Raw genomic sequence first — 72089 nt, 5'->3', positions numbered from 1 at the left:
AAGCTGTATCTTCTCCACCCTCTTTTTTCCCCAAGAACCAATACTCAGGTTCTCCTCAGTGCTACAACAGAAGACCATCTCCCTTTAGAATCCCCATTCCCCAAGCCTCCAACACCAGCAAGTACTTTCCATGAACCCACCAGCTAAACAGGGCAATAAATCAGAGAACACAAATCAACACACTGAAATTCCAGGAACAAAAATGAAACCAAGAAATAAAACATCACCCAACCAAGATGAATCCAGAAACTAGCAGCTAGACCTATCCTCAGTACAAATCCAGATGCCTGGACACAAGGGTAAGAACACAATCAGTAGCATCCAGAGCAACATGTTTCCATCAGAGTTGAACTATCCTGCCACATTAGGCTCTCAATATTCCACCATAATTGAAACACAAATAAAATACTTTAAGCCAACCATATGAAAATGGTAGAGGTCCTCAATAAGGATTAAATACCAAAAAGGAGCCCAGGAACTAGGAGGGACTGGAAATAGTGGGTAGCTGCAAGGAGTGGAGAAAGGGGAAATGGGAAACTGTGGTCAGGTTGTATTGAAAGAGAGAAGATTCTACTTTCAATAAAAATAAATGAATACAAAGGAAGTTCATTTATATATTTTTCTTGATTGTGTGATGTGTGTGCATTTTGCAACATGGATGTTATTGTGAGAGAACAGCTGGATGAGTTATGTCCCTGTGCACCTATGTGGGTTCAGGTGGCCAAGATCAGTTGGCCATGCTTGGAGTCAAACACTTTTACTCCTTGGGCCATATCTCTGCCCTTCATTCTCAGAAGCTCATCTTTCTCTAATAAGAAGGATCATTGACATAAAAAAAATCACAATGTTAAAAGTAAAACTACAATAAATGTGCAGAAAGAAGATTTAAGAGAAAAGAAATCTGAGGGACAGCAAATTAATGTGACAAATATAAAGCAGACTCAAGGAGCACATGGAGCACTGTTTTAATGGAAGGTGAAGCTGGAAAAGAGGTGGTACATGTGACTAAAGCAAACTCTAGAAACCCAGTATCACCCTTAATAATATGCAAGATGTTTACACTCTCAATTACAAAAATTTTGCATGAATTATGAATGCAAATGATGTCTCAGAATGTTAGGATACATTTGAGGTGATCACTTAAAGAATAAAAGAAACAGACCAGAAAAAATACAAGTTGAAAATATGTGTGTGTACAATGGCAGTAATACCTTGTAGCTGTGGGGTTTGCTATTGTTGTTAATTTTTTTCTTTTTCAAGGGAATAAAAAAAACCTGAAATTATTAAAACAGTAATTAATTAAATTATCCAGAAATGAGATATTGTGTAGCAATTTTCCCTCTTTGAAAGATTCCTTCCAGGAAAGAGTTAAGAGTCTCATGATACTCAGGAAGTAAATACCTCCCAAGCCTCAGGAAGTGCTTAAAACTAACAAGATTTAGAAGGCCACTTCTCAAAGTTAGGACAGAAGTGGACTCCGAAGAAGTAGACTGATTTGCTGGTGGCCTAGAGAAAAGATAATTCTCCAACCTGCATGCCTGCTTGCCACTTGGGCAAGAGCTCCTGGTTTGTGGCTTTTACCATGTGACACCCAAGCTAAGTCAGACATTTCAGTGAAGCAGCTGCCTCATCAGTTCTTCCTGGTTCTCCAAGTAATCACCAACCATGTTCTTGCAAATAACTCCAACACACACACTGATTCAGCAACTTGGACTTTGGTACGATGGTATATTTGGTCTGTTGCTTGTTTGCTATCTGGGGTGAGTAGGTGTGAACTGCTTCTGTCTCCTGGGTAAGGGATATTTCTCAGCATGAATATATTTGGATCTTCAAACAAATAAGCTCAGTCAATGCCAAGACAGCACAAATTTTCTTAAAGTTTTGGTTCAATAATAGAGCACCAGTGATTAGGATGGAGCATGGGGTGCTGAAACATTAATGGATTGATAAGATGAGGTTGCCCCTCTGAAGTTAAACATTTACTTGATTGCCCACAGAAGTAAGACTACACCAGTTTCTCCTGTTCCGACAAACACATTAGATTTCAAGACACCTTCCTACATGCTGTAGTGTAAGAAAGAAAAAAAGAAGCAAAGAAAGGGAGAGAGAGAGAGAGAGAGAGAGAGAGAGAGAGAGAGAGAGAGAGAGAGAGAGAGAGAGAGAGAGAAACAAGAATTGCAGTGTTTTGTTTGTTTTTTGTGTATTTCTTTTTTTTTTTTTTTGCTTTAATACTAATGTTTATGTAGTGATTTAGTTCTTTTGCTCTACATTTTAAAAGACTGCCTTCTGGTTTGATTGTTTGTTTTATTTTGTTGTTGTTTTGCCTTAGAGCTAAGAGGAGGTGGCAGCATTTTAATTTAGTTTGACTTAGCTTAGTTTATTTTAGTTTTTACTCTAAACTGCAAAGTAAGAAATGTTGGGGGCAGGAAGACTGAAGGCTACATGTAGTTCCTTCCTCACCTCTATCTGCCTCAGTTTCCCCTTTAATCGTGTTCCCCTCTCATTCTTCTTCATCCCTGGCTTTTTTCCTACTGTATCCTTAACTCTTCTTTCATTATCCTGACTTCTGTTCTCTTTCCTTCTTTTTCTTCTTCCTCCTCTTCTCTTTCTCTCATTTTTAAAAACCAATATTTCAACTATAGAACAAGCAGTTTTAAGCTGCAGCCTGCTACGTGGAAATTAAATTTTACACAGAGAACATCATACCAATTTCTATCCATTAAGTTTGCAAACTGGGACAGTTGTAGGACACTATTTATGTAGTAAGCTAAGGTGAAAGTTCAAATAAGTTAAGGCTGAGATGTGCACAGTTTTGAGGCAGACATATGCCACACTCCATACTCGAGTAGATATATCATCTTTAAAGATGTAAGGTTGAGCCAAACAACCTGCTTAAAATTCGCACAGTCCCCTAACTACAGACACCTGGCTTATAATTATAGACTTTGTGATAAATAGATGGAAACTTAGAGTGATTAGTTATTGTGTAGAAATTATTCAACTGTGGGCCACCTGACTTTCACATACTCTATACCTTCCCTTTCAGTTGATACATCTTGCCTATTAATAGAATAACACCTGTTTCCTGATAGTCTTCCAAGTTATAGAGAAATATATTTATGGCAAAACATCTGGGAGTAAGGTCCTTGTGAAGGACAACCAAATCTGATTCTTACAATCACAAAAGTTTCTCTGGTAGCTGCTGACAGATACACTTCAGCTAGCTCCCCATCATTCTTGAGCAAGCTACAGCAAACAAAGCGAACCCAGGGATAGTCTTTAACTACTGTGGGAGGATTAAGAAAATCCTGCAGCAATAAGGTAAGGATTTTTATTTGATCCTACAGACAAAAAGCATTTGTAAACTTGCTAGTGAGTGATGTAAACTCAGAGACAGCAACAGAGTTACAGGTATTTAGTGGTTTCTTCTCACGTTGTCTCAGTACCTGCACACATTGCTGCTTCTATTTCTGATGCATGGTGGCACAGGACATACAGACACCATGATAAACATGCAGCTAAAGGACATGAAGCATGGCAGGAAATGAAAGTGACAGTTTGTGGTTGTTTGATTACTTTAATACAATGAATGGGGGGGGGTGCACAGACTTTTCTGTCAACAGTGCAACAGGGTCTCTGTAGAAAAATAAGAAAGCAGTAAAAATAGTGACAGAAATTTTAGAAGAGGACTCAGACTTCATGATCAACAAAACCACCTGGTTGGTGCCTTGATTGGGAACAGCTTTATGCTGCCAGGAGTTATCAGCATCAATCCTAGGCTAGCGCTTGGTGCAGTGCTTAGCATCCTAACCTCCAAGGAAAGGTGGCTGAGATATTGGAAATCTGGCCAGAAATAACTCTAGTCACATTCAGTATAAGTATTCTAGGGAAAAAAAAAAATATAGCTTGAAACCTCAGATTTACTTACATCTCTTTAGCGCTTGAGGTATCTGACTTTAAAAGACTTAGTTTTCTTCTTTCCACTGAATTCTTTATGGTGTAAAAATGATGTCCTTACTTCTATTCTTCCTCTTAAGTCATGTCAGGTACAGGAAGGTGACTCAGCAGGGGAAAGGTGCTGGGTGTCAGTTTGCATTATACATAAGCATGTATCCAGCAAGAAGGAACTCTACACAGCCCAGTGTGCTTTTATTTCCTTCTTGGCCTAAGACATCCAACTCTTTTAAGCCCGAATCCTTATAGTTTTCTCCTCTAGACCTATCACAGTCTGATTTCCACTTCGAGCTAATCTAGTTAAATGCCAGCTCTCTCGTTTCCAGCAGGCAGCCTTGCCAATTGCCTCCTTTCTGGTAAGTCCCTCTCAGAATCTGCAGTGCCTGATGCCGCTTTTCTCCTTGAAATGCTTCCCTCCTCTTTTTGTTTTCCTTTTTCAAAAGAAAATACGTTAGAGAAATATGGCTGTAATTAGCAACTGACAAAAATATCTGGGCTGGAGCTGAAGTGGGAAATCACAAAGGTTAGTTACTTATTTTCTCATGCACTTACCATTTGTTCTCTATTCTCAGGGAAGTTGAAAGACCTGAGGTTCAAACTTAATAAGGCCCCATACTGTTTCTAAGAGTATTTACAACATGTAAAGTATAAGCCAGAGCCTTGCTTATATTTAAATTTGTTTTCACTCATCTGAGCTATTACACAGTACGCCTCCCCTAAACCTTTTATAATAAGGAACACATGCTTCTCAGAAATGAGAGGAAATAAAATGTTCAGCAATTTGAGCTCTCTGGTACTGAGAAGGTGAAAAAACATTTATACTTACCGGAACCATTGCGCTGGTTTGGCTCCCGCATTAGGCAGGACTGCCTCAGGCACTAACCTCCTGCTACATTCACGTTCCTGGGAATTAGCAGGTGAAGCAAATGGCCCATAGTGATGACAGCAACATCTTTCAAAAGACTCTACTGCACCAAATGGATGCTCCAAATGTAAACCCTCTTTCTGAACAATATCATTTTTTTTTATTGTTTAACTGATAGGACAGATATTTTTCTCTTTTGTTAGTAGAAAATTCCAAGAAACAAAGGAATCAGAGCAGACATTCTTCCTCGTTTTTAGTTGTCTAAGAGAAATGGCCTATTTTATTTTCTGCTAGTTTTCTAAATATCTGTTATTGATTTGAAACTTCCTGATTCATGACCAGATATTGAGAAGAATAATATGTGGAGGAAGGTGTGACATAGAATTTAATATTTAAATCTGGTTCATATGCATGCAAAATAAACAGATATGATTTCCCCCTCTGGGTCTTGAGTTCTGATTGTTGTATTGATCTTACAGACAAACAGTTGTGACCTCTACAACAGTAATTTTTGTTTAGGTTGTTTTAGGCCTAATTTTTAGTACTGTATAAGAAAGAATTCCTAAAGAAATATTTAAAATATGAAAACAAACATATGCATGAAAAACTATTTTTTTTTAGTTTTAAATAATACATATCAGGCTACCTGTTGTGGTTTCTAAAACCACTCAGGATATTCTAAGTGAATAAAATTACTAGGATATCACTTCCCAGTCAAATGTTACAGTTTATGTTTCAAACATTTTATGTCAATAATTATACTGGAGAAGTTAATCTATTTACTGAATCTAGAATTTGCCTTACCATACTGCACATCACTTTTAATCCAGGCATAAAGAAATAAATGACAACATAGAACCATAGACCCTAAAGATGCTCCAACATATAACAAAGACACATGCTCCACAATGCTCATAGCAGCCTTATTTATAATAGCCATAAGCTGGAAGGAAACTAGATGTCCCTCAACAGAGGAATAGATACAGAAAATATGGTAATTTATTTACACAATGGAATATTACTCAGTGATTAAAAGCAATGACTTCATGAAAGTGTCAGGCAAATATGGATGGAACTAGAAAATATTATCCTGAATAAAGTAACACAGTCACAAAGACACATGTGGTATATACTCTGATAAGTAGATATTAAGAAAGAAAGCTCAGAATATCCATGATATAATTCACAGAGTATATGAAGCTCAAGAAGGAGGAAGACCAAAGTGTGGAAGCTGCAGTCCTGCTTAGAAAGGAGAACAAAATAATCATAGGAGGTAGAGGGAGGTAGACACTTGGAAGGGAGAGAGGACAGGGTGAGGGAAAGACGGGAGCCAGATCAGCTGTGGGAAGAGACTGGAGAGTTGTATAGAAGGTCAGGAAGTTTAACAGAGGTGTAGCAGTGGGGGATGAGGAACTGGAGGTAATCACCAGAAAGTCCCAGATGTCAGGAAAGCAATAGGCTCCGAGGACTGAAAGGGGAGGACATTACCTCAAATTCCAAATAAAGGGGAGAGAGAACCTGTAGAGACCATATCCAGAGGTTATGGCCCATGGTTGAGGTATGAAGTCACCCACCCATCTCAAAATTTTTAACCCAGAATTGTTCCCATCTAAAGGAAATACAGGGACAAAGCGTAGAGCAGAGACTGAAGGAAAGGCCATCCAGAGACTGCCTCACCTAGGGATCCATCCCATATGTAGCCACCAAACCCAGTCACTATTGCTGATAAGAAGTGCTTGCTGACAGGAGCTGATAATAGCTGTCTCCTGAGAGGCTCTGCCAGATGCTAATCAATACAAATGTGGATAATGGGACTGAGCACAGGGACTCCAGTGGAGGAGTTAAGGGAAGGCTGAAGGAGCTGGAGAGGTCTGCAACCCCGTAAGAAGACCAACACTATCAACCAGCCAGACTCCCACCACCCCACCCCATGCTCCTAATGACTAAACCACACACTGAAAAGTACATATGGAGGGAACCATGGCTCAAGCTGCATATGTAGCAGAATAAGGCCTTAAATGTCATCAGTGGAAGAGGAGGCCCATGGTCCTGTGCAGCCTTGATGCTCCACCATCAAGGGGAATGCTAGGGCTGAGAGGATGGGTGGGTGGAGGAGCACCTGCATAGAGGCAGGGAGGAGAGCAATGTGATGAGGTGGTTTCAGAGGGGAAACTAGGAAGGGGGATAATATTGGAAACGTAAATAATACAACTTATTAGATATTTTAAAAATTATAATAACCATAAGACTAGGGTAATTTTAACTTTGGACCTAATTTGTGTGACTATGTCCTTTTTAGTTGAAAACCAGAGGACATTCAAGCCACCACCCTGTCAAGTAGTCTGTCATCTTCTTGAGCCACAAGCACTATCTCTGTGCCATCTTCTACCTACTGCATAAGGTGTTTAGAGTCAGACTGGCCCGCTGTCTGCTTCACTCTGAAAGTCTGCACTACACTTTTCATGTTGTCAAGGCTGGGGCTTCATGTTGACCATACATTTTCAGCACGATAGTTTAGAAAAATGAAAATAGCCAGAAAAGCAAGAAGACAATTTCAGGGTAAAAAAAAAAATGTTAAAATGGTATAGAGACTGGGGTAGTATCCTATTATACATACCTGGCTGAAGAGATACAGGAACCATCCATGTAGTTAAGGAAATGAAAAGGTGATCTGAATTCAATAAGTTTTGGTCACTCAGTTGTCTAGGAATGAATGACTGTGGGACTCACAGTGAGTTGTGCTTGTCTACCTTGATCCTGTAGCCTGTACCCTAATAGTGGTTACAACAGCTAAAAAGCCACAACTAGGGGACACATCTGTTAAAATTCAGCTGCCTCAAGAAAGGCCATCATTAATTCTAACCACTAAACTTTAACCTAAATTAGCCGAGTATTTTGTCTTTACTTTTTCAATCACATAAAAATATCGAATGACTTTAACATATAAATATCTGCATTTAAACAAATATATACAAAAATATTACTACTAAAACAAAGCCATCAAACATCACAACACTTCACAATATTTTCTCATGCTCACATTAAGTATATGTTGTTTGTTCTTTTGTTTGATTGTTGTATTAAACCAGGGTCTTCTAAAACTAGCATGAGCTGGCCTCAAACATAGATCTTCTGAAAAGGCTTTGAGTCATGGCTAGACAGGACTATCTTAGACTATATTCTTTCTATTTTTCTATGTAAATTGAGATTTACATTTAATTTATCTTTGTATGGCTTCTTTAACTCTGCACTATTTTAGCTTTTAAAATGTGGCTGTCTTTAATGTGTATAAGTTTTTAATTGCTGAGTTTGCATAGATGTTTGTTGTGAAAGTGGATAAATTTTCAGGGTGAGATTTGGAGAAGAAGCTTGAAAACAGAAATTCTATAGTTTTCAAAATGCGCTCTACATTGTGGCTTCAGCATTAGCATCAGCCTCCTGAGGAGCAGTCAAGAAGTGTAAATCATTTGGCCCCACCTACTGTCTCCAGACTGTGACACTATAAGGGTCCCAGAAAACATTTTTTTTTTTAAATGAAGACAGAGAAATTAAAAGTACTTTAAATCTGAGAATAAATTAATTAGACATTCTGTAAAACAATGCTAAAATGTTTTTACGAAAAGTGGATAACTAGAGACAAACTGCGTTTGTCTTGCATTTCTGTTTTGGTTAGACATGTGATTCCAGGAAAGTGAGAGTAATGTTCATGGGAAGACATTTGTAAATTATCCCTAGAGTAATCCATGTCTTTGCGTGTAAGTTTGCTAGTCATAAGTTCTGAAAGAATGAATTACTCATCCACAATCCAGATATACAAGAGGAATGCAAGCTCTATATTAGTTGACAGGCATGGAATAAGGTAATATTCTAGTCAACTCATTCTAACCTACAGACTTAAAATGAACAAATGTCTCATTGGATGTTGAAATATATTTTAGTCATGAAAAGATAACATGAAATGAATACTACAGTAAAAACTTGTTTGAAAATCATCTCATATTATGGGAGTATTTCTATACAAATAATTCATTCTTCAAATCTATGCCAAAAAGATTATTAACAGTAAAAGAAGCAAAGGAAAACGTTCTAAGTATTAATCATTGGCTTAAATTTAGAAAAAAAAGGAAGATCAGCAATCTCCTTAAGGGTTTAAAAGAAAATTGTACTCAATTCAGATAAGAGTCAAAACCGAGCAGAGGGAAGTTCCAAGAGGACTTGGATTTCTGTAACAAAGCTTTCTCTATTCTAGAGAGACCTTGACTAAAGTTATCTGACACGTTGGTTGTTATTTAATTTAATTTAATTATATTGGGGTTAGTTTTATCTCTAGATAGTCTCAGAATAAAGACATTAGAAAATGACAGCCCAGTGTTTTAATAAGAAAAGGCAAAATGAAATATACTTGTACTACAAAAACATTATACAGTATATATGACTACATGATGCATTTTTCAACATAGATAGTATTCATCGAAAACTCAGCTGTTATACCCTTGTAGCCTAAGGACCACACAGTAAAGCTGAGCTAGTGAGAAGATGAGTTTGATAAATCAATTTTTAAAACACCTCTTTCCTGCTCATCTTAAGTGGAAACTTAACAGGTTCTTTGAAAAGTTTGTTAGACTTTGTTTTGATGGGGCAAATATAAAGGGGTAAAGGGATGTTTGCCTTAAGTGAACACCGGTGAAAGGCTAAGGCAGACTCATGAAGGAAGGTTTCACTGATGCAGACATAAGAGAGAGGATGCTCTGCTCAAGCAAGCACATCGAAGGACAAGTTCTAGGATTCTTTGCCTACAATGCATATGAATTAGTTACCCCTATGCATTGAGCTCCATTGATCAGGAATCCTTTAAGAGTAATGTACAAAACAAAAAAAAAAAACCTTCTAGTGGTGTGTTGCAGTTTCTTGCCACTTCTTCATACTCACGCTGATTGGCAAATCGATGTCAACTGAGACAGATTCACATGCTGAGGCAAGACCTGTGGAGGGCATGTGATATTTATAGTGTATAAATAGAACTCAAGGGACAGTGACAGAGGCGGGACTAGACTTGCTTATAGATCTAACTTGTTGGTCTTGAATCCTCACTGATCTTCCAGTCACAGAGAGGCATAGGTGAGCATCCCCCAGGTCCCTCCTGCTGACTCATAGCAAGGCTGAGGCCTGGCTGAATCTGCAAGATAGTGCCTTCTGGCAAGAACCTTCCCCTAATGAATAAAGATTTCAGGGGACCAATCACTGGGCAAGGAATAGGCGAAACTTCCTGGTCAAAAATAGGAAGAGGGGAGGTAGGAGAGAGAGAGACCTTTCTTTTTGTATGGGAAGGAAGAGGAAGACAACATGTAGGTAGGAGAAAACCCCAGTTTAGCTGGCAGATCCATTGGGATCCACTACCAATTTAAAACGTAGACATTATTACAAGACAATTTTTCTTATCTAGGTGGGAAGTCATTATCAATTGGCTCTGATTTTGTTGTGCGAGGTGAGAATTAGCTGATAAAATATCTGATTGATAAATTACAAAGCCTCAAGAGTACTGATTTTACTGGGTTGCTGGGAATGTAAGCAGAGTGCACAGCAGAGCAGGAGAGCAGCCACTGCTGGGGTCAGAGTAGCCAGTGCCAACGTGTGGCTAGCCATGGAGACAGAGACCACCAGGGACAGAAAGTAGCAGGAGGTAGCTGATCTGTATATTGATGTTAGAGTGATACTTGATTGGAAATCGGAGAGGTAGGCGGTCAAAAGGTAGAAAAATGGAAGAGGAGCAGGGATTCAGGGAAGAAATCAAGATGGAGCTGGAGAAAGCAGACCTAGATTCAGGTGGACGTAATTGGTGTTAGATAGATATGAATATATGAATCTAAAGAGATTCTATGTCTTTTTATCTCTTATAGAAGAGCAGTTTGTATCTTTGTTGATAAGATATAATCTTATTGTGTAGGGGTTTGTGGATTCAGAATTTAATATACAAACCTGCATGAAAAGCTACCGGACTTTGGAGTAATGTTTGTGCCAAGTGGTTGGGTAATGAAACAAGCCACCGCAGTCATATCCACCCAGGACAGAAGCACCAGGGTGGGCAGAGTGATTTGCCTGGGAAGGGAATGTTCTGGAGAGTGTAGCTTGTGGACCAAGTGACAGAGTCCATGTGCTTTGCTCCACGCTGTAGCGGCATCCACAGAGTGAGACAGTGGGGGCCATTAAAGGGCTAAGCTGACAATTTTAATATTTACTGCAACACTGACCTACAAAAATGTTCTGATAATTTCCAGACAATACATTAAGTATTTGCTACAAAGAACCTTTCTAAAGAGGTCTCTTTTCCCTGTATCCTTTCTTTTCTACTTACTCTGGTGGGTGGTGGGCTACCAAGGAGATTAAAGTGATTAAGAACCACTATTAAAAATAGGTTTTGGGTTTTTAACCTCATAGGAAAAAATAACAATATCAACCAACCAGACCCCTCTACCCTGGAACTCCCAGAGACTAAACCATCAACTAAAGAGTACACATGGAGGGACTCATGGCTCCAGCAGAGACTGGCCTTGTATGGCATCACTGGGAAGGGAGCCCCTTGGTCCTGTGGAAACTTGATGCCCCAGGGTGGGGAAATGCTAGGTCAATGAGGGAGGCTAGGGTGGGTGCAAAAGACTCATTGAGGCAGGGGTAAAGTGGATGGGATAGGGCATTTCCAGAAGAGAAACCAGGAAAGATAACATTTGAAATCAAAGTAAAAAAATATTCAATTTAAAAAATAGGTTTTGAAAGACTTAAAGATACACTCGTAATCAACATTGAATGACCAATTTATGTAGTGGCGTAAAAGTCATGCATCTGAAATGTAATAAGACAGTCTATCCACTGGTCTTATATTGGTTGTTACCAAATAATGTATCATACTTCTTTCATGCTACAGGGCACTTACTGACACTCTTAAGAACTCATTAATCCAGGAGGCATGAAGAACATAAAATGAAGATGATCAATGTGAGACTACTTGATACCATCACAAATACCTTGATCCAGGGTACTTTCATGATTGAGTAAGAATCACAACCCTCTCCAATGTGTGGAAGTAGTGATGGTTACAAAACCCAAAGCTGGTTCTACCTTGATATGTGCCCCCAAAAAAACAACCTACAGAAGAAATAATTTCTACCACATTTGCACATGTATACTGTAGGATATTAACAATGGAAATGCAGAAGGAGGGGAATATAAAGTAAACTCATACAAAATTCCAAATTGTCAGGGGTTCTTTTCTTTTTTTTGTTAATTGAACAATTTTATTTTAAAACTCAAAGATAAATGTACAGCTTTTAAAAGCATTTTTGCATAAAAGTATATGAATACATTTTTGTCAGGACTTGATTTTTTTTAAGGTTTGATAGTAAGCATTAAAATCTTACTAGTTACAATGAGCATAAAGTACATGTAAAACAAGATGTAACCTGGAAATGGTCAAAGTTTTCTTGGTGTGTAAAGGTTAAGCATAATGGTTTTTCATCATTTTTTTTTTCATTTTTTTGGCCCTTGGTTTCCTTGAACATCATATGGTCTGTGAGTTGTTTCTGGGGTGTTCAGAGCTTTCTGGGGTTAGTATCAAATTATCAGTGACTTCATACTATGTCTGTTCTTTTGTGACTGAGTTACCTCACACAGGATGATATTCTCTAGATGTATCCATTTTCTTAAAAATTTTATAAAATCATTGTTTCTAATAGCTGAGTGCGAATATACCACAATTTGTGTATCCATTCATCTACTTAAGGACATCTGGGTTTTTTCCAGCTTCTGGCTATTATAAATAGGGCTGCTATGAACATGGTGCATGTGTCTTTGTTGTATGTTAGAGTGCCTCTGGGGCATATGTCAAGAAGTAGAATAGTACTACCTGGGTCTTCAGGTAGTACTATATCTAAATATTTGAGGAAACACCAGACGGATTTCCAGAGTGGTTGTACCAATTTACAACTGCAACAACAGTGGAGAAGTGTTCCTCTTTCTCCACATCCTCACCAGCATTTGCTGTCATCTGAATTTTTGATCTTAGCTATTCTGACTGGTGTGAGGTGGAATCTCAGGGTTGTTTTGATTTGCATTTTCCTGATGACTAAGGTTGTCGAGCACTTCCTCAGATGCTTCTCAGCCATTTGATATTCCTCAATAGAGAACTTTTTGTTTAGCTCTCTACCCATTTTTGATAGGGTTTTTTGATTCTCTGGTGTGTAACTTCTTTAGTTTTTTGTATACCTTGGATATTAGGCCTCTATCAGATGTGGGTTGGTAAAGATCTTCTCCCACTCTGTTGGTTGCTGTTTTTTCTTGACGGTGTCCTTAGCCTTACAGAACCTTTGCAATCTCATTAAGTCCTATTTATCAATATTTGACCTTAAAGCACGAGCCATTGGTGTTCTGTTCAGGAAATATTCTCCTCTGTCTATGTGTTCTAAGGGTTTCCCTACTTTCTCTTCTAATAGTTTCAGTGTACCCGGTTTAATGTGGAGATCTTTGATCCACTTGCACTTGAGCTTTATATGAGGAGATAAGAAAGGGTCTAATTTCATTCTTCTGAATGCTGAGTGCTAGTTGGACCAACACCATTTGTTCAAAAGGAAGTCCTTTTTTCAATTGAATGTTTATAGCTCCTTTGTCAAGAATCAAGTGACCATATGTGTGAGGGCTCATTTTTGGATCTTCTACTCTATTCCATTAATACACATGCCTATCTTTGTACCAATACCATACAGCTTTTAAAACAATTGCTTTGTAATATAGCTTGAGGTCAAGGATAGTGATTCCCGCAGATGTTTTCTTGTTGTTGGGGATGGATTTTGCTATTCTAGGTCTTTTATTATTACAGATGAAATTGCATATTGCTCTTTCCAAATCTATGAAGAATGGGGTTGGGATTTTGATGGAGATTACATTGAATCAGTAGATTGCTTTTGGTAAGATGGCCATTTTTACAATGTTGATCCTTCCAATCCATGAGCATTGGAGATCTTTCTAATTTTTGAGATCTTCCTCGATTTCCTTCTTTAGAGGTTTGAAGTTCTTGTGATACAGGTCCTTCACTTGCTTAGAGTCATACCAATGTATTTCATATTGTTTGTGACTATTGTGAAGGGTATCTTTTCCCTAATTTCTTTCTCCACATGTTTGTTCTTTGAATAGAGGAAGGCTACTGATTTGTTTGAGTTAATTTTATATGCAGCCACTTTGCTGAACTTGTTTATCAGCTGTAGAAGTTCTCTGGTGGAATTTTTGGGGTCACTTAAATACACTAACATGCCATCTGCAAATAGTGATGTTTTTACTTCTTCCTTTCCAATTTGTATCCCTTTGATTTATTTTTGCTGTCTAATTTCTCTGGCCAGGACTTCCAGTACTATGTTGAATAGGTAGGGGGAGATTGGGCAGCCTTGTTGAGTCCCTGATTTTAGTGGGATTGCTTCAAGTTTCCCACAGTTAAGTTTGTTGTTGTCTGTTGGTTTGCTTTATATTGCTTTTATTATGTTTAGGTATGGGCCTTAGATTTCTGTTTTTTCCAAGACTTTTAACAAGAAGGAGTGTTGAGTTTTGTCAAATGCTTTCTCAGAATCTAGTGAGATGACCATGTGTTCGATTTCTTTGAGTTTATTTATATGGAGGATTACATTGATTGATTTTCATATATTAAACCATTCCTGCATTCCAGGGATGAAGCCTACTTGATCATGGTGAATGATCCTTTTGATGTGTTCTTGGATTAGGTTTGCAAGGATTTTGTTGAATATTTTGCATCAGTATTCAAAAGTGAGATTGGTCTGAAATTCTCTTTCTTTGTAGGGTCATTGTGTGGTTTAGGAATGAGGGTTATTGTGGCCTCAAAAAATGAGTTAGGTAGTGTTCTATCTGATTCTATTTTGTGGAATAGTTTGGAGAGTATTTGTATTAGGTCATCAATAAATGTCTGATAGAATTCTTCACTGAACCCATCTGGACCTGGGCTTTTTTTTTTTTTTTTTTTTGGTTGGGAAGTTTTTTATGACTGCTTTTATTTCTTTAGGTGTTATGGCAGTATATAGCAGGTTTACCTGGTCCTGCTTTAACTTTAGTATCTGGTATCTTGTCTAGGAATTCATCCATTTCCTCCAGATTTTCCAGTTTTGTTGAGTATAGGCTTTTGTAGTATGATCTGATGATTTCTTGAATTTCTTCAGTTTCAGTTGTTATTTCTCCACTTTCCTTTCTGATTTTGTTAATTTGGATACTCTCTTTGCCCTCTAATTAGTCTGGTTTATGGCTTGTCAGTCTTGTTATTTTTCTCAAAGAACCAGTTCTTGGTTTTATTGATTCTTTGAATGGTTCTTTTTGTTCCTATTAGGTCAATTTCTGTTCTGAGTTTGATTATTTCTTCCCTTCTACTCTCTTGGGTGTATCTGCTTCCTTTTCTCTAGAGCTTTCAACTGTGCTGTCAAGTTGCTCGTGTATGCTCTCTCCATTTTCTTTTTGGAAGCACTCAGAGCTATGAGTTTTCCTCTCAGTGCTGCTTTCACTGCATCCCATGGTTTGGGTATGTTGTGTTTTCATTTTCATTAAATTCTAGAAAATCCTTGATTTTTTCTTTATTTCTTCTTTGACCATGCTATCATTTAAAAGAGCATTGTTCAGTTTCCCAGTATATATTGGCTTTTTATTGTCTTTGTTTTTATTAAAGATCAGCCTTAGACCATGGTGATCAGATAGGATGCATGGGAATATTTCAATCATATATCTACTGAGGCTTGTTTTGTGACTGATTGTATGGTCAATTTTGAATAAGAAGCTGTGAGGTGTGGAGAAGAAGGTGTATTCTTTTGTTTTAGGATGAAATATTCTGTAGATGTCTATTAATTCCAATTTGTTCATAACCTTTGCTGGTTTCACTGCATCCTTGCTCAGTTTCTGTTTTTATGATCTGTCCATTGATAAGAGTGGGGTGTTGAGGTCTCCCACTATTATTGTGTGGGGTGCACTGTATTTTTTGAGCTTTAGTAGAGTTTCTTTTATGAATATGGGTGCTCTTGTATTGGGAACATATATGTTAAGGATTGAGAGTTCCTCCTGACAAATTTTCCCTAAAATGAATAAAAAGTGTCCTTCCTTACCTTTTTTATAACTTTTTGTTGAAATCTACTTTATTCAACATTAGAATGACTACACCAGCTTGTTTCTTGGGGGAGTTTGTTTGGAAGTTTTTTCCCCAAACTTTTACTTTGAGATAGTGTCTGTCTTTGTCTCTGAGATGAGATTCTTGTATGCAGCAAAATGCTGGATTCTGTTTACGTATGCAGTGTGATAGCCTGTCTTTTAATTGGTGAATTGAGTCCATTTATGTTAACAGATATTAAGGAATAGTGGTTGCTGTTTCCTGCTATTTTTGCTTTGAGAGGTAGAATTGTGCCTGTGTGTCTTTCTTCTTTGGTTTTTTGGCTTAGGTATTTTATTGTTTTTCCTTGGAAGTGGTTTCCCTCCTTATAGTGAGTTTTCCACCTATAATTTGTTGTAGTGATGGATTTGTGGTCAGGTATTGTGTAAACTTAGTTTTGTCCTGGAATATCTTGGTCTCCATCTATGGAGATGTAGCGTTTTGCTGGGTATAGCAGCTTGGAGTAACACTTGTATTCTCTTAGGGTCTGCATGATGTCTGTCTAGGATCTTCTAGCTTCCATAGTCTCTGTTGAAAAGTCGGGTTTGATTCTTATTGGTCTGCCTTTATATGTTACATGACCTTTTTCCCTTACTGCTTTTAGTATTTCTTTGTTTGGGCACTTGGCATTTTGACTATTATGTGACAGGAGGAATTCTTTTCTGGTCCACTCTATTTGGAGTTCTGTAGGCTTCTTTTATTCTTATGGTCATCTCATTCTTAAGGGTAAGGAAGTTTTCTTCTACGATTTTGTTGAAGATATTTACTGTGCCTCTTAGTTGATATTCTTTGCCCTCTTCTATTCCTATTATCCTTAGGTTTGGTCTTCTAATTGTGTCCTGAATCTCCTGGACATTTTGGGTTAGGATTTTTGGCTTTTGCATCTTCTCTGACTGTTTTGTCTATGTTTTAAGTGTTGTCTTCGGCTCCTAAGATTCTCTCTTCCATCTCTTGTAGTCTGTTGGAGATGCTGCATCTGTGACTCCTGATTTCTTTTCTAGGTTTTCTACCTCCAGGGCTGTATCTTTTAGTGTTTTCTTTATTGTTTACATTTCCATTTTAAATACCTTCTTCAATTCCTTCATCTCTTTGGTTCTGTTTTCCTCTAGTTTTTTTATTTCTTTTATTTATTTATTTTTTGTGTTTCCTAAAAGCTTCTATTTCTTTATGCTTTTTCTTCCGTTCTTGTTTAAGGATCTCCATCATCATCTTCAGGTATGATTTCAGGTCTGAGTCTTCTTTTTCTGGAGTGTTTGGCATTCTGCTGTTTGATGTGATGGGAGAGCTGGGTTCTGATGTTTTCAGGTTGTCTTATTTTCCATTGGGTAAGTTCTTTCGCTGTTCTCTTGCCATCTTGTTTTCTGTGATTAAATGTGGTCTTGTTGTCAGTTATTGGTTCCTGTCTCTCTGGTGTACCTGGCTTGTGTCCCTGGATCTCTGCTGTTCCTGGTGGCAAATGGCCTGAGCGTTTGTTCTGCAAGTATGGGCCCTCCTGGTGGACACTGAATCCCTATGGCAGAGTTCCTGCTCTTCTGAACCAATCATTGGGGTGTTGTGCTTTCTGCATACTCAGCCCAGACCTCTCTGTTCTGTGGCTACTGGCAGTGCAGTCTCACCAGTCCTACATCCCTAGATCTCCTTGTCAGAGATTCTTTATCGATCAAATGCTTTATCTTTACACTGCTCCAATCCATATTTTTGTTTCTTGAAATGAGCAGAGTGATTAGAATGCTTTCTTGAAATTGATAAACTTGGTTTCCAGTTTAGTGGTAATGAGGCAAATCACGATGCAAAATATGCACTGTCAAGTTGAAAGTGCACTAGAAACTATGAATTTAAGCTACTGGTTTCTTCCCTGAATAATGTTTTGTTTCTGTTGCTTGTTTTGTCATTAAGTTTCATTGAACACTGAATTCACTTTGGAGGGTCGTTGGTCAATGAAGTCTTATTCTCAAATGTCTCAAAATCTAAATACTCATTTTTAAAAGTGCCCGTTTAAACATGGCTGAGGAAAGCATAACTAATTTCCTAAGTACATGTAGGAAAGGTTGCTTTGAACAGTCAGGAAAGTTTATTTCAGGTACTTATAGCATTAAAACTTTGGCTCTCCAGCATAGAATTGTATTCTTTTCATTTTTACATATGTATTTAATTATTTATTTGAACACATGAGTGTGGTGCATGTGTGTATGTAAGACTTTCTGTGCTATGGCATTTGTGAGGGAATCAGATGAAACCCTTTTGAAGTTTGTATTTCTCTACCATCAGATAGAATTCAGGATTTTAACTCAGGTCATGAAGCTTGGCAACCAGTGCCTTCACCCACTGAGCCGTCTTTACTGACTTCTTTATTTATATTACTGCCACCTTCAAGTATGTTTCTTCGAAAGCAGATATGCTTCCTGTTTTTAAAGAAGAAAGTAAAGAAATGGCAACAGTGGTAAGAAGGGGCCAGGAGAAGCACCAGGCAGCTCTGTTTCTGCATAGTTGTGTCTACAGTGCTGTCATTATAGAACAGACCAATCTATTTCTAAACAAGCACCTTCCAAGGATGTTTCAAACACAAAAGAGTTAAGACAGACTTGTTTTTTTGCAACAGTTTGATTATTCTTATAATCGTAACATGAATTTTACATTTATATCTGTTCTCCTGGTTTTAGTCAGACTGTCTGTTGAAGGTTGGGTTCTTCAGAAAGGAGATGTCTGTGTGGTGGATGGAGGCAGGCTGTAGCAGGGACTAGTTCAGTGACTTGCTTTGGGCCACACACTCACATGTCTTCTGATAATGTGCCCTTGGCAGCCTGTGACTCTTACCTGACTATACTTTGATTTTACATATCCTTCTTTGAACAATGAGCCTGGGAACCTTTGGCAATCCAGAATCTCTTCTTCTATCACATTGTAAATACCATTTTCTCTAAACTACTACGTCAGTTCCCCTCCTATTAATGATCATCAAGTTTAGACATATTTAATTATACTCCAACTATGTCTAGGTAAAATTGTATGTGGTGGGAGTAGGGGAATCATGCCTAGATTCATTTCAGGGTCTTATTCAATAAAGAAAAATTGTAACCCAAAGTAAACTCTAGAAAGAATTCACCATTTTCCACCTTGTGTCTATATATAACTTACTCAGTATATGATTAAAATCAAATGTAATCTGTAAACAGATATATCCAGATACTAAGTGTTTATATATGTTAATCTACTGAACTAATATATAATCACATAAAAATTATGGTCCTATACACCAAACTTCCATGTAAGTTTATGAAAGGTAGTTCTTAACAATAATTGGGGTCTTTGAGTACTTCTTCCTATGCTGTCCTGCCAAACTTGGCAGTATCTTTCTTCTATTGGTACTAGCACTTAGCTCTGAATAAAGGTTTCCCTGCCAAGTCACCTACCATGTATGTCTTTATTTCACTCTTGAATTAAATGTCAAACACTTGGAAACATCTAGCCCAGAATTTCACTCTTGTTAACTGCATGTTTGTCAGGAATGTTGGTGACATCCCACAGGTGAGAAAGGGTTGAGGGACACCCAATTGATGAATTTGAGTCAATGATCTTGGCACAGTGTCAGAAAAAGATATTCTGTAAAAGAAACTTAGCTAAGAGCTGTCAGATTGAATACACAACAGTGGAAAAAGATATGTTTCAGTTGTGTAGGCATCAGAGAATGTCAGTCTAAAAGAATCACTGTAACTATGTCTTTTTACAACTCTAATAGGCTGTCAGAGATGCCTGATATCTGTCTTCATCCTAGAGTTATACCTTAAGGACAGTGTAGTTTCATATGTACTTTCTAGGTTTTTACATTAGTCAACAGATTTTAAACAAATATCTTCATTTACTAATTTGTTTTTCTTTCATTGCATTTTTAAATTTATTTTTATACCAAGATTGGACCCTCACAGTCTAAGAGCCTACAAGACACACCAAGGCCTTTAAAAATATACTTTATTAGCAGGTGGATATTTTGTTTTGATTCCTCTGAAAAAATATTTTCAAAGGCAATAAAATTAAACCAGATCATTAACAACCTTTGCATATTTTGAAGCTTATGTGAGTCATGTCATTTTCTAAAAGTACTCATGTTTATCATTAGATTATTAATTTGTGTTTATTATATGGAATGTGGTATAAATAAATATAACATTATGATTTAAGGTATGTATATAGTGATTTTTTATGTTTCCTAACTTTATACCATAACTAAGAATACATGTTTGTGGAGGTGAAAAAATTTGTATTTAAATTAAAAGTAATTGCAAATGCTTTACTAGAAACAAAGCAGGGTGTTGGTCACTTTAATCCCAAAATTCAGGAGGGAGAAGCAAGCAGATCTCTCGGCACTCAAAGCCACCTTGGCCTACAGAGTGAGTTCCAGGACAACCAGGCTACACAGAGAAACCCTGTATCAAAAAATCAATAAAACATTTAAAAATTAAAATACCAACTGGTTTTCTGTGAATAATTTTTTTCCAGCAGATACTAAACCACAGACTGAGCATCTCCTGAATTTGTGCTTCGGATGATGGGTGGACTACATTCATAAATAAAATAATCACTTCCACCCTTTCTATTTTTCTGGACAGCTAACAAAGCTTCATTCTTAGGCAGATCCATTAAAACATTTCCGATTCTGTCAGTGGCTCGTAAAGTCCAGAATGTAAATGTCAGTTTGCTTTTGCTGTTTTTCCTATTTGACTTTCTAATTACACAATGAATTTTCAAAGAAGCTATGTATTAATACTTTTTCAGATACTATAAACAATCAAACAAAAATGCTGGTATTACAAAGATAAATAAAATGCATTCTTTCTCCACCAGGAGTTCAAATTCTAGTGAAAAAAATGTGTTAAGGTTCAGTGATTAAGAAAATCAATAGAACTGAACAAATGTTCCATTTTCCATTTATTTCTGATGTCAAGAAGTAGCTACTGCAGCAACTATAAACTCAGAAATATTGCTTCAAGAACTGTTGAAAAGTACACCTAGAGAGGCACAATATTCACCAAAAGAAATCTGTAATCTCTATTTCACTATTTGAATAACAAAATGATTATTCCAAAGAGCAAGAATACGGTCTATCTGTCCCAACTCTTTATTTAATGTATTACAAATACACTATAAATTACTGTATTATAATTTATTTCAGATCTCATATATTATTTCTACCAATTAGATTACATGTTATTTCAATGCCTGCAAAAAGACACTGATCAAATCCAATGCCATTTATTCCTTCTTTGCATCATTTTCCAGCCTCTAAGGTTAACAATTTTGTATTCGTGCTGGGTTTTTGTTGTTTGTTGTTGTTATTTCTGTTTTCCCATTTAGAAACAGATAATGGCTCTGTGCTTCTGTGTCTGCATTATTTCACTTACAACAATTTCTTCAGTTCTGTGTCTACTTTTCTTCACATTAGTGCATTTACTATATTTCCCCACACATAACTGAACTTATTCTTTTTATACCTAATTGGTAATTCCTTGTGAATATGATCTATGCCGTTTTATGCATCATCATTGATAGACACATGTTTTGGCTCTCAGTTTAGCTACTGTGACTAGAGGTACAGTGAACAGGAAGGTTCAGATATCTGTTTGGTATACTTATTTCATCAATTTGGAAACATATCCAGAAATGAAAGTTATTTCAAAAACTTAACTTCTTGAGCTATCTGAGTAGAAACAGTGGAAACAGATATGGAGGAAAGACATTGTGACCTTGATTTGTTAAAAAAAGGAATAACAGATTAACTAACTGAACACCAAGTTTAGCTTTCCGTAAAACTGTGTTTCATTTACATTTTAATAAATGGTTACTACATGTCATCTCTATCTGTATCCTTCCAAACAGTTGCTATTGTTTGTTTTTCAAAAGTTATAATCTTAAAAAAATATTTACCTAATTTTGTCTTCGTACATTTCTTTGTTGGCTAATGGTAATGAATGCTTTTCAAGCATTTCTTGATCATTTATTCTTATTTTGAAAGATTTATTAAGGAACTTTGGCTTTTATGTGTTTATTTTCTTTCAGAGTAGGTCTCTGTGGTCTGTGTATCTTGCACTTGCTGTATAGCCAAAGACATCTTTGACTTCATAGCAATTCTCCTTCCTCAGTTTTCGAAGAGCTCAGTGTACTTAGCAGCACAATCAGATATACAATTTCAATTGGATTATTTTTGTGAATGTTGTTAAGTTTTAAATTTTCTCATACTCTGAATATTGTTTGTTATTGTTCACAATTGTTTTAGATATGTACTCATTTGCAGTATGAGTCCTGGGGATATATCGTCTAATTCTGTGAAGACAATCATAGCTAGTTTGATAAATATTTCATTGAAAGTACACATAATTTTGGATGGAATATTTATTTTAAAGTGTTAAATCTTTAAAGTCATAGCAGCTCCATTTATAGTAGCCAGAAGCTGGGAAGAACCCAGATGTCCTTCAGTAGATGAATGGATACAAAAATTGTGGTACATTTACACAATGGAGTACTACTCAGCCATCAGAAACAATGGCTTGACCAAAATCATAAGAAAATGGTTGCATCTAGACAATATCATCCTGAGTGAGAAAACCCAGTCACAAAAAAACAGACATAATATGCAGTCACTGATAGTGGGATGCTAACTCCAGAGGCTCGGACTGCCCCAGAAACAACTCACAGACTGTGTGAAGTTTAAGAAAAAAACAAAACAAAACAAGCAAGCAAACAAAAAAGTCATGCTCAATCCTTCCACACCAAGAAAACGTTGACTAATTCCGGGATACATCCTATTTTATATGTACTTTTTGCTCATTGTAACTAGTAAGACCTTAATGCAGAGTATCAAACCTTAAAAAACAAGAAAAAAAAGCCAAACACTGACACAATTGTATTTGTATACATTTATGCAAAAATGTTTAAAATTCTTTTCTTTTATCTTTGTTTTTTAAAGTAAAGTTTAAAAAAATAAAATAAAATAAATAATGTCATAACCATGACTGGCCCTTCCATTTATATATTTTTAATTATCTCCTTTAATTTTTACTATAAAAATCATTTTATTGGATATTTTATATATTTACATTTCAAATATTATCCTCTTTCCTGGTTTTTCTACTGGAACTCCCTTCTTCCATCCTCCTTACCCTGCTTCTTCGAAGGTGCTCCCCTTTTTACACAACCACACCCTCCTCACCACCTTGAATTGCCCTACACTGGAGAAACTGAGCCTTCACAAAACCAAAGGCTTCTCATATTGATGCCAGACAATGCCATCCTTGGCTATCTATGCAGCTGGAGGCAAGGGTTTCTCCATGTGATGGTTTGGTTATTCTTATGGAATTATTTGTGAAAAGTGCGGGTAGAATAAAAATTTTTCATCAGTAGATAAAATTCATTATTTATGTGCAGATTGAATACTGGAAAGCAACATATTTCTCAATTGTGGTAGTTTCCATGTTTTTAGAAGTATTTTGTTTTTATTATGTTTGTAATCATATCATCTGCAAATAGGGATACTTCAATATTGTTCTTTACTATTTATGTTCTTTCCCTTAAGATTACTGTGTTATTCTAGGGAGTTAAGCTTTTATTATTATAATGAATTAGAATGCTGAATGTAGGCATAGGGAAAATATACTATATTTCCTCCCATTCCATATGATGTTTGTCTTAGATTTGGTATGTAGTGTGAATAGGTGAAGAATAGATTCCTGATCTTAGATTCTCATCAGAATATATGTGTGCAAATTTTTACATTATCAAATTATTCTTAGAAGAACTAAAGTTCAATTTGAGGCTAGAGAGATAACCAGAATTTCCCTGGCGGGTAAATTGAAAGGTGGAGCAAGCCAGATTGGTAGTGCTACACCCGAAGGTCAACTCCAAGTGATGGTGTGTGCTCTAAAGCTAGGGATACATACAGCTTTAGGATAAAGTAAGATAAACTAGAAATATAAAGGAAAAACTGGGCAGACCACGAAATTAACAATCACTAAAGAAGGGTTTATAACTGAAGAAACTATATAGTCTTATTACATTTGCAACATAAAAATATAGGGAATAATATAATCCTGACATAATAAAATGCAGGTTTAGTCTCAATTATATGTGAAAATATTATAAATTTTAAGAAACAATTAAAATGCAGCACTAGAAAGAAACCAGACATTCCAGAAAACACCACCTGACAACCAAGTGGCCATATCTACCTGAAGACCAGGTAGGCCACTCACCTAGTGAACTTCTACACTTTCTAGTTACTAACATAACCAGTCATCTCTGTTATCCCTCACCCTAACCTCTACTCTGTGTCACAGGCCCTAACTCCCCGTCCCAAAACAAACAATCTCTGCCAGAAGACTAGGTAGAATGCCTGTGCACAGATTTCTTCCACTCGGTGCTCCTCCCCAGATCTATAATCCTAGTCCTCCTTTATTCCTAGTGACTATGTTCTAGCCTCAAATTCAGAAAAGACTCCCAGCTGTACTTGAGGTCACAGCAACCACTAGAACTCGAGGTCAGCTACCTGCTAACAGACCTTTCCTAGTCTCTCAGTTCCCCTACATCACACTATCACCAATGACTTCTCTCCTCCTGATCACCATTTCTCAGTCCCTAAAATTAAGCAGAGAACCCATGCTTAATAAGAAACAAGGTCACCAGATATATAGATCTCTAATTTATTTTCCCCTTGACCAAAGAAATGGCGTATAGTCCAGAAAGTAGAAAACTAGAGAAGAACCAGAAATCAATGCACAAAACATCCATCCAACAAAGATATACCTACAATCCAACCACTTGACCTATAATCATCACCCCAAACCCAGATGCCTAAAGACCAGTATAAGATCACAATCAGAAAATAGAAACAGACAGAAGATGACACAGCTCATACTTCGAAGCCACACTTAAGCTTTTACCTAAACTCACAAAGACCCTATGAAGAAAGAGAACTTCAGACCAATCTCGCTCATGAAATTTGATGCAAAAATACTCAATAAAATTCTTACAAACCCATCCAAGAACACTTCAAAATAACCATTCACCATGAACAAGTAAGCATAATTCCAGAGATGTAGGGATGGATCAACATATAAAAATCCATGAATGTAATCCACTATATAAACAAACTCAAAGGAAAAAAAAACATGATCATCGCATTGGATGCTGAGAAAGCATTTGACAAAATTCAACACCACTTCATGTTAAAGGTCTTAAAAATAACAGGAATTCAAGGCCCATATATAAACATAGCAAAAGCAATATACAGCAAACCAGCAGCCAACATCTAAATAAATGTTAGAAAGTCATAGGAATCCCACTGAAAACAAGGACTAGACATGGCTGCACACTCTCCCCCATCATATTCAATGTAGTACTGGAAGTCCTAGTCAGAGCAATTAGATAGCAAAAGGAAGTCAAAGGGATGCAAATTGGAAAGGAAGAAGTCAAAATATCACTATTTACAGATGATGTAGTATACTTAAGTGACCCCCCAAAAAAAATCAGTAGAGAACTCCTACAGCTGATAAACAACTTCAGCAAAGTGGCTGGATATAAAATTAACTCAAACAAATCAGTAGCCTTACTCTACTAAAAGGATGAACAGGCTAAGAAAAATATTAGGGAAAAGATGCCCTCTACAATAGTCACACACAATATGAACTTCCTTGGTGTGACCCTAACTAAGTAAGTGAAAGATCTGTATGATAAGGACTTCAAATCTCTGAAGAAGATCTCCTATGTACACTGATTGGAAGGATCAACATAGTAAAATTGGCTATCTTGTCTAAAGCAATCTACAGATTAAGTGCTATTCCCATCAAAATTCCAACTCAATACTTCATAGAGCTAGAAAGAGAAATTTGAAAGTTCATTTGGAATAAAAAAATACCCAGAATAGAGAAAACTATTTTTAACTTCTAGGTGTATTACCATCCCTGACCTCAAGCTGTATTGCAGATTGATTGTGATAAAAACCACATGGTATTGGTACAGATACTGGCAGGTAGATTAGTGGAACAGAATTGAAGACACAAAAATGAATCAACACCCCTATGGTCACTTGATCCACAAAGGAGCTAAAAACACTCAATGGTAAAAGGAGAGCCTCTTCAACAAATGGTGCTGGTTCAACTGGCAGTCAGCATGCAGAAGAATGCAAATCGATCCTTTATTATTTCTTTGTAGAAAGCTCAAGTCCAAGTGGATCAAAGACCTCCACATAAAACCAGGTACACTGAAACTAATAGACATAGTCAAGAAAGTAGGGAAGAGCTTAGAACACGGAGGCAAGGGGCAAATTTTTCTGAATAGAACACCAATGGCTTAAAATCAATAAACGGGACCTCATGAAATTGCAAAAATTTTTTAAGGCTAGGCCACTGTGAAGAGGACAAAACAGCAACCAACAGATTCGGAAAGGTTCTTTACAAATTCTACATCTGACAGAGGGCTAATATCCAATATATACAAACAACTCAAGAAATTACAATGTAAAGAATCAAATAATCCTATTAAAAATGCGGTACAGAGCTAAATAAAGAATTGTCAACTGAGGAATACCAAAGGGCTGAGAAGCACCTAAAGAAAGGCTCTACATCCCTAGTCATGAGGGAAATGCAAATCAAAACAACCCTGAGATTCCACCTTACACCTGTTAGAATGGTGAGGATCAAAAACCCAGGTGACAGCAGATGCTGGCGAGTATGTAGAGAAAGAGGAACACTTCTCCACTGTTGGTGGGATTGTAAACTGATACAACCACTCTGGACATTAGTCTGCTGGTTTCTCAGAAAATTGGATATCATACTACCTGAAGACTAGATATACTACTCCTGAGCATATACCCAAAAGTTGCTCCAACAATTCCAGAATATTTCAACACTAAAAATGGACATTAAAAAAACAACTTTATGAATAAAATAAAGGTGCTTGAAGAAGTAAATAAAACTCTTAAAGTAATTGAGGTAAAAACAAATTTAAAAATAAAGGAAATGAATAGCCTTAAAGAAAGCCACAAAGAGACAAACAGCTGTAGAAAATAAATAAAAGTGTTTAAGACCTAGAAATGGAAAACTAAGGAATAAAGAAAACACAAATTGTGAACATTATGGAAAGGGAAAGCATGGGTAAGTAAACAGAAACTACAAATATTAAGTATCACCAACAGAATAAAAAAGACTGAGAAAAGAATTTCAGGCACTAAAGATAGGATAGAAACAAATAAACGAGTCAAATGAACATTTAAGTCAGAAAATTCCTGATATAAGACATGCAGGAAATCTGGGACAGTACAAAAGACTAAACCTAAGAATAAGAAGAATAAAAGGTCATGGGAGTTTTGGAGGATTTGGTTGGTTGATAATGTTCTTCTTCCCAGGGGGTTACAACCCCATTTAGCTCCTTCTGTCCTTTTTTTAGCAACCTCATTGTCCATGTGTTCAGTTTGATGGTTAGCTGCAAGCATACGCAGCTGTATCTATATGATTCTGACATAGACCCCGAGGAGGCATCTCTATTTGGTTCCTGATAGTAAGTACTTCTTGGCATCACCTATAGTGCTTAGCTTTGGTGGCTGCATATGTGGTGCATCTCCGGGTGAGGCAGCTTCTGAAGGATCTTTTCTTCAATTCCTATTCCTCTCTTTGACCTTGCATTTTCTCCAGTGTTTTGTTCTCCCTTCTAAGGAGGACTGAGGCATCCTCATTTTAGCCTTCCTTCTTTTTGAGCTTCATAATGTCTATGAATTGTTTCTTGAGTATTCAGAGCTTTCTGGGGCTAGTATCCACTTATCAGTACATACCATGTGTGTTCTTTTGTGACTGGGTTACCTCATTCAGAATGATAGTCTCTAGTTCCATTTATTTGCCTATGAATTTCATAAAGTCACTATTTCTAATAGTTGAGTAGTACTCCATTGTGTAAATGTACCACACTTTCTGTATCCATTCCTCTGTTGAAGGACATCTGGGTTCTTTCCAGCTTCTAGCTATTATACATAAGGCTGCTATAAACATGGTAGACCATGTTTACTTGTTATATTTTGGAGCATCTTTGGAGTATATGCCCAGGAGAGGAATAGTTGGGTTTTCAGTTAGTACTATGTCCAATTTTCTGAGGAGCCACTAGACTGATTTCCAGAGTGGTTGTATCAGCTTACAACCCCACCAACAGTGTAGGAGTGTTCTTCTTTCTCCACATCCTTGTCAGCATCTGTTGTCCCCTGAGTTTTTGATCTTAGCCATTCTAACTGGTGTGAGGTGGAATCTCAGGGTTGTTTTGATTTGTGTTTCACTAATGACTGGGGATGTGGACTCAAACTGCAACCTTTGAGCACATATTGAAAAATCTATTGATCCAGCTGCATTTGTAGCTAAAGATACCAATGTCTGGCATTAATGTGAGAAGAGGCTTTTGGTCCAGGGAGGGCATGTTTTCCCAATGTATGGGAATGCTGAGGAAATGGGATAAAGAGGGTGATTAGGAAGGAGTACAGCTTTGTGAAGGCAAATGGAGGGGAAGGGGGGATGAGAGCAGGGTGGGAAAGGGGATAACATTGAAAATGTAAATACAGAGTATCTAATAAAAATGAGAATGAGAAAGAATAAAAATAAAAAGAGGAATAAAAGGATATGATTACCAGTTTAAAGGTCCACAAAATATTTTAAAAACTCATAGAAGAAACATATTTCTAATATAAAGACACAAATGCTTATACATGTATGAGAAGCCTACAGAACATCAAATATATTGCTTCAGAAATTAAAGTCCCCTAGACATATAATAATCAAAACTCTAAACACACACAAAGAATATTACAAGCTACAAAATATAAAAGGACATAACATGTGAGAGTAGATCTATTAGAATTATACCCAACTTTTAAATGAAAACTCTAAAAGCAATAAGGGCTTAGACAAATGTCTGCCAGATATCAAAAGAGCAAAAATGGCAGCCCCAAACAAATACTTCACCCTGCAAAACTATTAACTACAATTGATGAACAAAGGAATATTCCACAATAAAACCAAATTTAAAAAATGTCTAGTCCCTAGCTGTGCCTAATGCTTGGCCATGTGTTTCTTATCTATTTTTTCATCAGCTGTTTAATGATACCTGTCAGAGCACAGTTATTCTTGGCTCTTATTTCTATGTGCATAGTACAGTATCGTTAATGGTGTCAGTGGAAGAGTGGAGAAATGATTGAGACATCCAGAGGGGTCAAGGACACCACAAACAGACCTACAGAGTCAGCTCACTTGGGCCCATGGGGACTTCCAGAAACTGAACCACCAATCAAACATTTATGGGCTAGCCCTAGATTCTCTTCACACAGGTAGCAAATGTGAAGCATGTTGTCACTGTCTTGTTGTGCAACCATTGGAGCAGGGGCTGATTCTGTCTGTTTCTCCCCTTTAAATTTCTCTCCCGTAGCTGGGCTGTCTTGTCTGGCCTCAGTGGAAGAGGAGATGCCTAGGCCCATCATGCCTTGATGTGCCATTGTGAGTAATTACCCGGGAGGGGTGGGGATTCTCTTTTCATCAGGGAAAAGGAGATAAAGATGGGGCTAGAGGATGGGACTGAGTGGAGTATAGGGAAGAGGGCTGCAATCAGGATGTAATAAATAAATAAATAAATAAATAAATAAATAAATAAATAATTATCGCCATGGAAGATACTAGAAAGAAAACTCCAACCCAGGAAGCTTACGTAAAGACTTGAAATCAAAGCAAATAAATAATCTCATGCCCACCACATCAAAAGAAGAAAACCACAAACACAAGAACACCACCACCACTACCAACAACAAAGTAACAGAAATGAACAATCATTTGTCATTGATATCTCTCAATATCAATAGACTTAATTTCCCAATAAAAAGATACAAACTAACAGAATAGACAGAAATAAATGGGAAAACAATATCCATCCTACTACTGCATACAAGAATCACACCTTGGTATTATTAATCAATATTATCTCAGAGTAAAGAGCTGGAAAAGATTTTCCAAGGAAATAGTACTAAGAAGTAAGATTATGTACCTATCTTAATATCTAACAATATAGACTTCATGCCAAAATTAATTAAAAGTCATAGAGAAGGAAACATCATATTTATCAAAGAAAAAAATCCCCCAAGATGGCATTTCAATTCTTAACATCTATGCCCTGAATCTTTCTTATAAAAGAAACATTACTAAGGCTTGAAACACATTTTAAACCACCTATCCTGATATTGGAAAACTTCAGTACCCTATTATTATCAATGAATAGGTCATCCAGACAAATACTAAACAGAGAAATACTAGAGCTAATAGACATGATACACAACATGGAACTAACAGATATCTACAGAAAATTTCACCCAAAAACAAATACATATACCTTCTTCTCAGCACCTCTTGGATCTTTTTCCAAAATTGAACACATAGTCATAAATAAAGTCTCAAGAGACACAAGAAAATAGGAATCACTTTCTGTATCCTATCAGACTACCACAGTTTAAACGTAACTTTCAACAATAGCAGAAAATTTATGAACTCAAGGAAACTGAAAAACTCCCTACTGAATGACTACTGTGACAAGACAAAAACAAGCAGAGAAATTAAGTTTTTCTAGAATTCAAAGAAAATGAATATACAACAAACCCAAATTTATGGGGTGAGTGAAAGTAATGTTATGAGGATCAAGTACAGTAAGTTCATAGCACACAGTGCTTACTTTAATAAAAATTGCAGAGATCTCACACTAGTTACTAAAGCAGTCTTTAAACACTAGAACAAAAGGAAGCAAGCACAAGCAAGAGTAGTAGATGGCAAAAAATAAACTGAGGATAGAAATAAATGAAATAGAAACAAAAAGAACAATACAAAGAATCAGTGAAACAAAGGAATTTGTTCTTTGATAATCAGCAAGAGAGATAAAACGATATCCAGAGGAAGTAAAAGAAAGATAGAATCTCCAAATTAACAAAAACCACTAGATCATGCTTTAAAAACCTGTACTCCACAAATTTTCGAAATATAAAGGAAATGGACAATTTTCTCGATAGATACCATTTTCCAAAGTTAAATCAAGATCAAATAACCAACACAAATTGATACATAACTTAGGGAATTAAATCAGTCATTAAATGTCTCCCAACCATAAAAAGTCCCGGGCCAGATGGTTTTAAGTGCAGAATGCTATCAGATATTCAAAGAAGAGTTAATGCCAATATTCATCAAATTATTCCACAAAAAGGAAATACAAGAAACATTACTAAATTCATTTTATGAGGTCACAGTCACCCTGACACCTAAAATATACAAAGATTTAACAAAGAAAGAGAATTACAGAACAATTTTTTCTTATGAATCCAGATGCAAAAATAATAAAAAAACTTACTAACACACTGAATCCAAAAACACATCAAGATTATTGGACAAGATCAAGTAAACCATGTCCCAAAGATCCAGGGATGGTTCAACATATACAAATCAGTCAATGTTATCCAATATATAAACACACTGAAAGGAAAAAAAAAAATCACATGCTAGTTTTATTAGATGCCAAAATGGCCTCTGACAAATATCCAAAACCACATCATGATAAATATCTTGGAGAGATTAAAGATATAAGAGGCATACCTAAACACCTTAAAGGCAATTTACACCAATCAGATAGGCAACATCAAATTAAATGAAGAGTCCTCAAAGACATTCCACTTCCATAAAAAATAATAGAAGTATGTACACTCTCTGCATATCCATGCTGGGATAACTATGGCCAGCAATGTAGAGGCTAAAAGAAGTTCAACAGACTCCTGTGTTGAGACATTCCAAACATCTTTTTTACAACAACCATGGGGGGAAAAGCCTAATGACACTCAAACATTCAGAATTGAAATAATGGACTATTTCTTTAAATAAGATAATTAAATTTATATTCTTATATATACATAGATATAACTGATATATATGTTTTATATATGTATCATATATATTTATATCAGTTACAAGCTATGTAAGTAATAATGACAAAAGCAGTATTAAATTCACAAACTGACCATCAAAAGAATATATCACTGTGAAATAGATCACAAGATGTGGAAATCTGCTAGGGTGAATAATCCACTTGGAGGTTAGCTTGAACAGGGGGTTCTAGCAATAACCACAGAGTGTGATGAGGGCTGACAACTAGTACTAGGAGCTTGTCAAAGCACAGATCTAAACTTCACCACAGCATCCTGACTATGCTCTATGGATATCTGTCCCAATAAACGGAGAATGAGATTTGCTGGACACTTAATGCTAGGACCAAGGAGTTGCACAGTGCATGTTAGCTTTACTATTTTCATCAAGTAGTCATAAGACCTGCAGTGGTGTAGAATAAACCGTTGTGGCTCCTATCATGAGGAAGGGCTTCAAAGAATATGTTGCCATCTTTAACCAACCTCAGTGCATATAGGCAGTGTTGACTGTTATACATAAATGATAATAGATGTCAGCAGTCGTAGTGTATAAAATGGGTGCTGGGTACAAAGTGCTTTGTTCATGACACAATTTTATCATTTCATTATTTTTCTTCCTAATTATGTTTTAGAGGTGTTAATAAGAGGAAGCAAAATGAGTGCCAATAGATTGTTCAAGAATCAGAAATTCTCCTCAAGAAGAGTACCCTTAGGGGACAACCAGATTTGAAATAAGGGAAATAGGAAACAATTTCCTGGTGAGGTTGGAGGCACAGCTGTGTTTGTTGCTTCTTAAATGGAAGATCTTGAGGACATAGGAGAGGTTGGCTTGTGAAGGAGAACACGATGTGGTTTTAGAACAGGGGTCTGTGGGAAAGGTTACAAGTTTGCAGGTGGGTGGCTGACGGCTTGTCTCTCTGTGAAGAAGCCCATAATGGATGAGTGAGGGAGATGTAAATGGACTTCTTAGTTCCACAAGAGCCTAAAAGGAATCAACGGAGTCTGGATTGACATGACATGGATTGACAGAAAGCTAGTGCTGGTATCATGTGTTGGGCAGAGCTATCTATACATTTATGGAAGAGATCATAGATTTAAAGATTGACTATATAATCCACAACATCCAAACCTTCCTTTCAAGTGAAAAGATGTACTGAATATCATCTTTTATCTCTGTTGAAAATGAATCCTGTTGAGTTTAGACTCCAATCTTTATGGCAAAATGAAATAGCTGTTTACACTAGTGGTGAATCACTTGTCTTCCCTGATAAGAATTGGACACCACCTTCTCTTCTATCTCTGCTTCCCATTCTTTCTAAAAGCTACAAAATGATAGATGTCTTGGTTTTTTACTTTCATTAATAGAAAATTATTGTTATGCTTAATCTTAACTGTAAATTTCATTCATCAGGAAAAAGCTAAAACATATTTTCTAGATGTTTCTATATAAGTCTGTTCCAGAAAGACTCTGGGTGCTAGAAGACCCTTCCTGTTGAGGGCCGAAGGCTGCGCCTTACAAGATGGTGCTGGTTTCAGGTGCCATGAATCAGCTAAAGTGTGGTAAATAACCACTGGGCACATGTGCAAAGAGTGGTGCGAGCCAACTCACTGCCCATCCTGGGGCGTCACGATCAGACCACTGGCGGGCAGCCAATCACACATCGACACACCACCCTTGGGGGGTATAAATTAGGGTGCCTTTTCCTGCCTGGTGTCTTCCTCTTCAACATACAATAAAGGTTGTTCACAGAAGAATCCTGTTGTTGCACGCTTTTTCCTGCCGGCGGGAAGTGGGGAGCGCGACAAGTGGTGCCGAAACCCGGGATCAAACACCTTCCCACATTTTTGTCACTTTCTTGTGAGGAATATATTAGGATGTGTGAAGAAAAGGCCCCATTATGGCTTGTCTTTACTTCATGCTGCTGAAAGTTTCTAACTCTGGTGCTGATGTTCTATTTTTCATTGATGTCACACTCTGGCTTTTATGGGTCTCAGTATGTAATGAAATATAATTAATTATCCAGGGTGTCAAGACTTTCAGTACCAAGATGGGACTGCTGAAGCATCCATTTTCATTCCTTGCAACTATTTCAGATTCTTCGTCATCCTAGATGGACAGTGGTAGCCATCTTGAGATGCATACAGACCCCAAGCCATAGATTGCAAATGAGAGAACATTACCTTATATTGTCCTTAACTTCTAGGATGGGCCATCTTTCAGGAATTAACATTTAAGTAAATGTGGGTTTCTAGTTAAACACTGACAGAGTTGAGAAACAATTTCTCTAGTCATCAATTAAATCAATATTCAAATTCCATATAAAGTTTATTCTAGAAAATCAGTTTTCTGAGAATTGACAACTCGAAATGATCAATATAGCCTGTAGAGGAATTACAGGTCTTCATACAGCCCAACTCTTAAGCTGTTCAATTGTTCTGAGATATGAGCATCTTCTAGTGAAAATAAAAATGAAAACTAAAATTCTATATACAATGCACTGTTCTTTTTAGATTAAAAAACTCAAGACTTTTGTATTTACTTTTGTTGTATATTTCATTTAAATAATTACTGTTATTGGAAATAGGTTACTTGTTTTTTATAATGATTTAGCTTCAAGCTGTCAAAGTGATATAGTAATCAGATTGGATATTTGAAATATAGCTGGAACAAACTTTTAAAAAATGTTTCCAGATAGCATTTACATTCAGTAAAGTGAAAGAGATACCATTCTGTGACTAATTTCATGTGTCTAAATTAGTAGATGTAGTTTGGATTTATCTGTATAACATTTGTATTCATATTATGATCAGACTTATATTTATTTTATAAAGAAACATACTACTTTAACTTTTATTATTGAAGAATAACAGCATTTTAATATATTGAAAATACTTTATATATATAATTTTCACTTCCTAAGTGAAAACAGCTTAGATAATTTTATTTGTTTGTTTTTTTCTTTATTTCTTTTAGGCTTCAATGCATGAGCTCTTTAGAGATTATTTTTCCTATGTAAATATTAGTGTTATGTTAACAATAGGTGCTTGCAGATGGCACCTTGGTATGTTTTTTTGTAGGTTTGTCCTTGGGGTTCTTGTCTTAGGAATTTTTCTCTCCTTTGAAGCAGCATATACTATGTTTGTAGTATTGCCGGTGATGTGACTTTGTAGTGTTCTAGTTATAGCCACAGAACACCTGGAATCAGTTTTCTTCATCCCTCTGACCTTATTGCCTCCTAATCCAATCTCAGGATACATTTTTTTCTGTGATGATGTCATATTCTTCACCCACTTAATTTGGTTTCCACAATCAAGACTGTGTGTAATATAATCAAACTGAAAACACAGAAAATGACAAGTAGACCATCACAGACAAACAGACAAGCAAAATTAACAAGATATTCTTTTTGGATTCTAGGCACAGCTCAGTCCAGCTGCCTGCCAGGGTCTCCACTACCATCATAGGCGTTGTAGACCAAGGTGAGTTCAGATCTCAAACCTCATTACAGAAGCTTCTTTCCACAGCAGCAGGAGGAAGCCCCAGATGGTCAGAGTGGAGAGAGCAGCCCAGGGGCCTATTTTCATTGGTGTATCTAGAACACAACCTGGGGCTAGTTAAGGTGGTAGAAGATGATGGAGATTATAGAAGCCAATGGAGTAACAACTCAACTGTGAGCTTGTATTTTCTACCTCTGACAGGAGAGTTACACCCAGGAAAGCTCAGCATCATGGCTGCCAGGAAAAGCCTTAATAGTATTTGACTCTGACATGGCCTGCCAGGGTAGGAGGAAAAAGAGGAAGGGGTAATGATGTAACTTTTGATTAGATAAAAATGTAAAAAGAAAACATAAATAGATGATAGGTAATCTATACAACAACAGAGAACAGAGTGAAAGGAGGAATATTGACATTTTTCTAAAAAAGCTTGATAAATTAACTGAAAAAAAGAATAAAGTTACTAGTTTCCTAAAACCAAACTATTTGAAACATGAAAGAAAAAAAAATAGGTTTCATTCTGATTGGTCTTATGCTGAGCTCCCTGGCAAGAAGAAGGGGTTAATAGGAACAAAACCCCAAAAATAATATTATAAAGGCTTTCCACAGTTTTCAGACAAATGGAGAATAAGAGAAAATGAGGACAAGCATGGAGAAAAATTTCCCTTTCCCAAAAGCTCCTTTGGAAAATTACTTGGAGACTTAGAGACTCTGTTGACTTTAATTAAGTGCTCATTAGATTGACAAACTTTTTAAAAACAGTGTCCCTGCTTGCCATGTGGGTTTTCATATGCTCTCCTGGATTTCTCTCTAAATTACTTTAGAACCCTGTCAAAATAACTTGTTTATTCAAGGGAAATCACTCATAACTCTTTAAAGAACTCGGATAGATTTTTGTCTTGTGGTTGCTGGTTTGTTATTTTTACACGGTCCTATAATTTCCACTGAAATCTCTTAACTCCCTTCTGCAAAGTCAAAGTCTTCCCAAATTGGACTTAATTCCTTTGATACCAGCAGGGAAATAACTTATAATCTTCAAAATCTCCTGAGTCAGAAGTCATTGGTTATATAATTGAATAGAGAAAGTCCTGGAGGCAAGGCTGTGCCCAAACAAACAACGGGATGACCCTTCCACGCATACACCTTAACAGAATTAAGCAGAATAGTATGTATGCATAGGTTAATATTGTTGTCTGAATGAATGCTATGTAGGAAGTGAATTTGATACAAAGTTGTTACACAGTCTCAGTGTACAAAAGTCAGAGAGAGCCTTGCATGGGAGAAACTGTTATGAAAGGATTAGAATCAGAACATAATGTGAGGGCACAGCACAAAATAGAGACCTGGAAAATGTATTGCTCCAGAATACTTACCATCAATTAAATATCATCACAATCATCACCCTCTTGATCCTATTCTTTTATTGTTTGTTTCTTGTCATTCATTAAAATACCAAACAGAGCATCTATAAAATTAATACTAAAAGAGGTTTTCAAGCATGACCCAGAAACCACTAACATACTGTTTTCTATATTATTCCTGTTGCATATGTATATATGTATATATATATATATATATATATATATATATATATATATATATATATATATATATATAAATCACTAGTGGTATGAATGGATTTTGGATTTTTCTGGATAGTGAGTAGCAGTCAGCATTATTCTTTCTAATTTTCTAAATTCAGAACAATGAGACCTCCTAGTATAAAAAAGAATCACTCATTTAAAAGTTAAATAATGGGTGTAATACTTACAATACTTACAGCATTTAATATATTCCAATACAATATATGTTGTTATAACTTCTGAAAAAAATTCTTCTAGAACACAGGGCCTGTCTTTGACACTTAATCAAAATAAGTGCTAATAAAGGTAACAACATTATGTCATTTGATTTCAGGTATAGTGGTTAACATTCAAAGAACTCACAGCATCAGAGGCTAGCATGAATGTAGAAGAAATTAATAGCATTCCCATGGACGTAGAATGGCACCAATAGGTAGGAGAATCATAAGCAGTGTAGATATAGATAAAATCAAGCAAACTTCTACTCTAGAAATTAGCAGTGCCATTCAAGTAGATTGATACCAGGATAATGTACAAATGCCTCATTCATAGAACCTCCAAACCAAAAAAAAAAAAAAAAAAAAAAAAAAATTCAGAAAGGATGAGAATGAAGAAATAACTTAGGGTGGGGTCATACAATAGAATGTTATTTGATGATTGTTTGATTTACTTATTTATTATGACACTGATGATTGAACATAAGAGTTATCACATTGTTGGAAATTACTTCATCATTGTAAAAAATCCCAGAACATTTTTGTTTGCTGTTTTGAGATGGAGTCTTGATAACATGTACAGGTTGGGCTTGAACAACTCTGACTCTGTAATCCAGAGAGGCCTTCAAAGTTTGAAGTTCTGTCTCTGCTTCCTGAGTAGCTGGTTGGCCTCTGAGGCTGTACTACTATGGTTGACTACTTAGTGGTTTATAGGTTTGATATCTGAGGGGCTGGGTGATGGCTCAGCAGTTAAGAACACTGATTGTCCTTCCAGAGGTCCTAAGTTCAGTTCCCAGCATTTACATGATTGCTCACAACCATCTGTAATGAGATCCCATGCCCTCTTCTGGTGTGTCTGAAAACAACTACAGTAAACTCATATACATAAAGTAAGTTAATTTAAAAAAATGAAAAAACATATATCTGATATAGTTTTAAACATAATGAATGTTGAGATTACTTATGCATAAAGGTGTTTGCTGCCAATTTGATGACCTGTGTTTGTCTTGTAAAACATAAAAAGCAAGGAGAGCACAAACTTCAAAAACTCACTGGCACAAGTGAGCCAGGACACATTCATGCACACATACACACACATGCATGCACACTCATGCACACATAGATACAAACACAGATAGATATGCACACACACTTAAGCACCCACACACATACAAAGAAGGAAATATAGTTAAATATATTGTTTTTTTAATTTTCCCAGTTCTGAGAACCATAGACAAGTCACCCTAGTACATGATTCAATGTTCTGGGGAGAGAAATCAGGAGCATTGTCCATAGGCTGAGATTAAAGACCCGTGTTTTTGCTTGCTTCGTTTGGGTTACCATCTGAACTGAGTGTATGTTGGCCGCCCAGTTTACTTAGTCACTGAACGTTTATATCCTGAAGCTTCAGACATGAGAGGTTATGTGTCCTTTTAGGTGTCAGACCCTAGAGAAAACTATAAATAAGTCATGAAGCCGTTAAATAATGTGTCTTTCTATGAAAGATGTCTGGATTAGCTGGAGGAAAAATCATATCTGGTTTTGCTTTCATTTTTCTACCAAATAATTGATTTTGGTTATGTTCATAATAACTAGAAACAAATTTTAATTGAGTCTCTAGACTTCGCAGTTCAATTCCTCACATTACAGTAGCCAGATCAATCATTCTGTGGCTTGCTGTGTTGCACACCTAGTCAGCCTGTCGGAAGTTCGCCTGTATAGCATATGCTTGCCCTAGGTCCAAACTGATAAAAAGTTTAGATGAGATTTCCGTACTGACAGCTACCTCGGTAGGGAACGGGGTAGAAGGTGGGTAATAGCTTATACCAACATGCCTGGTAGACAAAAAAAAAAGAGCCCGTTTTTCCATAATTCGCTCCAACTCCAAACAGCAACTTAATTTTCTTTCGACTTTCAGTTTGAGATGCACGGCAGGGTTCTCCTCCCTAGGCAAAAGGCAATATGAGGTGAGAAGAAGAACACGCTGACAGCACAGGTATAGGCCTGCATAATGGAGCCGTGGTTCTGGGAGAGAGCCTTTTCATTTTAACAACTGCGAGAGTGAGGAAGAAGCATAATGAAGAGGACATAATTGAGTGGGAGAGAAACATTAGCTATGCACGGAGAGGAAGACTTCAGCCGCCTTTGACTTTGAGTTTGCGCATGCGCACACCTTACCTCTGGCTGAGAAGGGTCAAGAAAGCCAGAGCGGACAGCACCTACATCACCACAAACTCATGAATTCTTTTTGTTTAAGTTTATTTTTAATTACACGATGACAGCATTTAATGTTATTCCATGGCCCTACGAGGATTTAAGTTATGTGAGGGCCTGGTAGTTCTTTGGCTTATTTCTTTTTGACACATATGTCAATTTAACACCAAAAAAAAAAAAAAAAAAAAAAAAAAAAAAAAAAAAAAAGAAAGAAAGAAAGAAAAGAAAAAACCTCATATATACTACACAAAAATGCTTAAAAAGAAAATACTGAAACCAGTAAACAGAGCACCAACTGACAGCATGAAAAGGCGAGGAAGAAAGAGAAAATACAGTGAGGTCCGAAGACAGCAAAGAGAACAGGCCCCAGGTACATATATCAACAACACTAAAGTGAGAGATTATAGAATCCTTTACATCATTATGCATACTCTTAACATGGGAGAGGCAATGTTAAAATCATTGAGTCACTGGCACTTAATTACTAATATTAATTTTAATTTGCATCAGTCATGTGATCATGACTACATTTTCGAACATTTACTAACAAAAGAGTTGAAATGTATTTGTCAAGTATTATTTCTTTTTCTTTTTTTTCATTAGGACTAAGTCTAATGAAGATGGCTTAAGATTCATCACTTCACCCAGGCTGATTTCAAACCTGTGGCAATCCTATGTCAGCCTTCAGGGTGCTGGGAATACACAGAAATATGAACATACTCCTATTATTTTATTTATGAAGCATAGCTAATTATATTGGCTGCAGCCAATTGGCTTCCTGAACTTGTCAAGCCTCTAAGAATTCTTGGGAAAAAAACAAAGCACGCAGTTGAATACACTGTGGGCTTAACTGGTGTTAGAACATTCCTGGGGCATATTTAATAGAAATAAATAACAAATCTCTAAAGTAAAACGATGTTTGTGTTCTTACCTACAGGAAGCACATGATGAACCCATGGAGGATAAAAGAAAAGTCACTGTTTATTTTACTTAGGTTCTTATGTCTTTGACTTTATTGATCAATATCACCCCTGAATAGGGATTACTGTAGGACTGAGGCTTTACTCATTCAATAAACCCCAAGTTCCTTAACCCCTCCCATGTTTTTAAAGAAAGGTGAGCAAATACTTTTAAAAGGAGGCTTTATCTTTTCTTAGTGCCTTGAGAAATTCTTCAGCCATACTTTAAAAGTATGTGGATGCTTTTGAAATGCGCCATGCTCTAATCTACCCATAGGCTAGGAAAAAAAAAAAAAAAAAAAAAAACAAACCCTGAAAATCATTTATTTGTTTAGCCTTAAAAATCAATGTAAGAAAAAAAATATGGCATCTGTGTAAATAGAAAAGGAGAATGCTATTTTATGACACAGTATAGAAACAAGTAGCTTAAAAATAGTAGGTAGCACTGATGTGTTAGACACACAAAACATGCCTACCTATATGGTTTTATTTACTTATGTATTAACAGAGTTGTGCGCATCTATTTTTCTCAGCTCTTGTGCTAAATATCAGAAGTGTGATTTTCATGTAAAATTGAGTCTCAATAAGCTTGATGTTCTATAATTTGGTAAATCACATAATATATGGTATTTGAAAATAGAGGGTGAATAAATTTACTTAAAACTCAAAGTGGTGAATCTGTAACTTTTATTTTAAAATATAAAACCTAAATAAGCTGTTAACAATAGGATAAAATACTTTGTCTTATTCCTGCAAATACAGTGAGTCACATGGATTGCATAAAAGGCAGGACCATTTAATTACAATATCTTCCCAAGTAATTATGGATTAAAACTAATTGGTGTAGTACCTATGATTTATTGATCATTCATATAATTGAGCAATGCAATATACGTTACATGCCTTTGTCCAGCATTTCATGGTAGCATTTCCAGGACAGTAGAGAAGTGAAGTGACAGTTTGCTCACTATATATACACTATACAGTGACTATAGTAACTGAGTTCCTATAGACAACATTTAATCTTAGCAGTCATCAAATATAATTTCAAGGCAGTCTGTCATAGCTAGTGGTCGCTTGTACATTTCTTTCTTTGGGTTCATTAGAATAAGGTTAATGTTTAAAATTGGCTCATATATATGTAAGTACTGATCAGCAGCCCTGAGTTCACACCATATACCATTTATTAATTTTCTTTCTAGTGGGTTATGAATTCCTAAACAATGTGGGTGTTGCATATATACCTGTCTCAAATATTTCAGTTCTGTCATGTGCTACTGATACTAAAATTACACATAACTGTTACTGAAAAATGTAATATTTAAACAGTTGGCCATATTCTTTGGACCATGTTATATCTTCTCAAAATTGCACTAGAGAGTGTGTTTCGGTTAGCATTGGAAGAATTGATACCATTTGTGTGTGTGTGTGTGTGTGTGTGTGTCTATGTGTGTGTGTGTGTGTGTGTGTGTGTCTGTGTGTGTCTCTCTGTGTCTGTGTCTCTGTGTGTGTCTCTCTCTGTGTATGTGTCTGTGTTTGTGTGTCTATGTGTATGTGTGTGTCTGTGTGTGTGTCTTTGTATGTGTGTGTGTGTGTCTGTGTATGTGTGTGTGTCTGTGTGTGTGTTTACCTCCCTGGATCCTTCATGCTCTCTTGATTCTCTATCCATCGTTTCCATCCTGTATTTGGGCTAGCAATTTTTTCTCATGTTTAAAACATCTTAACTGAATGTACTTAAAGTACACAACACAATGTTGTGAGATACACATAATAGTTGGAAGGTTATCATGGTAAAGAAATGAACATTCCATCACTTAATATAGCTATTATTAGTGCTGTTTTCTTCATAAGAAGAGTTGATAGCTAACCATTCACATGGCACTTAGTCATGTTACAATTATTTTTATTACACATTATCATTGTGTTGTGCACTAAATTTTTCTAATGGTTTATTCTACTGACATTGTTTATTTTTTAACATTCTATAGCTCCCTTGTCTTGTCACTTTCCCTTCCATGCTGTGAGCCCCTGTCTCCATCTCATTACCCCCACTGCAGTATGACACGGGCTTCTTGCCATGCATTCCACAGAACATGGTTCTGTTATACCAGAAAGCTTGAAAGGGAATTCTAAAATCTTTAACTTTGTTGTGTGTGTGAGAGACTGTTTAAATCTATTTAATCCATGTAAACACTCTATGTTTTACCTCTTGCTATGTGTCAGCCTAAATGTTTTTGTGTGAAATATTTACTCATTCACAACTTGCTCAACAGACACTAAACATGTCCCGTGCCAAGGGGTGCTCAGAGCACAGAACCCATAGCCATACACAAAACAGGCCAAAGACATCCTTTATGAGTGTCTTGTTCTAATTGGAAGATAGTTGTTACTAAGGTATCTTGCTCAGATACCCTGCTCTGCACCAATTCCTGAACTCCTCTCTACCTCCCCAATCACCACCCTTTGTCTAGTTTGATGTTTATTTCTGAATCTTTTATTTATAGCCCTCTATTGACTCTTCTAGAGCAGGGAACTCCTTTAGGCAAATTTCAATGAGTATGTATGAATATACCAAGAATTGCCCCATTGGTCTCAAATAGAAAAGACCCTGATGGGCTTCTGTTATTCAGCCTTCATTGTAAACTGAATTGATACCTCTGTTGCAAACACATGAGAACTTAATTTCATCCTCCCCCTACTTAGACTTCCTTACTTGGGTACAGGCACATTTCCCAGTAGCCCTTCCTTTCAGGACTGTCTTCATTTCAGAGCCTTTCCAAGTAATCTAAGATATGAAGACAAAAAGTAATAAGTCTTGTATATTTATCACATATAAAGTGGACGTTTCCATTACTTCTTTCTGTATACCCCAACATGTTACTTTGTCATGTGTAAGAATTTTATTTTCTTATATCTTTGATAATGACATATGTATGTATATATAACTAGATATACATTTACACACACACACACACACACACACACACACACACACACACACACAAAGTGATCCAGATATATACAACATACATAAATTTACTTAAACAGCTAGTGATTGGGTAAAAAGTCATGGACAGGAGAAAGGCCATGAAAAGGAAGTGTTCTTGCTAAGACTTATTGACACCCCTAAAATACCAATTTACAGCCTAAATAGTTGCAATCTCTATTTTCTTTTTCTTCCATTTTCTTTTTCTTTTTATAATCTTAAGGCTATTTTTTACACTCCAGTCATTATCCCCATCCCAGTCTGCTCTCTGACAGCTCCTCACATCAGTTCTATGTAACCTGAGAATGTGAGACTATATGCCTATGTAAATCATCTTCTCTTCTGGAACTGGAATGCCCTCATTATAATTTTTCTGACTTGTCCAGTGGGCATGGTTCTTATTTTGCTTGCAGTGGTATTTTTTTTTTTTTTTTTTTGTATTTGCTCCTTTTTTAGTCTGTTCATTTCTATATCTACTTCTTGAGTCAGCATCTAATATATGCTGTTTAAGATGTTTAGTTTTACAATATTAAATTTTAAATGTTGGATAGAGTACTTGTTTTTGCACAATATCTGGGTTCGATTCCCAGCAGCAACATGACAGCTCAAAACTGTTGATAATTTTAGTACCAGATGATCTGGTTTCCACTTCTGATCTCTGTGGGGACCAAGCATGCTTGTGGTATACAGATGTGCATGCAAACAAACTGAGATAAAAATAATAAAATTATATTAAATGGGAGAAGTCTTTTGTGATATGCACACACACATATATGTCTCATGTGTGTCGTAGTTATTCCTGCACACATTCCCATGACTTTCCCCAAAAGTCAATTTACCATTAGGTAACTATTTCCATATGAAAAATTTTATTAGAGAAAAATCAAAGTGCAGCCTGCAAATACTAAGTTTAGTATTATATGTCATGAATAATTTTCTATGAGATAATAATGTAACAGTCATAGAGTCAATAATGAAGCTTGGCTTGAGCGTTACAGATACATTTTTAAGTCAAAGATGCAGAATTCTCATGAAGAGTTAGATCAGAAGGAAGTTGACATATTTATTAGACAATGTCTCTAATCTTAGTTTTCCAAATGTAGCCAAACTGGAATTGAAGCATCTTTGGAATTTGATGACTCATACAGGGAATTTGTGTATGAGGCACTTTTGACATGATGCCCAAAACAACTGGCCACATCAATCAAATAGAAATTAGTTGAGCAATTCCTCCATGCCATGTAGACAATGGCTCAATGGGTTATACTTTTCATTCCTCTGATAAATACCTTGGCAGCATGTTGAAAATCAAGGCAGTTTGGCTGTGATTCAGGATGAATGTGAGGCTGTGTATGACCTAAATCTCAATGCTTTGATGGAGATTTTCTGAAAAACTTTGACAGATTCCCAGCTATTCAAACTTCATGCTTCTTGAAATTTTGAGATTTTTGGATGGTCCCCTGGAAGACTGTGATTCAACAAATCATGGGATCATATAGCACAAAGACGCCCCTGAGAGTGCCTGTGGTCCTGTGCTTGGTTGTGTATATTTATTTCTTGGAGTCACTTGTGTTTCTGTCCATATATTATTGGTGGTGGTGCCTTCCCATTACGCCAGAAGGTCTTTACAGACCTGCCCCGCTCCTTTGCTTGAAGTCCCCATAGTCCAATAGACAACTCTAAATCAGCACTGACTACTTTCTGAGAGTAGCCTGTGAAAAATTCCTATCATGCCACACAACAAGGCAGAATTTACAAGCATAGCAAAATCCTGGGTCCTTACCTTTCCAATACATGTACTTTTAAATTTAAAGTCATCTCAGCAGCCATTCAATACATTTCACCTACTTCATGCTGTTCTTCTTTTAATTTCAGTACAAGTTTCACTGTTTTTAATTGAAAATTCATGTAGTTTTGGGAAGTGTATCTATGAAGATAGCAGTGATTTTCCACAAGAAAAGAATCAAAAGCTTTGACTACTTGGAACATAATGGAAGCTTGATGTTAAGCAAGAGTGGGGAGCAGATCTAGACTGTTGGTCATCATCTTCCATATCCAGTGCTTAGCAAATATCCAAGCCATGTAAGATAAATAATTATAAAAGCAAGGGGAGTTGTAACTATTATTTCTTTCACTAGAATTAATTATAGAGCTAAATATCTAAAATTTGATTCACTTTAGATAATCCCTTATTTTTATTTTAAATGTATTTTTATAGTTGCTTTCCAAGTTTTTCAATCTCTTATTCCAAAATGTTATCACCAATTACAAGAAGCAAGTTTACGTATCGTAGAAACTCAGATGTATAGCAGCTTAACAATGTTTTGTTTCTTAAATATTGTTTTCTGTGTTTATTGTCATAAAGCCTATAAACGTAGAGTTGGTCTCTGTCCACAATGTTGTGCACAATAGTGCATATGTGCTATAAATTTTCAATTTAATTTGAAGTGTTTGGTATTCATTCTTGTTTAAAGATCCACCAAAATGAAAATAAAATTAATATTTGTTTAAAGTTCTATATGATACAAACAAAACCAAGTACAGAGGAGACAAGCCGATCAAGGTGAGTCACTGGCCTCCCAGGCTTGAAGAGCTGAGCTTGATCCTTAGTGACCGTGTAAAACAAAATCAAGCAAGTCTAAAATGGAATCATTCTTACAGCAAAACATACAGCAAGGACTGGAATCACGTGGAGCATAGAGTACACAAGAGTGAACTCAAAAGGGCCCTTGCATTGGCAGTGTGGAAGGCAAGAACATATCCCCAAACCTTCCCTGGGTCTCCATATAAACAAAAATACCAATAAAACACACTGACAAAAACACATGCAGAATTGATTAATAATTAATTAATTACATTCAAATGTTGAATTTAATACAATACTTAACCTTTTAGTGTACCATAGCATTACAATTAAGTCAAAAAATGTTGAGGCAGCCATTTCTGGGTACATAGTCTTCCCTAAACATGGGTTCTAAATTTGACTTGAGTAGTATTTCAGATACATATACATGCTAAGATGAAAGTTGTTATATAATATAATGTTTATCCTGTTCAGGTTATTCTCAGAGATAAAGAATAACTGTAACTGAGAAATATGCCTTGATTTTAATTTCAAAGACTCAAAAGAAAAAATTTTAAAATGAATCTCAAAACTAGCAGCTTGTTGAGCTCACCTTTATTGGACAGATGGTCGGGACAAACTCATCTCAGCCAATATAACCTGTCAAAACACCTTATGACAATCAGGTGTCAGGTAATTATCTAATGAACAGATATGTAAAATAACAAACAAACTAGAAATCGACTTCAAACATGGAACTGAAATACCTTAGCCTAAAATTTAGTCTTATAACATGCATATGTAATAAGAATTTTCTGGTACCTCAGGTGAGGTTGAGTTGTTGATAGACATTCCTGTTTTCTTTAAAGAATTATAGCTGAGGGAAAGTAAGTTTTATGAGACTCACATACAGAATGGTAGGTTCCATATTGTAATATGGTAATAAAAAACAACTTTTATTTGTAAAATACATTTGAATATAATGTCTTATTTTAAAGGAATAAAATTTCATTACAAAGTATATGAATAAATATACACAAATATCTCTTTACTTTACAATTAAGTAAAACACTGTAAGTGGACACACAAAATTTTTTCTTTTAAATAAATGAATATGTCTTTATATTATGATGGATAATATACGTTGAGTTATAGGCATTTGTAAAACTAAAACTATGTGATTCACTTTGATTAAAAGTTGACAGTCTTTCAATGTATATAAGAAACTAGTATTTATTTCCATTGGTAAATGGTGACATTTTCAGTAACAAGAAACTTCCGATTGTTGTTTTGTTTACCTAAAGTCAGTCATTTTAATTTCAGGAAAATTTGTCTCAATGAGTTATTTTGGAATTGGCAAGTTCAGTGAGCAGCTGGGGACTCAGGTGAATCTTCATGGGAGTGGGAAAAAAAACTGTTATTTTAGGTTTTTATTTAAGACACTTAATTTTTGTCTCCAAAGAATCACTTGCTAGAGAGATCTTGCTTATGTAAATAAAAGAACATTAGCAGTCATTCCCAGGTGGGAAGACGTGTCCTGAAAGAACCTGTCTCTGTTTGACTTTCAATATCGGTTCCAAAACTGGTACTTTTGCTACAAAAGCTATGACTCCTTAGATAAGGTGAACTTACTATTCTGTTCTGGCCCCATCTGATTAATTGCTGTGGCATGAAGCTTATTCTGGGTGATTCCTGGCAACAGTTCTCCAACATTTGGTTAGAAGCTCCATTTACACTTGTAAGATTATCAGTGCACCCTAAAGAGCTGTTGATTGTATCTCTCAACTTTTCTCATACTTATAATGAAAGGCAGACATCTTAAAATATCTATTTACCACTCAAAGTAATAAACTCAAAGAGGATAATGTTAAATATATTTTGCTCTCAGTTTCAAAATGAAAAACATTGCCATGAACTACTTGTTTACATTTTTTAATCTACTCTGCATCTGGCAATAAAATACACCTAAGTTCTTTATTTGCTTCTGTATTTGATCTATGACAATGTAGTCTTTTGATTGTAGTATATAAAAAATATAACCATACAGATAACATAGTTGGGAAATACAGGGATAATTTAAAATCTTTTAAACAATTTGTATATTCTTCTCTTTGTATATTCTTTAATATCAACATTTTATAAACCTCCAAATGTGCATGAGAAAAATCAGATAGAGAATGAAAATTATAAATCATATAATGTGTTGATTTTACTAGGAAAATAGTGTTTACCTCATCAACATCATGTAAATAATCTGAGTGGATCTCAAGATCTCCCTGCTCCCCATATTCACAATCAGTCTTCAGAGTAGTACCATGCTGACTTAGAGACCACACTTGGCAGCAAAGCCCAGAGTAGCAGAATGTGACTAGATCTCAGAAAGAAACTGAAGCTTTGCACCAGCATTATATAGACCCATACACCAAATGTGGAGCTGATCTTCGAAGATTAGCTCAAAGTCAGAATTTTCACAAGCACCCACTGAACATGAGGCTATTTTATGGGCCGAGGAAAATCTTGTGGTGGATGTGAGAGCCTTATGTTCGTCTGGTATATATATCAGACAGTGAGATCTCTACATAGCCATATGTCTACTCTGGAAAGGCTACTTACTAAGAAGTTGGGTAGCAGCTATACAAGACTATAAACTTGATACTGTATATCCAGATACTTACTGACCATTCAAAGTGCAAAAATTATGCTGATAGAATCAGTTTTTCCTTCTATGCCTTGCTACTATGCCAGTGTATACGATGGTTTCAGATTGTCTGTTTTACAAAAGGAGCACATAGTTTATAGCTGAAAAGAACAAAATAGAAAATAGGGCTTACATGTGTATAGAGAGAGGAAAGGATTCATTTCCTTCTAGTCTTCCTGGTCAGATTCTAATATTGAGGTAAGTAATGACATGTTCTTAAAGCAGGAATCCTAAAGAAGTCGTGGGAAAACTGGTTTCTGGCTCACTCTCTGGATTGTCCCTAGTGGCCTTTCTTATAAAATCCTGAATACCTGTTGCTCTCACCTTTTTTAGATAAATTAATTCTCTCAATGAAACTGGAGCTCACCATTTTGCTAGACTAGCTGGTAACTAATACAGGACAGGATCTATCTGTCTTCATGGCCCTCACCCCACCCTGGGATTATCAGCATGCTCCATTACAACCGTCTTTTACATAGATACCGGGTATGGGATCTCATTTCATGCTTACAAAACACTTTGCCCTCTGACCTCACTTCCCATTTCTGTTGTGATATTCTATGTCACATGGGATTAGTATTCTAGCACAATATAATGGTAATAAAACCCAATGAAACACACTCACTGAACATTTTCTCAATTACTTAAGCAAAGCTAAAAACCCCAAGAGTTTTTTTGTTAATTTTCATAGTATGTTTTCTTCTTTATTATTTGTAAAGTATGATATGCCAATGTATTCCTTGCCCCGGAACTTGCTATGTTGACCAGGCTTGCATAAAACTCAGAGAGATCTGCCTGCCTCTGATTCCTGAGTTCTGGAATTAAAGACACATGTCATTTTTGTGCATGCTTCATAAATCAGCATTTCACTCGTTCTTCCGGCCACAAGTTGTAGGGAAATAGTGGAAAGGTTAGGGAATTCTGACAAATTAAGAAGAAATCACATGAGCACAAATGAAAACACATTCGCATTTGTAGGTTGAAACAAGCTACATCGCTTGCTAAATAAAGTACATGAGTACTCTGATGGGACCTTTTGGGTTATAGGCTACATCTTGAGGAAGCTGTAGTCTGAAACCATGACCAGCTACAGAGATCCTGAACAGGAGCAAGGAGCACACAAATGGTCTTGACAGCACACTGCAGGAGTTGTATACTCTCAGGCCTCAAGCAGGCCTGTGCCTGGCCAATTTCAAGTCTTCTGAAGCTGCTTTTCCAGTGTGGTTTACTCCACATTTAAATGAAGAAATGCTGTTTCTATGACTAAGTATACAAATATGAGCTTCCTTCTGTTTGCTGGAAAGCATAGAGGAGGCAGAGAATGGATAAATTCCAGTTACTGGAGCAAATACAATGCACCTGTTTCATATAACCTGGGGAAGAAATACAAGCCCATTAGAGAAATACCCATGATATTGCTACTTCTTTACAAACAATTAGACCTCTACAAGGATTTGTCTCCTTGTTACAAATTTGTTCCTGTTTGTTCAGTAGACCTCTGCAGTGTGGATTCTTAATAAATGAGGGACGTTCACAGAACACATTGGGCACTTTCCCTGGGGGACAACCATAATCACAAAACAGACTAGAAATAACTCAATTACTGTCTGTTCCCTGCTCAGGGGACAGAAGGAGGGCTGTTAGGCTAAGAAATCAGGACAGACTATACCCAGGAGCTAAACAGACCTAGCACCTGGCTGCAAATTCATACACTCAACGGTATAGGGCACTTTCTTCTCTTTTTATCTTTTTCCTCTCTCTCAGTTATTAAAACTCTGCAACTAACTGAAGTGGCACAAAGACAAGAAACCTGGTTACCTTCCTTCAAAGACTGTATCATTCTGTTGATTTTTAAAAGGCTGTTTGTGTGTGATGAGATTTCATACACGAAGCTGTCATAGATAGGGCTTGGACCCACTGCATTCCTTAGTCTAGCTCACAAGTCATAGCAATCCTCCAGTCTCAGAAAAAAAAAGCAGAGGCTACTGGTATAAACTTCCAGGTAGTGGTGGCTGCTGCTGCTTCTCCTCTTCCCCTTCCTCCACCTCCTCTTCCTCCTCCTCCTCCTCCTCCTCTTCCTCCTTCTCTTAAAAAGTCTTAATTACTCGATCTGAAAATGGAAGAGAATGAGTTGCCAAGAACTTGTGATTATTAAGTACAGTGCATACAAGAAGCCTGCACACACTGTACACAACTCACTGAATCAAATCCTTCCACATTCTGATCACAAATGCACTGAAGACAAGCAGAGGAGAAAGATACCAAAGTGGCCATAACTTTAAATGACTTTTAAAGAGAAAAGCTTTGGTTATCTGAGTTTGTATTTTTGTCATGCTAATTCATTGGGGTTGTTAGTGCTAACAGATGCATCAACAGAGTGCTAGACATATCGTGGGTGCTTAATAATGCCTTATGATTGACACACTCGAAGAGTGGTCTAGTTAAGTCTTGTTTCTTTGGAGTCCATTTTGCATTACTTAAACATCAGTAGACCGTCTGCCAAGTCACATGCTTGTCTAGGTCTTTGCTTTGCATTTTGTCAGGCAGGACTGAGGTTTTTAGTTGTCTGTAGCGTGAAACTGCCCCATTGATACTGACATACCTAAAGCATTTAAAAGAACACTGTTGGATCTTTTATGACCATAAAATAATGTTTTTTTTTTCAGGTTTCACACTGAAAATCTGAATTAATAGAAGGTAAAAAATAAGTTAATTCTCCAAAACTACAGAGAAATTTATTGAAATCTTCTTTTTGCAAATGTTTTCTTCAATGTAGTTGTATCAATCTACTTATTCTCTAACTATAAATACCGATGCCCATAATCGCAATATGTATCACATATACATGATCATATTTATGTTTAACAGAATTTTATGATTTACTTCACAGTGCTAAATAATCACGAGATCCTCTTGTGACATTAAGTGCTGCTTTAAAATGCCTAGCCCATCAATTTCAGTCTACATCTCTCATTCACAATTCAGTTAGCTGTGTTCTGTTACTAAGTAATATTATTTGTAATAATTAAGTTCAATCAGAAAACATCTGGGTATGCTTTCCTAAAATTTAAGCTGAATGCCAAAAAGATTTAAACATCAAATCTTATAGCTCAATTGTATTCAATTATATTGATGTCAAAAGCTTCGCATCTATTTTTTCAAATGTATTCACGTTTTCCTTTAGGGTACTGTTTTTGTTTTGTATATAAAATCATCCTAGTCTGTGTTTACTTAATATATTCATAATTGCTTTTAATTTGAAATATTATTTTTATATATTGATAATGTTTTTAACACAGGTATAAAAATCCAATTTGTTTGACTCTTTTATCAAAAGCCTAGTCGACTTCTCACCATCAGTGATGGAGCAAATCTCTGCTTGGAAATTAATAAAAGCACTAGCACCATCATTTGGTGAATTATCATCTGTTAACCTTATTCTTGTCATTCTATCCTGTTCTCTTCCATATAAAGATACACAGATTTATCCTTTAGATCAGTATCCATACACTCCTCTCTTAGTGTTGAAAGGAGGCTCTGCTGGTGAGTAGCATTGCTCTCCAGTTTATAGAAGAGCATCCCACGTCTAACTATTCAGAATCCTGGCTCTACTCAAGCAGATTTCAAAGTCAGTGAAACTTACAAACAAACAGTGTATGTAAGCATTATGTTTGTTCTTGTTTTGATGCCCACTCAAGAGAAAAGCATATAATATGTGGACAAGAGACTCTGGAAAGCTAAATCTCTCATTGATCTATTGCATTGTAAAAGAGGCATTCATAAAAAGGGGAGTTGCTGTATATATTCCTGTTGTTTTCAAGGACCTCCCGTTGAACCATAAGACAGTTTTTCTTTAAAATGTGTTCTACTCTGGGGGTCTGCTTTCTTCATTTAAAGGCATTTTGAGAGGAAAAAGAAGAAAAACCAGAGATTTAGCAAGTCCCAAGGAGTCTATTCCCAGTGCTTACATTTATAAAAGGTATGTTTCAGACATCAGTTAAATATTTTTAAATGTTTCTGGTCATCTAGGGAGTCAAAGTTGCTTAGGAGTTATTGTAGAATCCCATAGTTCCTTCGTGAACTGTGGGGTTTTTCTGCTGTAGCTGTACTGCAGCTATGAAAGCGCTGAAAAGCTAACTAAACCCTTAGGGGGAAAAGGAAGAAGAAAAAAATCTTGCTTCTTGTCTTACCAACACTGCTATTATCACATAGTGTGTTTCACATGATAAGCCATTCATTAAAGCGTCACCTACTGTTTTTTCCGTCCACAGAACCAGCTAGAACATGATCTGTCTCTGCATGAAGACATTGGACCTCTGACCTTTTTTGTAGCTATTCTGGGCAAGTATAATAAACAGGGTTCAGTAGGTTTCTGTAAATCTCTGATTATATTTACTGTGAAATCCAAGTGTTCATCTCAGGCAGAAAAAGAATTAAGGCTGATTTTCAAATATTATGTACAAACTGTAGCTACTAAGCTTTCCATAATGAGCACTTTGGCAATTCAAAGCAAATTAGGGTTCCCACTAGGCAAGGATGACATGCACTACAGTCAAAGAGAGATGGTGTGTTGCTAATGGAGAATATTCACGGAGAATTTAAAGCAAATCTAGACAGCACTGCCCACTGTAGTTTAAGAGAAAAAACAACATCTTAGTGTACTTCATTAGTGTGATTTTTGTGTCAGTCTTAACTATTCGTCTCTATTTTTAATATTAGTTTACAGAACAACGCTAATGAGTTACAACCCAGTGTCAGTGGGTAGTTCTTTAGAAAGATACATTTGTACAACACCAGTTTCTTCCTTGTGTTCATCAGTGAAAATATCCGTTCGATCTGCCAGCGACTAATGCAGGAGTTGATTAAAATTGAAGAAGGAACTTTTTATTCTCAACCAAGCACAAAATCTAATCAGAATCACACCAATCACACATATAAAAGAACCAAGTTAGTTGCTAACTCATGACAGGCAATTTACTCACGTTATTTAATTACACAGCAATATGCACATATAGAAAAACTTAAAGAAACAAGTAAAGATCATGAAATGATAAATGCATCAACATTCTTATAATACTAAAATAGTCATGATTGACAAATAAGATCTATATTTTTTCAGAAGTTATATAAAATATATATCAAGAAAGCAATAGCAATAAATCTATGTTGTAAGAAAGGCTATATGCAAATATAATAGATATGTAATTATATGACAATGGAACTTTAATGTTGGGCTAGAGATAAGATTAAAGTGTGAAGAATCCTTGTTACTCTTGCAGAGCACCAGAGTTTGGTTGCCAGCACCAGTGTCAGGCCACTCACTGCCACCTACAGCTCCAAATCTAGGAGGCACAAAGCCCTCTTCTGGCTGCTATGGGTATTACGTGCACATGCACATTTCTCCCTGTTTTGCCCTTGTGGATGTATATATAAAGACCTTCATGCATTTTTATGTATAGTATATAGATTTATTTCCAAAACAATTTGGCTAACCACATCTCTAACTAACACACACACACACACACACACACACACACACACACACACCATAGAGTTCACTTTGAATAATAGCCCATCATTACTATATTTTTTAGCTATTGTTGAACATTTAGTTTGTTTTCAGTGTTTTATTATTGTAATCAACATTTTAATGAAAATAATGTATACGACTGTTTGGTATGTTTCTTAAGAATAATGAAATTTCTAAGTCAATGACCATGTTCTTATAAATCTTATAAAAATATTAATAACTACATTAAATCCAGAAACTTTGTGTTAGTTTACCTTGTTATTAGCAATGCATTAGAATAGTTTTTTCTCTCCTAAACTGAGCTGTTTCATAATAGTACTAAATTTAATCTGTATTGAATACAAAATAAATTAAATTTTTTATGTTTTCTACTCCTTTTAATTAATATATACGTATATGACATATATGGTAGAGTTTCTTGAAACATTTCAGTGGAAATTACTTTTTCTCTCTCTTTGGCTTTTAGTTGATTATGGTGGTGAAGGTTGTTCTTCTTTCAGTTGGACTTTGTCAACCAGAATGAGAAAGCATTTTACATATTCACATCTATCTGGTATGGTGCCACATCCTGACACAAAGATTTTACCACTAGCCTAGAAAGCCCACTGTCTACAAATAAACATTTCCTCAGTTTCTCTTCCCATTTGACCCCTGTGTACTTTAAACCCAATTCACCGTTCTCGGTAGAACTGCTCTTCAGGGTGATTTTTGGCACTTAGACATGCAAATCTAATTTTCATCTTCAGAACTGTATTCTTTCTATAGTTTTTTTTATAGAATTTGTTTATTTAGGTAGAACCAATTTAAATTAGAAGGAGAAGATAGCATGCTCTTCCCATTTAGTGCCATAACCTTCTCTTCCATTTACTTAATTTTCAGTTTTTCAATACAAATGCAGGAGCACATCCTTTACATCGTATATCATTAGTGAGATATATCACAAGGTCTACTACACATATTATATGACACAGATTATTTGGTAATACGTTAGCATGATGGGATGTTTCCTTTCCTACTTGGAAAATATAATCTCTTTATTTTATAATCTTCTTTGACGACATACCATATACAAAGTATTCATCTTTAGATCTAGTCATTACCCTGATCTTACTCACATCTTCCTTTGACACTGGACAGATATGGTATAATATTTCCAATTGTTCTGGAATCATACACAAAAAAAAAAAACCTGTCTGGCTTTCAGTATTCCAGGAAACCTGATGACATGGCATTTAATCCAAATAAGTTCTGATAAGCTTCTAATATTTATTTCTCTTCATTCATGCTTGAACTTGTTTAGTTCATGCTGTGTCCTTCCCTCTTCGGCAGCTGCAAGTGTAGTATTCTGTCAGCACCAGGGAGAAGGCAGTTTCTGATCTGAGATATATTTCTCCTGACATCTTCTACAATTCACATCTCTCATCCCATGGTATCTTCCTTTCACTTAAAGCTCTCCATTGTCTGTGCCCTTTCTTACTTGACACAGGTTGCAACTCTCCAATGCTTTATCAAAATAAACATCAAATCCTTTGTAGTTACAGCAGGCAAAAGTCTGTGTGTCTATCTGTTGGTGAGTTGATCTCAGATCTTTACTTCGGTTTCTGTACTTGATCAGGCATATCTGTGCCTCTTGATCATCTTCGCTAAAGTACGTTTGTGGCATCTGTCAACTCAATGACATCATGAAGCATCAGGAAAATTGTCTTAAATGCTTAATGTGGGTTGATTAACATTGTCGGATAATACATTTAATATTATTAAATACTTTATAACCACAAAATGACTGCTGCCTTATCAGACCCTCTCATGTTGGTCACTATGCACCATGGGCTTGTCCAAAAGCTAATCTGGTGTGGGTGAAGGACATTTTCTTAATTGAAGATCATCTTCCTGAATTACTCTGGATTTTTTTTAAAGTTGGTATAAAATTGGACAACGCAACTGAGCCTAGTCAACTTGATCTCACGTTAGTGGTTCTAGCATCTTGTTAATCACTCTGGCTACCCAGACTTACACATGCTTAAAGCTCAAATATCAAATGGCTTCAATAGTCTTTAAGAGGTGAGCATTCTCTCCTAAGTTCCCACACAACAGTATGCTAAGCTCTCAGCAAGTAATGACTTCTTCAGCCCAATATTTCAAAGTGTTTCTACAACCTTCCAAAACATGGTCATACGAATCAGAACAATATCTCACAATCTGACAGAAATATCTCAAACCCACTAGCAATGCTGGTCTTCATTGCGGCATTCATTGCTGTGAAAAAAACATCATGAACAAATCACCATCCATCACTGAGTAGAACAGAAACCCAGAACCTGGAGTCAAGAACTGACACAGACGCCATGGAGGAGAGTGCTACTTGCTGGCCGGCTCTGCATGGCTTGCTCAGCTTGCATCCTTATAGAACCCAAGACCACCATCACAGGTTCAACCACATCAATCATCCATCAAAAAATGAACAGCAGGCTTTTCCACAGGATGATCTATCTCATGGGGTCATTTTCCCAGTTGAAGTTTCCTTTCCCCGAATGACTCTGGCTTCAGGCAAATTAACATAAAATCAGCCAACATAATCATAACAGAACTATTCAAAGAAAATATGAGTTAAAAAGTGGTAGCTTATAAAATGTTGATCTTAAATATTGATTTGTCAAACAATATTTCTTATCATTGTATTGTCACACACAAAAAACCAGTTCATTGCTCAGCACCCATCAGGGAAGCTTCTTCTTACAGACGGAGACAGCAATGCATAGAAAGACTCACAATGGGTCAGTTTGAAGACAATGAAATATTTGGAAATGCTAAATCATAAATAGAATGTTCATATCACAGCCATCACATCAAAGTTCAGGGATTCATGTAAAACGCAGAGCAGAAAGAGCGCAAGAACAAGAGGTGTAAAGGTGCACATATGGAATCACAGTGACTGTAGAGTGTGTATAAGACTTGCACAAGCTCAAGCCAGCCAAAATCTCAGCATAGAGGAGAAGAGGTGATCATAAATGCCCCTTTCTATTTAAGGAGCTGGTGGTATTTAATTGGTAAAAGGGAATCGTTTTTCTCCAACCGAGAAACAGTTGATATATGAACTAGCTCAAAGGCAGGCCACATTCCCTGAAGTAGTCTCACACACAAAATAGATTCTCACAGTTACCATCATCATCATCATCTGTTAACATCATCATTGTTGTAGAGAGACAAGATAAAATTGGATGGCTAGGAGATAGAGAGGATCTGAAAAGAGTTCAAGAAGAAGAATGAATATGATAAAATATGTTGTATGAAATTCTTGAAGAAAAATGATAACATGATTTATTAAAGTATAGTACTTATGTTTTGGTGAAGTACCAGAAATGGCTTTTATGTATTCTCTATTAGTTTTGCCAGAAACCCATCATATTTTTAAAAATGAAGACATCTATTAGTAAGAAGGGCACTCAATATTTCTATAATATTTTCTATAAATAAATAACCCTTTTCTTTATGTAATATGGCCTATATGCATCAACAAATTAGTATGATTGTCAATAATCATGTAAAACACTTACTATGCAACAGCATTGTTGCATATCTTCTGAATCAAAACTTTTCACTCTGAGGGTCCTTAAAACTCAGAAAGTGAACTAAAAATAACAAAACAATCACACAAAATCATGGAGTCTGTTTTGGCCCAAGCAAGTACTCTTTAGCATGGTCCTGCACTGGAGTATGGTTGATATACTGATATACTAGTGTCCTTCATTGAAAACAATTTTTTGTGGAGTTCTTGTTTATTTGTTAGAAATACAGAATTTGAAGTTGGTTGGGTAGCATGCAGTGTAGGATCTAGAAAGAACAGATCAAGAGGAAAGAATATCAAAATATACTGGATGGAAAAAAAATTAAAGGCCACAAAAAAATAAAAAGAAATGCTTGGAAATAGACAGTGCACTTTGGGGGGAGGAAAACAAAGTATAAAATACCCAGAAGTATTAGAAAGTTTTTAAAACAAAATATTTGCAAGGGTATCTTCCCAACATTTTGCAGGAGGTATGAACAGTTGGGAAGAGTGAATTCTTCTGAGTAGCCTGCAAGCTGCCTACCTAGCTCTGAAGATGAAGCTCTTGTACCTCAGCACCCCTACTGGGTGGGCTTTTGGTGATACAACTTCCTTTGAGTCATCTTTACTCTAGTAAGTAACCCCAGTAAACTCACTATGTTGCTATGGTAGGTTGGTATAGAATCAGTTCTTTGGTATTTCACTGGTGACTGATTAAGGTAAATAGATGTCTGTTCATATTTGCTAACAAATGGAAATGCATCTGAATCTGTGTCAGTGAAAAGTTAGATTCTTATGCAGTCTTACAAATTCCCTACATGTCAGACTGTTGCTATTAAGTGCAAGTTTATAAGCTTCTTTTGGTCACCTTTGAAAGCAAATACCAATGCAGATTAGGGGTATGCAGAACTTGCCGTGATCACTTCTCACCCTAGTGTTGCTGTCCTCTGTCCAATGTGATATTGTCTAACCAAACATAGGTGAAACCCCAATCCCAGTTAGGTTCAAAGCCTCAAGTGTGCAACCTTCTAATTGGGTTATTTCAAAGAATTATGAACTCTACCCCCAACCCAGCATTAGCTTCGCATCTTTAAAATGCAGCTAATATCAGTTGATTACCATGTCAGTATAATGGCATGATTAAAAAATATCTTAAGCCCCTTACACATATGTAGCAGAGGGCTGCTTTTTCTGACCTCTGTAGTAGAGGATATGCCTAATTCTGTAGAGACTTGATGTTGCTGGTTTGGAGGATATGGGGTCCTCTCTGAGACTGAGGCAAGGGGATGGGGTTGGGTGTGAGGAAAGGGCTCAAAAGGGGACAGGGAGGGGCAACATTTGGAATCTCAATAAATAAAATGATTAATTTAAAATATTATAAAATGTGATACATTTCTAATGTTACCATGGTACCAAAGTGGAAAGAAACTAAACTAATAAATTATGCTAGTCATGGATTTATTTCAACTCTTAATATATTTGCATATAGAATGGTCACTGGTTAGAGAGTCTGCTATCTCTAGCCTGGTTCTTGTGCCACCAGCTAGCAGAACAGAGTTTGGAGATGACGAAGAGTGCACAATGGCGATTCTTTAGTGCAGAGATGAACAACCTTTAAACCAGTAAAACATCTTAAAATGGATTTCCACGGGGGATACGAGTAAAAGGAGTTTGAACTCTGCATAGTACTGAGATACGAGCCACTAAAGCTTCAAGAACTGTTAATGTCTGAGCTCTTAGGGACTCGGAGTATGACCGGCCAGCAGCCCTTTGCAGACCCGGTTGACTCGCAGAAATAGCAGGTGGAGATCTCCTCATGTCTCCGGCAGTTTTGAAGTCTAGTGTCACAGGTCACTGATGGCTAAGACAGGAAAGAGTCCTCCATTGTGATGGAGTCCTGATTGCTAACCAGAGCAGGCTTTCTGCCTAGTGTCCTCTGACCAGGCCCAGAAGAAACTATCACGTGGCTCCTCATCTACTGGACGTTAGCAGCCACAGGAGCGTCTGGGCTGGCACTGGGCAGAGTAGTAGAAGACAGAAGTTTTGCTGAGTTCCTCAGCAAAAGTGGGTATCAAGGACCCAAAACTGCCATTTTACTGGGCATCACCCGGGCTCTCGTCGGCATCCAGACGATCAGGAAGAACAGTCTGAAAAAAATTTGACTGTCAGTTGTAGTTGCTATGGGGCTTATTTTTTAAACCTGCTGTCACACAGGCTTTGGCTGTCAGAAATTCAGGATATTGTGCTGTCTTCACTCCTGGTTATGTTTGTCCAGCTCCTGGGACCACCAGGCTTCAGTTTGCTGCCCACGAGGACGACCCACAGCCATCATGAGCTGGAAACTAAGCATCAGAATCCTTCCTACATCCAGCAATTTCTTTTAGTATGTACGTGTCTGTTGGAGATTAAGTAACTGAATTAGATGTTTACATTTGAATTCTATAGTATAGGTTAAGTCATTATATATGTGCAAATCATGCAACATCTGAAAACTCCACAGTTTGAAGCATTTCTGCTCCTGAATATTTTGGGATAGTTATCGTCAATTTGTAATTGAAAACTCCTGTATTTGGTTTATGTAAGGATTAAATTAGTTAATACATCCAAAATCCTTATTGGCACATAGTAAATATTCAAGAAATGCTAGCTGTTAGTCTTATTTTGTATAACTGAAAATATTACTATAAAATTAAAGTAATTGTTGCTATGGGTTCATAATTACATTTATTAACACTTGATAAATCAACGGTTTTTTTTCACACTGAGTGTTCATTTATTTCCTCTGTGACAGGACGTTTAGTAAGATTTTCTTTTCTAGTTTCTTAGTATTATGTCAGACAGATGTGAAACCTTTGACACCCAGAATCAGACTAGAAGTCAGTTGTGTGGTAGAAAAAATAAAAACCAACGAAGCGCTTTATAGTTTTCAGCACACTTGCACATCATCTGACCATTTACCTATATATTCCCTCAAGAAAATGTTGCAATAAAATGCTTCCTGAGAGCATTCATTTAAACGGAAAATGTACTTGCGACTTTGGGGCTTGAGAATTACCTTTTATTTATTGGTCCAATAAAAAAATATCATATTATCTACTTCATCTACTTTTCCTGCAAGGTGCAATATCGTTATGAATATATTTTCTATGGATTTGTAAATTTTTATCTTTATCAAATTCAACTTAAATAGCAATTTAATCCAAGAAATCTGGTACTAATGAGGAAAAAAACATTATCATTTTGTATTTCTAAAATCTGCTGTATCTTCTTTGGAGATGGCATCGCAGCCGTTCCCAAAGCTGTGCGGTTGTTTGAGCCCATTCTGCCGAAAGACTTCTGCTATGGATGCTTTTAAAAATCCCTTTGTTTATATCTTCTGTTTCTCAAAACTCCCCATTTCTCGTGCCTTCTTTCTACCAAATGCTTATCGAATTACTTTGATTTTGTTTTAATTGTTGCAAATATTAATTGATGAACTTGAATCAATGACCTCGTTTTTGTATAAGGACTAACTGTTTATAGGGTTCAAACAGCACAACATGCCTCTGAGGGTTTCAATTAAAACTGAAACATTTTCCCCCTGCTATCCAGAACGCACTGACCCCTCATTATATAATATAAGTTTAACATGTCAGCATAGGACTGAGAGACAAGCTTTGTGAAAGTAGGTCAGGACCCCATCAAGGGTGGGGTTTTAAACTCAAAGGCTAACAACTGCCAGTCAGGGAAGTCAAATGGATGAAGTTAGTGTGTGATTACACAAATGCAAAATGAAGGTCTCAGGGATTAGAGAAAGAGATGTCTCATTGCTCAGATCACTTCAAGCAGTATTTGTTTAGGTTGTTAGCTCTCTCTCTCTCTCTCTCTCTCTCTCTCTCTCTCTCTCTCACTCCAGTTAAATTAACATGTTAAATATTTCAAATTTAAATACTGGTATACAATTAATTTGGTAATTATCAAATAACCCAAAGTTCTAGGCCATCACCACTATGCCAATATTTTGTTAATAAATTTTCTTGGAGGTAGCCTTGTGTATGATAAACTTACAATGTGAAGAAGGGGTGTAATAAAAAGGGGGTAGTTAGTTAAAGCTCTATTCTTCATAACTGAAAAAATAACTTCTGCTTAGATTTTCCCTTCCAGAAAGTCACATCAATATTTTTCAATATTTTACACAAGGAAATAACTGCATTTCAAAAATTGCATATTTATATTATTTTAAATTTTTATTCTCTAGACATTGAACATTTACCAAAAGCTAGTCAGATTAAATACTTTTTTCAGTGTGTGTGTATGTGTGTATTGGAATACAACTAATTAAGATTTAAAAGCTCTTCTTTATTCTTTATGCTATATGCTATATGCTTTATTCTTTATTCATATATGCTATATGCTCTGTTTTTAGATATATAACTTTACTTATGGTCAGTTAAGACTTTATATAGAACATTGCAACATTGAAAACCCATAGTCAATAACATCATTAAAGGGATGTCAGGTGTAATGAAAAGTCTATAAACATTCAGAAAATAGGTTCAAAACTACATTTCACCACAGCTGTTTCAACTAAAAAGAACATTTAACCTACAGCCACCAATAGAATCATATGATGAGTCTAGGGGCAAAATTACAGTGAATGAGTTTTTCAGATTGTTGTATTTTCTTTTAGAAATTGCTGGACTAAATTAGGTCCTCTGTCTAACTTTGATCTCTTACCAGTCCTCCAGAATTTGAACCAGCCCCTTTATTTTACCTGTACCTTTTCTATTGTGTTCTTTATGATTTAGGTTTTATGTAAATAACATAATGTCTGTATGGTACTTTTTTGAGCCCAGATGCTGCCTTGTCTGAGAAAAGCCTTCATATGTTGTTGCTTACTGCTTTGTATTTCATAGGGAGGTGACCAATATCGTGGGAACATTCCTAACGTGAGTGTTGGTGCCAAATTGCCCATAGTCATTGGATAACTAGATCTGAAAGTTTTTCTTTCCCCTCTGAGTGCATTTTTTTTTTTTTTGGATTAAAGCAGAAGATTTGACATAAATGTTTAGTTTTCCCATTAAAATAGAGTTTATTTATTAAATAAATGAAACCAATGCATGCCTAACTTTTAATCTCCAACTGAAATTCAGATTTCCTTTCTTACTTCAATTAAGAATGCATCTAGACCACTAATAGGAATTTTATATAGATTTCTATTTCTACCATCAAAAATTTTTATGTAAACATACTAAAATTCATCATCAACAGTGTAAACCTAAACAAACTGAATGTCATCATGTAAGCCATACACTGCACCAAAAGGCATCTAGAGGTAAAACTACCCTGGGGAAAGAGCATCAGTCTCACTGCAAGAGGGAGGATCTGCATCATACAATGAAAACAGCTGCAAGATGGTTGAATTTCTTTATAACTGGTAGCACGGGATTGAAAGAATACTTCTCTGACATCTGCCAAGATCTTTGTATGCTCTTTCCCTTTTTCCTATTAAGTACTGGGACACAATCTTTCTAAAAAGAATACTTCATGTTTTACCTTATAGTTTATATTTCATTATTTGTCTGATAAATTAAATTCAACTGACTTCATTTGCTACCAAGAGTTGGAGATCATTTGTCATCACTGCACACTCTCATTTCATATTATTTATTCATAATAACACATGTCTACTTATAATTATAAGCAGAAACTATTAGAGTCACAAGATATAAATAAATGATCATCTACACTACAACTTTTAAAACCCATTTCTAATGATTCAAATGTGTCAATATTCATTACCACTCAGTAACGAAACCCACGAAAAAGTATGAACCATTTCCAGTGAGAATAAAAAGGAAGAATGTTATGTGTAAAGAAGTTAATTTTTATTTTCCAAGAAAAATGGAGACACAAAAAAAAAGATTGGTGCCTTTTCATTAGAGAACAATTCAGCCCAATATGGCAGAACAGTATATGACCCCTGGGACATAATGGGAACGGGAAGGGAACCAAACTGCGAGGAGAAAGGGGAAGTTAAAGCTGGAGTCAGCACCATGACAGGTCAATACCTTGTTTGCTCTCTTGAGAGACAGTAGCCATCCATCCTGTACCTAGATGAATAATATGTGGCAACTCTGAAAAGTATCTATAGAAAAGACACACACAGAGCCCTCATAACACCTCATCAGGTTGGTTTCCCACATCTAGCAATGTAATCCTATCTTTGATTAAAATCTGAACCAGTTCCCACAGTCTCATGCTTTATGTCTGCTTATGCTACAACCTACAAACAACTGTACCAACCTTCTGCTAATGTTGCCTTAATTTAAGGCACAAGAATATTGGCATTAGTAGGTAGACATGCCATGCTTTTTTCATTACACATTCTGGGTGATTATATACTGTTCTTTATTCAATCCCATCACACACTCCTTTCCAGAACAATAAGTACTAAAGTTAGAACACCAAACTAATATATCACATAATCTACCAACAAAAGAAATTGTTTGTTTTGACTTCATTTTCAAAACTGATGCTCTTAGTATTTGATATTATAATAACAGCAAATTTCCCTTCACTTTCCTTCAATTTGCTCTTTCAACTTCATGTCCTCTTCTTCCTCTTTTTCTTCTTCCTCTTCCTCCCTCTCTTCTTCTTCCATTAATTGTTGTTACACCCATATGCATTCATAAGCACATACACATTTTTTAAAATCCACAATTACAACCTACCCAATGTGTATAAAGTTCCTTTTATGCATGTTTTCAGGACTAACCATTTGGTATCGGATAATTAGTTGGTATACTCTTCTCTGGGGAAGACTATTTCTCTGATTCTTGGAATTCCTTATTTGCCCAGAGTTCTTTGTGTAAACGTGAGGTCTCCTGAACTTTCCCCAGTCTTCTTTAGTACATCGATTTTGTTATCCTTGTTCACCTAATGTTTATGCAGCCATGTTGGTGAGATACTATGGCTAGAGATATAATTTCACAGAAAAATTTTAACTTTATAATTCTTTTATCCACACTTTACAGATGTCCCCTAAGTGTTGACTACAGGAGTTTTCTCATAAATGTATATCTTGGGATTTGGCTCCAAAACTCTGCATTCTGATTGGTTGTGGGTTTTAGAGCAATCTCTGTAAGTTGCAAGGAGAAAATTCCTTGATGAGTGTTGAGGACCACTTATCTGTGGGCATAGGGGCAAATACTTAGAATGCAGTTATATATTTTATGACTTCTCTAGCTCTGGGTTGGTGGGTAGGTTTCCAGTACCAGGCATGATTTCCCTCTTATTCAGTTGTTATTAAGCTCAATTTAAGGACTGTTGATTACCACTATATCCTTATCAATGTATGAGAAACACCATTTTGAGTTGATTACCAAAGCAGTTCAAGATATTCCCAACACATATATCCTGTTACAGTTGTCTTTGCACAGCTCCAGAGGTGGGAGATACGTTTCATTTTAAAGACATGATCTGCTTCAGAAACAGGGATCTGAAACTCTGAATTGGATCTGACCTTAATGTCCTTCCTTGAGAAATGCTTCTCACAGTACCAGAAGACACCTCCAGCCTACCCAAAGAGGGAAGCAGCCAACAGTCTTACACACATTGACACAAACCATGCCAATGAAGGGCATAGCATATTCTATAGTGGTTTTGGTTTTTGTTTAGTTTGGTTTGGTAAGTAGTAAATAATATGATTCCTAATGAGTTTTCCAGACATCTTTCTTCCTTCTTTTACATTTATCTTTTACCTCTGCCCCAATTAAAGCCAACTTTATTTTATTCCCTCATCAGATCACTTGTACTATGGTATTTTCCTTTCTTTTCTCACTCACTCACCTACCTCAGATGAGCTTTCTTTCTTTCTTTTTTCCAAGATAGCCATTTTATACATTATTAACAGACAGTGATCAACAAAGAGCGTTCTATGAGGTGATGGGGCTTTAGGGAAGATGGGCAGGACTGGGGACAGGACATCATCAACATAGACAAAGAGTAATTAATTAGTCCCCTTGCTAGACACTGAATTGCTGGGAATCTAGTCTCTCTTTGTTGTTGTCTCTTAAAATAAAAGTTCTATTTTGTTATTTTATGACTTGATCAAATATTATATTTTAAAAGCATCCAGCATTTTTCTTAGTTTGGTTGTTTAGAAACTTAAAACAAAACAAAACAAAACAAAAACCACCCCAAAATCTTACCAAACAACCCAGCATTTTATTTTAAAAACAAGAACATTTTTTTTTGTAAAAACTAAAGTAATAAAATAAAGTAACACTTAACTAGAACGGGAGCAGGCTTCTTCCTGTCCTTCCTGAATCAACTTTTTGGAGACGTTTTGTTTGAAGATGCTTCTGGGCTATCATGTCTGTGAATGTCTACATTAGTCTACTTGTTAGTAAATTTATAAAAGTAGGAGTGCAGCAGTTCATTGTAATAAATGTCGCATTCAGTGTCTCATACTGGCTGTGCCTTAACTACCACATTTATAAACATAACAATTTAAAAAAAATTAATAAAATGTCAATATCACATTTTAAAAAAGAAAAAAATACATCTCCATACTATAGTATGATTTAATGCTACCTATTGAGTTGTACTTCCTACGGTTGCTGTTGCCAACCTATCATCAATATTTTTCTCTAAAAAAAAAAAGTTAAATTAAAAAACATCCTTTATCCTAAGTGTCTTTCCCCAACTGAGGACCATATATTATAACAGCCAAATGTCAAACTTGTGCAAACAGGAAGCTGTCAGTTTTCCCACCAGTCACAGTGCAGTGATGTTTATATTTTATTTTTAAAATTCTGTTTACATCTAAAATAAATTTAAAAATCCACAAAACTCTTCCATAGCCTCTCTGATGATTTGCAGCACTGAGGTATCAAAAAGGAATATATATATATAAACTGAAAGGTTGCTTTCCTAATTTGTAAATAGAAAGTGAATGGAGAAATGGTGTATTCATGCAGACTTATCCATGCCTGGCCCCCCGGGCTCCCTGTCTGGGAGCAAGATGGGGGGGCCAGGGTGAAGAGAGAGGCAGAGTATCCTAGGACCCTTTGGAGGTGCTAAAATGATCGGACAATATAAAATGATCAGATATTTAAAAATTAAGACTGAAAAAGAATGTCCCACCCTGCCCCTACCCTAAGCCAAAACAGGTGTGCTTTGAAACTTTAAATATTTTAAATATTAAAATTATAGCTTTTTTTCTTTTAAAAAACATTTTGGGAAAAGCAGTTTTTCATATTTTAAATAAAAATCTAGCTAGACCATAACATTTGAAGCTGCACAGAGAGGCTGGTGGGCTGGCAGGCTGCTAATGTGGGTCTTAGGTCTATCACACCAACAGGGAAAGAGTGGGGTTCCGGGTTGTCCTGGCAGCTGGGTGCTCTTCTGTTGTAGTACTGGCTTCATCAAGGGTCCCTCCCCTCCTTCCTAGGTACCTAACTGCCTGGGAGCAACTCCCTCACAAAAATATTTCTTGATTTTCTCTTCCTTAATAGTTTCTATGTAGTTAATGGAATTATATTTACAGCATTTTTTGTTTGTTTTTTGTTTTTTAGAATTCACAATTTCAAAAAAAAAAAAAAAAAAAACCTTATAATATGACCTCTTTGAACAGAAAAAAGAAAAAAGAAAAAGCACTCATAGAAAAAGAGGACTCTCAAAACATGGCCGTCCTTACCTTATTGCCGAAAATAGATATACTTAGGTTAACAAAGAGACGTCACAAAAATGAACTGCTAGAGAGTCTGTTAAGCAGCCAACTGTATGTCACTTCTACAACACAAAATAGTCTATGCGAGGCCAGTGAGGAGGGTCAGAGATCAGATGAGATTTCTTATTGCTTTCCAGTTTCTGCGCTTACTCCAGGATATGTACTCAAAGCTTGGGATTTAGAGCTATGAGTCTTACATGAGAGACCATCCAATGTTTGTTTTGGGGGGACTGGGTTACCCTTCTCAATAGACTCAACCAATTTGCCTACACAATTTATGAATTCCTTTTCCTCTTTATAGCTGAATGCTATTATAGGTGTCATGGATACTAAAATTCCATTCATACAACAATATAGAGTTCTAAACTTGGTAACAGCAGAATTTTGCACTCAACTGTTCACTGCAAATCATTTAACTCAGTAAAGTAGATCTAAACCTCTTTTTCCGACATTGTGTTTCTCCAATGATTTTTTTTTTCCTACAAGGTTAAGGTTTTACTCTTTCCTTTACTCTTTTCTCAGGGTCATAGAGGCAACATCATCTTATTTTACTTTCCAGTTACTATTTTATCATTACATAGAGTCAGTTCTCATAAAGATTATTTAGAACTGCGTTAATCAGTTTCTCTCCTCTCAAGAATGTTAGTCGTATATTTCATTAGGGAAACTGTTGAGAGAGCCTCATTAAAGCCTCCCATTTTATTCTGTTGTTGATTTGGATATTCTTTTAAAAATTATTTGTTTTACATCCCAATCACAGCTTCCCCTCCCTCCTTTTCTCTTAGTCCTGCTTCTCAAACCCCATCCACCCCTGTTGTCTTTTCCTAAGAAAAGTGGAGGCCTTCCTTTAATATCAACCAGCCTTGGTACATCAAGTTGCAGTAAGACTAAGTACATATTCAATTGAGGCTAGACCAGGCAGCCCAGTTAGGCAAAAGTGATCCAAAGGCAAACAATACAGTCAGAGACAACCCTGCTCCTGCTTTAAGCTGCATGAAGACCCAACTGTACAACTATTGGATATGTGCAGACAGTCTAGGTCAATCCAAAAAGTGCTCCCTGGCAGTTCGGATTCTACCTCTTATAGGTCCAGATTAGTTTATTGTATAGGTTTTCATGTGGTGTCCTTGACCCCTTTGGCTTCTTTAGTACTTCCTCTTCCCGCAGGACTCAGTGAGCTCTACTTAATCTTTGGCTGTGTGTCTCTGCACCAGCTTTCATCAGTTGCTGGGTGAAACCTCTCTGATGACTTATATGCTAAGTTCCTCTCTGCAAGCTTAACAGAATATTATTAACAATGTCAGAGGTTGGTTCCTTTCCATGGCATGGGTCTCATTAATTATTCCTTTCCTCAAATTGTGCTCAATCTTTTACCCATGTACATATTGTAGCTAGGACTAATTGTGCGTCCAAAGATTTTTGGATGGGTTGGAGTCCCAAGCCCTCCACTGAAAGTCTTGCCTGCTTACCAGAGATGGCCAGTTCAGGCTCCATAGTCCCTTATTGCTAGGAGTCTTACCTAGGGGCACCCTCACAGATTCCAGGAGTTTCCATTGTCCTGGGCTTCTAGGTCATTCTATAGCTGCTCCCCAAATCCGGTTGTATCTCCTCGAATTCGCTCACTCAGTCATCTTCTGCTTCATCCCGCCTGTTCTTAGAGGAAGAGGACGATTCTGACATTCTTGACATGTGACTATTGTCTTCACTTGGATACTAGGATAACACAGTTGGAATTCCTTTTTAAACTCAGTGTTTGCTTCTTCCCAAGTTTTATTTTATTTTACTGAGTTCCTTTCATATTCCTAGTCTTGCAATATTAGACCATAAAATAGATCACACTATATCTTCTTTTAATCCATATACTTTGTTTGGGAAATATTTTATTGGAGATGATAGCTTTACAGATTATTTATGAGGTGATATTATTTTACATATTTTTTGTTAAACTGATTTTCTGGTGGTGGTGTATGTGTAGAAGGGGCAGGAGTGAAGGCCAACGGATAATAACTGAAGGATAACCGAGACCACAAGCAATGACCGACAGCACAAAACCAGCAATAAGAAAAGCAAGAAATGTGAAAAAAAGCTCCCCACTCTACTCCCTATACAAAGACTTACAAAAGTAAAAGCTAGAGACAGTCTGGGAAATTATATCTTGGAGATTACTAAGAAACTTTAGTGTGGCCTAAGCAATAAACAAAATAAGAATAAAATATTGGGGAGGGAGGGTTTCCTTTTCTCCACATTTCAAATATGAAGAAAGAAGGAGATGAAGAGAATAAAATGAAGATTAAATTTATGGGGAGATAAAACATGTGTTATCATGTTTCATTATTTTTCTTTTCCTCCAAAATACTTCCATAGAAAACAGCTTCATAGTTTTGCACAAACCCAACTTAAAAATAAAAAAAATGTGTTATTCTTTTGAGATATTCATCTGCTGACAATCAGAAAAAATAAATAGAATTAATTGATTGGTTTAAAATTCTTTGGTGTAACATTTATAAAGCATGAAAATTTGCATAGTTGCTATTTAAACAGGCTGGATAATAACACTTTCTAAGAAAATGAATGAGGAAGAAAGGCCTTTTAACCCCATGGCTGCATATACTTACATAAACTCCAAACTGCAAATCAACTGTGAATTACTCATTATTTCAGCATCCATGTTTCCAGCCGAAATTTTTTTTATTGCCAAAACGGCTTTTTCATTCAGTTGGAGTTCAACTGAATTTCATATAGTTTTGCTGTCCACATAGCTATCCATTGAAAGTGATGACTATTTAGAATTTTTAAAGAATGTATATGTGCAATTTGGCTCATCCAGTTAACAGATGTCTCATAATACTCTTTGTACCAATTCCTTCTGATGTTAGCAAAATTTCTAGATAAAGAAAATTACCCTTTGCCACCTCTCAGCTTGACAGACATACTAATATCCCTGTCTTTTTTCTTTTCCCTCCCTCCCTTCTTCCCTTCATTCATTCCCCTCCCCCCATGCCTGTGTGTGTGAGTGTGTGTTGGAGAGAGAAAAAGATTTAGTTCTGCATTTGAAAACAAACATGTTTCTTTATGTGAAAATTTGGCACTATTATCAACATTAAGCAAGAATTTTTTACATTGCTAGTGAGACCACAGTTTGGAACACAAACTGTACTTTTTGCATTATATTTCATATTTGACTGTCTGTGGATATCACTTTGTTTAGATGGGATGATTTTTTTAGATGTTTTGTTCTTCGAAATCTCCAGTGGTGCTTTCCATAGTTGAGAGGGCTATCTCTTCTCATGTCCACCTTCATTCTCATTTGTTCTCACATAGTTATTGTTATTAATTTCACCAGTATAATTAATAAAGGGAAAAGCGGTTCGAGCGATTGTTTCAAGTATTTACTAAGAGATTATAGAAAAGCTTCACAGAGAAACATGGCATTGTTTTATAAAATGAGATTCAAATCTATAAATCGCTTTTAGAGCTCTAGTCACTTAGACATCCCCTTTTGGATATGGAACCTAGAAAGGCCACCACCTCTACCCAAACGGGAACTCCAGCGGAGTCATAGAGAGACCCACCTACAACACAAAACTTCCATCCCAAAATTTATCCTGTCTACAAGAAATGAAGGCACAGGGGATGGAGCAGAGACTGAGGGAATTGCCAATCAATAACCATCCCAACTAAGATCCATCCCATGGACAAGCACCAATCCCTGACCCTATTTATAAAACTCTGTTATGCTTAAAGATACGCACGTGTTTTTTTTTTCTCAGATGCTCCACCCAGCAGCCGACTGAAATAGATACAAACACCCACAGCCAAACAGTGGTTGGAGTTTGGGGACACTTATGGACCAACAGGAGGAAGAATTCCTGCCCCAGAATGATATAGAAACTTCTCAGGAAAACCAACAGAGTCCTCAGAGCCCACTAACATGGACCCTTAGGACTCCCAGAGACTGAGCCACCAGCCAAAGAACTTAAACAGGCTGAACCTCAGCCTCCCCTCACATATATAGTATATGAACAGCTTGTTCTCCAAGTGGATCCCAAACAACGGGAGCAGGGACTGTCCCAAAAGGTGTTGCTTGTATGTGGAATATGTTCTTTTAGCTGCCTCCCTTATCTGGCTTCAGTGCAAAAGGAAATCCTAGAATCACACGAACTTGATGCGCCAGTGTCAGGGGATATCCAAGGTTTCCCCACCAATTTAAAGGAGAAGGGGAGGGATATGGGGAGAGGATGGGGAGGGATGACTGGGAAGGTGAGCTGGATGTAAAGTGAATAGGTAAAAAGTGAAATTAAATTTAAAAGATATCTTTTTTTTTCTGAACATAGGCTGAAACATCTTTTCTCAGTCCTATAAGGTCACATTATATTATTTCAGCAATAACAAGTCAAAAGATAAGTCTTCAAATATTATGCCAACTGAAAATTATATTTGAGCTCAGTACTAAATTTTCAGCTTCTCTCGATGTTTTATATTAGGTTTCTGATGTTCAAGTCTATTTATCTCAGTTAAACTTTCTCTAAAATAATCGGAAAGGCAAATAGATGTCCATTTTTCCAATGGCAAGACCTATAATTTTATCATATCCCCAGGAAAATAATTGTGTTCCTCAACTCAGTGATTCA

This window comes from Micromys minutus (genome assembly GCF_963924665.1).
Source record: "Micromys minutus genome assembly, chromosome: 13".
In the NCBI taxonomy this organism is placed as follows: Eukaryota; Metazoa; Chordata; class Mammalia; order Rodentia; family Muridae; genus Micromys; species Micromys minutus.
This window is presented reverse-complemented; position numbering follows the sequence as displayed.